The 72,089-nt window shown below is 38.7% G+C and overlaps 3 protein-coding genes across 3 annotated transcripts in view; 2 read left to right on the plus strand and 1 right to left on the minus strand.

The window, feature by feature from the left end:
- Positions 1-28,810: 28,810 nt before the first annotated feature.
- On the plus strand, positions 28,811-34,816 carry AGR3 (anterior gradient 3, protein disulphide isomerase family member; the record flags this gene model as incomplete). Its single annotated transcript, XM_079538218.1, has 7 exons — positions 28,811-28,916; positions 30,957-31,020; positions 31,381-31,433; positions 32,040-32,116; positions 32,903-32,966; positions 33,993-34,076; positions 34,767-34,816. 7 exons carry the CDS (start codon positions 28,811-28,813, stop codon positions 34,814-34,816), a joined length of 498 nt encoding a protein of 165 aa, XP_079394344.1.
- A 25,096-nt stretch (positions 34,817-59,912) lies between these two features.
- AGR2 (anterior gradient 2, protein disulphide isomerase family member) lies at positions 59,913-62,098 on the plus strand (the record flags this gene model as incomplete). The annotated part of the gene is made up of 7 exons (XM_079538053.1): positions 59,913-60,042; positions 60,119-60,182; positions 60,264-60,316; positions 60,571-60,644; positions 61,034-61,097; positions 61,527-61,610; positions 62,049-62,098. The coding sequence occupies 7 exons, from the start codon at positions 59,913-59,915 to the stop codon at positions 62,096-62,098; spliced, it is 519 nt and encodes a 172-aa protein (XP_079394179.1).
- A 3,282-nt stretch (positions 62,099-65,380) lies between these two features.
- TSPAN13 (tetraspanin 13) overlaps positions 65,381-72,089 on the minus strand; it is a gene marked incomplete at its 5' end in the record, with an annotated part of 13,882 nt that continues 7,173 nt past the window's right edge. Inside the window, 5 exons of the mRNA XM_079538049.1 lie at positions 65,381-65,563; positions 66,520-66,630; positions 66,948-67,061; positions 68,143-68,223; positions 68,936-69,103. Of these exons, the coding sequence (XP_079394175.1) occupies positions 65,489-65,563; positions 66,520-66,630; positions 66,948-67,061; positions 68,143-68,223; positions 68,936-69,103 (549 nt within the window). The 3' untranslated portion in view covers positions 65,381-65,488. The remainder of the gene's footprint in view (positions 65,564-66,519; positions 66,631-66,947; positions 67,062-68,142; positions 68,224-68,935; positions 69,104-72,089) is intronic.

Below are 72,089 nucleotides of genomic sequence, written 5' to 3' on the forward strand. Positions count from 1 at the left end.
AGTTAGAAACACTTTCTGCCTCATACAGAACTTTAGCAATGCTCATAGATATGCGTGCACCAAGCTTTCCTCTTACATTTGAGGTCTAACTGTTGGCTGATCAACACCTCTTCTCAGGACCAAACTGGCTATGAAAATACTGGAAAGCCATATTAAACACTGAAATGATGTGGACATTGAGTATTAATATAAGATTTTGCTGTGAGCAGTGGATGACTATAAAACAGGGAGGAGTCACAAGGAGAAATAAGCTTTTTGTTTACAATGCTGTCTGTCAAAGCACATTTTTATAAGATTGTGGTTAACAAGCGAAGATTAGTTATAAAATTACAGTACAGAAAATTCACACACAATTTTCATTTGACCCCAGGCACATGGTGATTCCAGCAGTTGCCCTGGGCCTCATGATCTCTGTGGTAGCCAAGATCTGACAAATGGAGACACAATTATATGCCAGCTGCTTTGAAATTTGGATCCTAAGACAATTACCCTACTTGCTGGCTAGTCCAGCTCAGTATTTGCTAGACATCACACACCAGTACATGTATTCTTACTCGCTGTGATTGTTGGCACACAGGCACACGGGCCACAATGGTTTGAGGCCAGACTCTAGTTGTTGTCTGTTGTGTACACAGAGGACTAGTATGCACATCTCCACACACAAGAGTAGACCTCCATATACAAATCTACACACAGAAGGTGACTGAAGTCTCCTCAGCCAGAAAAACAATTAGAAATGGAGATGAATACATCAATTCCTCCTTTTTCCTACCTTTGCTTCCTTCTGCACACATCCCATACTAATTCTCATGCTTAATTTGTCCCATACCCCAGGCAGTAACTCTCTCAGACCAAAGGGGAGCAGCAAGCACCAGTACTGGATATCACCCTCCACATGTAGGGTGAATGGCACAGCTGGGACAGCTCTGACAGATGTCACATCCTTTCTTCTGACTGGGACATGAGGCTCTCCCTGACCTGCCATCATACTCTTTCATATTTGTGGAGATGAGCTTTTTGCCACAAAACCTAGAAAAACTTCAGTGTCAGACTTCAATATGAACAATCAGTTTTGCGGCTGAGACAAGGGGGACTATGTTAATTATACTGAGGAACTGCAGACACACAGAAGAAAGCGAGATCATGTCAGGTCCCTGAAGTCAGCCTTCACACAGCAGTTGCAATACTGCAAGCAAAAGGAGCCACCAGTTCAGACTGAGTCTTGAAAGGGGCTCTGTCATTGTGAACATAATAACAATAAAAACACAAGAGACTTGAGGCAAATATCTGCAAAGTCAGATTCATAGGCCTTAGTGGGACAAGGAGTCCCACAAATTAGAGCAAAAATCAGACACCCAAGATGACATGATGTTTATAATACAGGAGGCTCAGTGGTTTATATCTCTTTGCTTGAGTTTGCATTATCATTCAAGTGTGCAAAACCTGAGCAAACACAAAGGCATCAGAATTGCTAGGTCAGGGCAATTACTCCTGTAATAAAGAGCAACACTGTGGCAGGAGGTTATGGAGTTACCTTTTGCACTGAGAGCTGAAGGGACTTACGTTAGTTGTGATAGAGATCTGTAGGTCAGCATAGGAAAGACCTACAGATCCAGATTAAAACACTGCGCACCACAGGAACATTCTTGCCATATCTAAATCTGAATAGCTTGACCACAGCAGACACTGCAGCCAGTTCCCAGAAGATCCCTCTGCTGCCCTAGGCCATGAGGATGGTAATAACTCCTGGCTCCTCTGCATTGAGCACCACATGAATCAGATATTACATGCCTCCAGCCTCCCACTCCATTCCCTTAATATGGAGGCAAAAGCAGCAAAGGCTTTTGTTGCTTTCTCCCAGGCTATTTGTAAATACAGAAGAAGGTCATAAGTGTTGGGGCCCTACAGCTGTGCAATACCTCCTTCCTGTGGTGCCCCCCAGAGGTATCCCACACAGCTGTATTGGGCCACACCATTCTGGTTAACAGAAGTCTTGTAGGTATTTGAAACTCCCCTACCTGGCAACGTTATGTTACCTGGAAATAACTTCATATTTTCTGAGGGAAGGTGAAGAAAATAACACTGTTTGGAGGCTCTAACCCCACTTGCTGGGAACCACTTGTATGTCTCAGCCTTTTCTGTACAGTGATGCTTAGTTAGTTTGGCTGCAATAACAAAAACAAACATGAGGCTGCATCTAACTCGCGCTCTGTGTGCACATCTCCCCCCATACCTACTGTCTGTTCCTGCTTCCAGCTGCTCAGGCAGCACACAACAGCTATGGCGCCCTGCCAGCCTCGGTTTCCTACAGCAAGCAGGCACAGCCTGTGGGGCTGGTGCATGCCCTGGTCCTGCTGCAAAGCTGGAAGCTGGCCAAGGCACATGCCCAGGACTAGCTGAGTCAGTGTGAGAGACTCCTAGGCTTCAAAGTGTAGCTGAGCAACACATTACATGTTGTGACCTTCACAACGGTCCTTGGCCCTTCTAGAATACGAAGGAAGCATACTGCAGAATTTGCCTTTCACTCAGCTGTCAGAGAAAGCAAGAGGGAAAAGCTTACTGTCACTTTGGACTGTGAGATGTACTGCAAGGAAAATCAATAGGTTTTCCATATCCTCTATTTCTGAATCAGAATTTGCTTTGCTTTAGGGAGAAGCTAATGACGGCTGAAGAAAAAAAAAAAAAGTAAAGAAAAGACAAAGAACTTACAAAACCAGATATATTTTTTCATCCCCAAACACAACTCCAAACAATTTCTTAGAGAACATTCCACTATCATTAGCACTAGAAAAAAAAGAATGCTTTCATCTGTTTTCTCTGTAGCCTCATGTTTTGTCATTCTGTTACTTCTCACGTAAATTATTGTAAAATACTGCTGCCATTGTGCATTCACCTCTCTGTCTGCTCTAGGAGACATCACCTTGGGGCCATCAGAGCATCTCTTCGATTCTGAGTGTTTTACTCTCCAGCCTGCAAAAGGATTTCCCATTATCACAAGGTAAGCTTGTGTTATCCTTAGAGCATTTCTGCAAGGTATAATCTGCAAGGTAGTGTCAGACTGGCAGCACCCAGAACTGCAGCCACGGTCCTGTTAAATGCTGAATAAAAGATGCTCTGTGCTACAGAGTTTTGCCCAGTGAAGGACAAAGAACTGCACCACCCTGTAGCCACTGCACAACTCTACTCAGCAAAATCTCTCCTCCTCCTCACTCCTCAGCTCTGCCCTTACTTGTGTCTTTGAGATCCCCTTTTCAACTACAAGGTGTAAAAAAGTTGTACTTGGGCTCAGTAGGACATTTTTTTTTCCCCCCCCAATAGTCAAATGCTCCAGGAGCATTTCCTTAGAGCATCTGATGGTATTTTTAAAAGGTGACTCACAGTACACCTTGCTGGGTTTTCCTTTACTTTAAAATTTCACTGCATTGCATGGATTGTCTGACAAAGATTCCCACTGCTATTTTTTATATTCTTGCTAAATATTCACAGCTAGCTGCTCTAGATGATAAAATACTGAGCTCAAGGGAGCAGAGACTTGACTCACTATGGCTGCTCCTACTCTGCCTCCTCACCCATCTCATATCACTTCCTCAAAGAAAAGTCACCTCCTCCTGGCACTCACACTTGGCACATTGTTTGCACCTAGGTAAGTGGGTATTAACCTGACCTGTCAGCACAGCAGAACTTTGCACTCACATTTCGCGGAGCAGAACACTAAAGTTAGAGCAAAGCCCTGTGAAATTGAGCTGACAGTTCCTGTAAAATCTTGTATAAAATCCTATATGCCATTCAGAAAGCATAGTAGTATTTCCTGACCTTTGGAATTCCATTCGAATCATATTTAAAATAACAGAAGTAATACTAAAATATTTTCTTTTTCACAGTTTTTCTGTTCCTGTACCCATTCTGAAAAGGCTATTTCTAAATGCAGAGGGTGGCACTGAACTCCAGTTGGTAAGGAATTTCCAGTACAGTCTTGGCAATTGTTTCCTGTAGCTGACAAAACACAAGACCAAGCATACCTTATGGGGAGACTTCCTCACCAAAAAAATGCAAAGACTGGTTTGTTTGTACCCAGTCACGCAGAATGCTGTCTCTGCAGAACATTGCACTAACTGCAATTAGACTTCACCTGCAGCCTTGGGGAAAACATGCAGAAATCATCCCTCCAGATGGTGCAGGGAGAGGCTGGAGGGAAGAGACGCTCCAAAGTTCCCTGACTGTACAGAAGCAGCCAGTGCCACTCTCCAAGAGCTGCACAAAGAGGCTTTGTCTCAGCTGATGAGAGATCCCTTTGAAGCTCGGGAATCCTGACTGGCAGCATTTCATATCTGGCCATCTTTATGGTTGGAGCAATGAAGATTGGGAAAGAAGGAAAAGACAGGAAAGGAGAGAGCAGCTTGTCACAGATGGGAAAGGGGAGGAAAGAGAAGAAAGAGGATCAGTGCAGAGCAGAACTGGTGAGAGGGTATGACTTCAATGTACATTTTTCAGTACCACATCCCTCCAATTTTTGGTTTAAGGCTCTCATAAAAATTGAGATGTCCAGTCTTTTAGTAAGAAATGTCCAGAATTTTAGTAAGAAGAGGGGAAATAAAATATGTCCTTGCAGCCAGGAGCTAATTCACTGTAAAAAACATGAAAATCTTCAGTGTAAAAAATGCATCATAAGACAAAATAAGCCTAACACTATTAAGAGCACACAAATTAAGTGCATGCGTTGTTGGTTTCTCTATCAGATCACAGGGAATTTCATAAACAAATTCCTAATACTTGCAAACAAATTGGCATTTTTTGCATCTAAGTATTTCTAGGTTTAAAAAAACTCAAATTCATTTCCTACTTCTGTACTGTGCTATGGTTACAAAATATTTTTACCCCTCCAAGTCTTGCTTTCTCCAGCCACAAACTGCACAACTTCCTTGTTGAAAGCTGCAACAATGCTGTAGCTGATTCTCCTACAGCAGCAAGCATTTTAAGAGTGCAAAACATATTCAAAGTTCCAAAAATCTGCTCCCTCAAGACAGCTTTCTTCACCACTGTTGACATCCTATTTCTTTACTGTATAAAACACAAAAATGTCATTCACCTCTACAACCAACTCTTTTTTTTCCCCCCCATAGTTCTACTTTATTCAATTAAAGGTCATTTACTGGAGTTGCAGCAGCAAAAAACAGCTCACAAAACAATCTTTCACTTTCAGATCCTTGAATAAATAAAAAAAAAACCAGCAACACTTCACTTGTGATATTCTATTACTGATTCTGTTACTTTCTGCTCCACCATTTAAAACACAATTTTGATCTTACGAGCCAAGAATCCCAGAATCAGATATTTCAGAGAGAATAAGAGTACTAAGAGTATGAGTTTTCTCACTGGGTATAAAAGGGCACTAGAAATTACTCCCCACATGTAAAAATAAAAGTGGCAAGCATTCAGTGAGGCCAAAGCAAAAACAGTAGAGAAAGGCATAAACCTCAAGCATTTATGATTCTGTCACAAGTTTTGAAACTTCGAATCTTACTTTTCTTGAAAATATCAAACTTTCACTTTCTTCTGAAATGCTTCCCAATGTTTTCAACACTTTTCTCATAAATTCACAGGATTTCAAGCTTTTGTTCATCACTTAACTGCAACAGAATTATGAAACATGCACTGGAGAGACCCTCCAGCCCTGATTTCTAAGTATACTCAGCTGCAGATGACAGCCACCATGAAAGAAACAGGTCTGAGGGAGGTACACTAAGGACAGTTGGCCCTTCCTTGAGGAATGCTTTCATCTTTGCTATAATATACAAACAGCTAAGGGAAAAAGAAAAGAAAAGAAAAGAAAAAAAAGAGCATTTTCTTCTTCCTCGTACAGTTCAAGACAGGAAAGTGAAAGAAAATCCCCTGATGATTAATTTAAAGGGCAAGGAGTGAGGGATTTTTATTTTGAACAACTGAGTGAATAGCAGTGAATATCAAGGATTTTCTTGAAGGTCTACAACTGGTCCTCAAAAGGGTAGGAGTAGCCAGGTAAGTCTCTGCTGTGACTGGGACATAGGAGACTGAATCACCAAACTTCTTTAGCCTCTAAATGAAATATTTAAAGCCTCTGAATATAATTTATTTGCAGTTTGCCTGCAACTCTTGTGCTCACTGATTTCAATTAATCTGCACTGGCGGAGTACATCAGCCAGGCAGAGTGCTGCTGCATTACAGTGCCCTGACTCCATTAAAACACTGAGCTGCAGCTAACTGGGGCAACCTTATGTTTATCAAATCCTCAGCTGGCCCAGATGATTCAGGAGAAAACCAGCTCTGGAAGAAGGAAGTAGAAGCAAGCTGCCCTGCACTGCACACCTGAGGGCCTGTATTTGGGAAAAAAAGATAGTGAGCCCCCATGCCAGGGAAAACACTGTCACCTTCCTGTGGTTCCCTCCTGGGACACCATCCCTGCAGGCACAGCTTCTCTTTGCTCTCAAGGAAGCAGTCACAGTGCTCACAGCAGAGCCACTCTGTGATTGCACTTCAGCTGTGCTCTCACAAATGCTTTATAATGGTTGTTGAAACAAAGGCAAATATTGACATGCCTTCAGTTGTTTTTTCTATCTTCATTTCTGTTCCCTTTGTCACACAGGTGGAACACAAGATGGAAGTATTGACTGGACTCCCTTGGCCTAGAAGAAATAATACAGTATTTAAAGTCTATGCATATGATTTATTTGGCACTTGCCTACAGCTCCTGTGCTCACTGATTGCACTTCCTCCACCCATCATGGCACAGAATTCCAAGTGATGGTCACCCAATTGCGTTCACACCCACCATTAGGGCCTGGGACCCGGTCAGACAAAGTGATGAAAGTCAAAAGTCAGCTACTGTTAAACAGGGATCACCAGGGTTCAAGCACTCCTGCTGCCTCCACCATGATTCACTTGGTAGGGACCAGAGTGCCATGGCTGAAATCTCACCCATCAGCACCAAGTCAAATATTTGCCATTGCTGCAGGCAGGTCCCACCTCACGTCCCAGTGGCGCCAGCTGGGCTCCTCACTGTTAGCTGACAAGACATCATAAAAGCTCAGCAGCAGCAGTTGCCTCATATGCAAACAGGTACTTATTAACATTTCCTTACTGGGTCTGACGCTGTGTAACATGTCCTGAGTTCTTTCTGAATTAAGCACATAGAGGTACTGAGAACTTCAGCCATAATGATTGTACTAATGGCCAGGTACACTCAGCACTTACCACCAGCTGTCTATCCCCTTCCAGGAAGCTTCTCTAGGCACACAGGTGGGTCCCTCACCCCTTCACTTCCTCTGGGACTGTGCTACTCTTTCTCCTGAGCACTCCAAGCCTGTGCCATCATTAGTTTTGCTTTTCATTTTTAACTCTTTGAAAGGAGCATTTTCTTTCTTATATGGGGTTTCATAGCTTCCATACCAGGTTCAGTCTCTCAGTGGTCAGGCAGGAACTGCACTAAGAAACAGCTGCCAGCCTTCTGCTGAAATTCTGGAAGCTAGTCAAGTAACCCAGGAATTTTCAGAGAAATACTCCAACATTTTTCTTTAGAACTTAAGAAGTTCATAAAATAGATATGTTTTTTTTCCTCTCCTATACTACATCAAAATAACCTAGCTTTTATACAGTAAATTATAGCTATGGAAGAGCAGAATTACTAATGCAGTTCTGAAATAGGAAGCTCAGCAAAAAAAAAAAAAAAGTCAGTTGACATACCCTAGATCATTGAGTGGGGGTGACATACGTAGCAGTAAAATCCAGATCTACTGTGCACAGGAGCCTTCCTGTGCGGTACAACAGAGCTGCAACAGTGCTGAAGGGCTCCTTCAGGCTCTTCCACAGAATAAATAAATACAATTTCCCACTAAAACTCCAGGCATTTCCTGCTATTAAGCTGTTCATTGGTTAACACAGCAATGCCAACAGATCAGTTTTAAAATATTTGCCACACAGAGCAACAATTAGGCTTAAAAAGAGGTCATCCATATTGTTAGAGGTGAATAACGCGTGCATCTTGCTCTTTCTTGGCACCAACTGCTTGCCTGAGTGCATAGATATGAGTTATGTCCCCTAGCAGATGTCACCCAAGTTAAAAAATTTTGTTCTGTACTGTAAGCTCATATTACTTCCAGCACGTTGGATAGAATCTGTGTTAAAAAAGATTTGCATCTGACTGAAAAAAAGCAGCTTTTCTTCTGTGAACTAAGCACGAGCTGACTTCTCCAGTTCTCTCTCTCTTTCTTTCAGGCACCTAATTATCTTGGGAAAAAATGACCTGTTTATCAAGTTAAACAAAACAACTACTCTCCAGAACAGACCAATAAAACAGGATTTATAGGAAGAGTTACAGTTTTATTGGCCATCGGCTTAAGCTTTTTGTCCTATTTTAGGAGAGCATCATTTTAATTAGGGTTTATCCCCCTGCTGAAAAGGTTATTTAACTATATTGTCATAAATAAGGAATTACATTGTTTAATACAGCTGTTAAAAAGGAGGTTTATAGATCTCATGACCACAAGGGTTCATTCAGGTCTCAAATAATTAATAGAAGTGGATCTATAGCAACAGTTCACAACATGCTTTTGTTTGACCTTTTTGCTCTACATTTTCTACCACTCTGGGACAGTGTAATCGCACCAAAATCCGACCTCCGTTGCCCTCTGCTGGCTACATCTTTTACTAAGCGTAACTCACAGTGCACAATCTCAGATGTTTACTGGGAAAGTTACAGAGCACCCTGGCCAGGCTGCTGGAGATAGGAGCTCTTGGGAACTACCAGCAGCAAAGTTAGAGTTCAGCTCTGCTAATCACCACTTCCGTGTTAATGAGTTTAATGCACAGTCACAGTATTACTTAAGCCAGACAAATTATCTTGTGAACAAAGTATATTTCTGTTGTTTTAGGAATGTTTAAAAAAATATTCAAACAAAAAAGTGGATGGAGTGCTTTACCAGTCTTGAACATGTTTTTTAATGTCTAATGCTATGATATCCAACTCTAGGTTACTGATATGTATTTGCCACATGCCAGAAATGAATTGCATTTGTTAGGAATACAGTACTTCATGAGAAATGCAGTTGTGGGTAGAGTCCAACCCCTTGCAGCTCAATTTCCTTAAAGCCAGGGAATGTGGCAGTTACCTGGTTGGCACAGACAGGTGAAGAAAGATGCATCTCTCTGCCACAGCAGCGAAGAGCATTCTCTATGGGTTAAGTGCACTGGAGGAATAGGGACGTTTGCCATGTCATTGCCTTCGCAGCATCTCTTTCTTGACTAAGTACACTGTCTGTTGTGTCTCCTTTCACAAGTGGCTCATTCACTAAATACTAAAAAATGCTCTCCCTTCATGCATGCTCCATGTGCTTGGCAGGTGCTGATCACACATGCTGTAGGAAGCTGGCTTTGGACGTGATGAAAATCCTCTTTTTCCACAGAGATAACGTAGCTCATGATTCCTTAATTTCTCAGCTATACCCTCTTCCTTAAAAACTGTTGTGATCTGCTTTCACCAAATACAAATGGCAGAGCACCATTTAGCACAACACCATGTATGCTTTTTGTCACCAAGGAATATACTTCACAAATTGAAGCCTACAGATTCTTTATGTAGCAAAAGAATATTTTAAATGAGGAGAACAGAACATTTTAGACATCTTGAGCTCAGCAATTAGACCAAAATAAATTCAGTTTAGTGGACACAGCAAATTGTTGAGTGGAACTGTGTTTAAGGAAGAAACAATTTCCTTAAGTAAGACATTGGGATAATATAAGGACGAGGCAGAAAAGAAATGTTAAATGAATCACAGTCTCTAAATGGAGAAGTGGCCATTTCTCTTTTGTTCTGCCTGAGTTCCCCTTCAAAATTAGCAGCAATGATGTCTCTGTGGTTTTCTTTCAAAGTGTTTTAGATACACAGAACTGTATCCATTTTCCCAACGGTTCTTCAGTAGACTTTACCACTACTGCCTATAATTTTCAACCTACTTGCTGGAAACTCTCAAGACTCTGCTGGGTCTGCTAAGTAAGCAAGGTTTTTCACATGACTTCCTGGGTTCCTCGAACAAAAGAAAGTAAGAAAATTCCCCTTTGTGTAGCTGTCATTGAGTCATTTAATTTTGAAGACTGCATTTCCTTTAAAGGAAGGAGAAAAGGGGGAGTCACTTACTCATCATCCAGTGTTAGAACATCCTCAATCCATTTGTGTATAGTATGCTGAAAGAAGAAAGCTAGGATTTTCAATGAGGCAAGAGGAAGCCCATTCTCACTGACAGAGAAGATGCTCTGACTGCAAGGATCCCCCTGGCTGCTCCAATTACAGCTCCTTTGTAGTCAATGCAATATACAATGCAAAAGCCCAAAAGCTACAGCCTTACTTAATTGATCCACTTCCTGCTGCTCTAGCTCTAATTTGGCTGCATACCTCTTGAAGTAGAAAAGAGAGCCACTATTCCCTGGCAGCTGCACACCCCTAGAAATGTAAAGTGTTCTTTCCTTTAGATCAACAGCCTCCTTGGGTCTGGGCTGGGTTGAGTCAGATATGAACAGTACAGCATGGGTAGAAGAAGTCTCCTGAAACAGAGGTAACACTCACAATGGTTATAGTCAAATTCCTCAATACCACAACAATTTCTCACCTGTGACTCATGCTGGCCATTTTGCCAGGACTGTGTGTCTACTCCATTCAGCCCCAAATGGGAACATTTCCTCCCACACACCTCCTGGCTTGAAAATAAACATACAGTGTGACCTAATGCTTCACACCTAACACAGATTAACCTAAAGAAACGATATCACTAAAACAATGTGCTTCTGCAGGTTATTGTGAAAGGTTTATGAGACAGCTAAGTGCAAGTGTTTTCATGTAACCAGATTCTGGATACTGATTGGAGCTAAATACCAAAACAAAGTAAAATGCATTTTGGATTTAAAAAAAAAAATTTAAAATTACTTGAAGAGTTGAAAGTAAAGTGGGAGTGTTGGAGTGTATGTACTCCCAGGAGATAAGACACAGATACAAAAAGAGCCTTTCCTCTCATTAGAACCAAATGCTAAAGTGTCTCCTCTGTTCAAGAAAATCCACAGAAACTAGAACTGTCATTCATGAATCTCTCTTTCTGGGTTCCTACTCATTTTTACCAAACCATCTGTAAAACAGGCTCCATCTTCATCGAAGCAAAGGCAAAAGAAAATTTACTTTTGACAAGCTGACAAACTGTCAGGAGGGGTCCACAGCAGGATCCCTAGAAAACTGATTAAAAAGAAGACAGCCTTCTTTTCAAGATGTTATGAAATCAGGTTTTCTAATGGTATCCTATGGCTTTTTTTTGTATTTTCCATTAGCCTGCAAAGGAAAATGTTCAAAGGACCCTGCCGTGAAAACACTTTCTATAGAATAAAGAAAATTTCCACTTCCATCTTGAAAGCAACGTGGATGCTGGCCTGCTACACATTAAAACAACAGACAACAAATGAAGTTACCATGCAAGTTCTGGGAAAAGGAAATGTAAACTCATACTTGTTTCTCCCTTGTCCCTTTTGATGTCATACATACATTCATCTAAGAAATGCAGATAAAATTTAGCAGAGGATAATGAGTCTGAGGAAAAGTTTCAGAACATCCTGGCTTCCCTTACAAACACCAAATCAATGCCACATTGTTAGTTCATGACAGATCCCATCAAAAAAAAAAAAAAAAAAAAAAAAAAAAAAAAAAAAAGTGAAATCAGTGGAAAAACTCCCAGTTGGCTAAAGAAGATTCTTTAAAAATCAACTAAACCACAATTAAACATAATTCTTTTTTTCTTTTTTTTTAATGAAAAATAGCTTTTTAACAACGGTGAAATTCTCATGAGGCCATTTGTTTTCATTTACCAACTTTTCTCTCCTTGGTGAAGCAAACCGAACATAAATAACACATTTTTCATCTCACTAATTCCCAAAACTTTTAAACTTCCTTTCTGTCTTTTCCAATGGAAACAAACAAACAAACAAAAAAAGAAATGAGAGGTAGCATAAGAGGGCAAAAGGCTCAAGAAGGTATCGCAATGGTCACACAAGGGAACAGGCCCATCTGGAACACTATAGGGATGAATTAACACAGAGGCCAGCAGCTTGGACGGTTCTTTGGTTCTTTCACTTTCTTGGTTGTCCCAGCAAATAACTTTTTTTCCTTTGTTTTTTTTTTGTTTTTTTTTGTTTTTTTTTGTTTTTTTTTTTTTTTTTTTGATGTTGCACACACTGATTAAAGAAACACAAAAATGGTACAGTGTGGAATCTGAGAAAAAATTTCAGAGAGTCTTAAAATATGCTGGCAGAACTGATAAATTTCAAATAAACGCTGAACAGAAACAGAAAACAATCTGTTTCTTGGACAGCTCAGGGTATATTGGGACCACATATGGTCTGCATGATTCTTCCCTCATCTGTCCATTCAGTTTTCTGAAGAACATTAAAATACAGCAAATCTCCATGTTCAACCATAATAGCTGGAAGATCACCTTGATAAGCTTCCACACAAAAATAAGGAAGGAACCAACAAAAGGTATTTTAGTTTTTCTTTTTCACTAAATCTATTTTAACTGAAGTAAATTCATTTTCCCCATTTCAAGTCTGTATTGTCCATGACATTTTGAAGCCATCTCCTTGTAATTAACTCACTGCTCCCCATGAGCATCTGGGTAAGCACTGGACTGCTGGTCAGAATCAAACCACCACAATTCTGTCCTGCTGCTACTATCATTTAGGTTTTACTCATGTCTCAAATCTTCAGCTCAACTATGAATACATACACAAAAGATATTCCAATCATATAGCCCTCTTCTCAGTCTCTGCCAGATGTTAGAAAGTAATTAACAGTAAGACTACATGTCTTACTGTTGACTACTAAATGCATTAGTAACATTTTTTCCTTTCTTCTTTTGATTCTTACGGAGTTGCACATATTTCCCATTATTCTGCTATTCCGTCAATAACAGCCTTCAGCCTTATGTTTAGCATTACTGAAGTCTGGAGTAACCGTCTGTCTGCCTTTTTTTTTTTTTTTTCCTTCAAATGTATTTTAATTAGCAAAATATTTGAGCCTTGAGAAGAGATTTACTGCACGTCAGCACACAAGTTGATGTTACTTAGGTCCATAACACTTTCTCTTTTTTTTCATAGCCATAATTTTCTGTATTCAAGTATCTTTTTTGTTTTTCTAAGTACTGCTGCACACATTTTCTTGGCTCTCTGCTGTCAGGCCTCCATAACAGAGCTCCTGAGCAGAGATGAGTGTTGGGAAACTGTCGGTCTGCAGTGTTATAACAAAGGCAAACAGGTTAAGCAGAACAGGCAGATTCTACACTACTTTACCGCATTCAAGATGTTACTCTTTCAATCTGCAGTGTTTTTAAGTTCACTTAGCAGAGTAAGTCTCATTGTAAGAACTGAGAACTTGAGTCAGAGCCTCACACTTTGAGGTTAGTAAGCCAAATAAGAAATATCTACCTGGTTATTCATGTTGGAAGGTCAAAAGTTACTGTACTTAATGTCAGGCATATCACCCACTACTATGGCCTGAATAAATTAGTCTATTTCAACTACACTAGCTTCTAGCAATACATAAACACAAAACGTACACAGAGGTTCAAATAACAATCAGACACAGAACAAATCTTTGATTTGTCTTTTTATCCAGTACTGTCATACACCAAACACAAGTTACATATCTACACTAGTCTTTTCTTTTGCTAACAAATCATCAGGACAGTTACCCATCTAACTGCTATCTATTACATCCTTCATCTCTTATATCTGTCATTCTTTCAATTCTTCCCCTCCTTAGCACTCTCTCTAACAATCCTTTGATTAATTTGGGCGAAATAATACTCTACCCAAACTAACGCAGAGCTACTGGCTAACACAAGGTTTCTGTCATCTTTTAAAGTACTGGAAAGTAAATACTGGTGTTAACTACGATTCTCTGCAGTTATTCAACATTGTAGCATTATGTTTCCTGAATAATACCATTTGAAAAAAGACATAAAATCCATTATACTTTCCATTTATACAGAAATATGTGGAAAAATATGCTTGCTTTCAATATGAAGAAACTCTGTGAACTCTGTTTTTCCTCTAAATACCTTCAGAGATCCATAACCACAACTGAAAATATTTTCTGCTATCCCCTCATATTTCCTATTGTACAATTAACGAATGTAGAGTTCAAAGAGCGATGGGTTAGGAGGGTACTTCACAGGTTTATAGCTAGAAAGATTATTGTGGTGGAAGAAGAAAAAAAAAAAAAAAAAAAAAAAAATGCTCATCCACATCCTAGGCTCATAGTAGAAAACTCCAAAAGGAGTGATCTCCAGAAAGAGATCCTCTCCCGTTGCAGTCAGCTCTTAAACAGTCAGCTAGGAGAAGTGCAGCCAGGCTCCACTCCTTCTAGTCACAATACTGAATTGCCTTCACCTGTGCTCCCACGGCTGACTCAGTCCTTGCCTCAGGTGATCAATCAGTGGTTCAGGCTGTGACCAAACAGTCTCATACACCTAAAAAAATCCCATATGCTAGCATAACTTTCTAGTATGAGGTCAGGTAGTTTCAATTACTGGCTTTAAGAAGATGCCTTTTCAATCATAACCTCTTACTTAAAGGGCAGCTGCTTGAGTCACATTAATCAAGAGCCAGGCTTCACAATTATTGAAACTTCCTATATGTATAAGTCTCAAAAGGAAAAGAAGAACAGACTGCATATACAAAAGAGCATTTCATAGAAAGAATTACTTCAGACACACAGGCTATCACTGAAAGGATGGAAGTCTTGTGAGGAATATGTTTGTACTGGATTGTTTTATTAGGTTGTTTCATTGACCGTTGTGGCCAAAGCTGCACAAGATCTACTGTTATGTATTGCCAACATTCCCAGCAAAGGTAAGTAATAATATATGTTGTTTCACCATGGCTAAAGGCAACACCTAAAGCCTGTAGAAAGGCTCTCAAGGACAAGAATTTGGATGAGGTTATTGTTTTCTGTTGTTCAGCCAAGAATTTAAGGAAAATGTAAGCAGGAAGCCTTGCAGATGGCTGTGTACAAAACAAGATTTTTGTGGTAGTTTTTTGCTTGTTTTTTGCTTTTTTGTGTTAAGTAAGCTATCATTTTCATCTCTTGTATCTGTCACAGTTATTTGGAGCTTGGAATAGTGCTGTGGCACATGATATAAACCAAATCTGTGAGGCAGGCATGGGTTTATATTATTTAACCCATGTCAAATCATGAATATAAATACCTTCTATAAAACTGAGCTGAGTTCCTCTTCAAAGCTTGCTGGTGAGGCGGTAATAAAGGAAATAAAACTCTCTTCCCTACCTATAGCATAACCAAGAGAGTCCATGAACAAAGGTGGTCTTGTTCACTCAAATGTATAATCTCCATAGACCCACCATAGACTTCACATTACTTGAAGAACCTGAAAAGCAGACTTCCTCATGGCCTATTTCCAAAATTCTTTTTCCCATCCTGCCATAATTCAAGGTGTATTCAATTACACTGAAATGTGTCCCACAGGAGCAGGCCTCTTCCTAGGCAGGTACCTTAAGGCAGCTCTCCCTTAAGAACAGGGACATTAAGCATCTACAAGACAAGGGGGCCAAGTGTGGAAACAATATTGGAGAACTGCCAATAATTGACTGCTTTTAACACAGCAACTCAAACTTTAAACACCTTAATTAAAAAATTTAAATTTTCCTTCCTTTTCCAAAATATGAAATTTTTTAAAAGTATATCAGAGTTTTACTTTGTATCACAATACTGCAAAAGTTCTGAAAAGGAAGTCATGTCTAGACTTTTTTAGACATATCTACGCTTCATTAATCTGCGAAAAAAGATTTAGGTCTCGTTGTGGTAAAAGTAGTTTAGTTGATACAGGTAGTGGTCTGTCCTGCTTCTCTTGCACATCCTGTTCTATGAACTGAAGACGAATGAAGCAAAAACTGTTATAAAAATTTTCAAGCTATTTATTTTTTTGTGGTAGGAAGTATACTTCCTACTGGCTGGCTGAGGAGAGGCACAACAAGCTGCATATCAAAATTACAGATTAAGGTAACAATTTTTTCAGAGATTTCCTGCTTTTTTTTTTTTTTTTTTTTGCTAATTAATCTCCACCTCATCAATGCAAGAGATTGCACTTTTCTCGTCTTATATTGTTCATCACCTCCACTGTTTCCTAGAAGCTCATCTCTTCATACCGTTCATATTTAAAGAAGTGTTTCTAGCACAACCTACAACAGTTCAGAATGAAGCTTTCACATGATGAGAAACAAAGCAATTAAAAACTTTACATGAAAAACTTCTATTTCTTCTATTACTATTTTGTTTATGTTAACTGCAGTAAGAGCAGGAATAATGAAAAGACTGATGATGATTTTTTTCATGTTTCCAGTAGTCACCTCTTTGCCCATCCTGCAACTGGACTACGTTAAAATGTTCTATGAAAGCTGAAGTGGACTTTACATCTCTGTGTTAGAGAAAGCTCTGATGTGAAGAAACGTAAGCAAAATTGTTGTTTGAATTCTACATTATATATCATGAATTTATTTTCTGTGCTATTTAGGAGTGTCTGGCACTCTGGCAGTGAAGCACTATGTAATGTCATACTTGGCTTGAGGTACCAGACACTTTTGCTCTCCTTTTCTTCTTTCACCTCTTATTTCTCGTGCTGTATTAATCATACTATAACTGTTCAAATGCTCCCTTGTTGATTTTTCATTAATAAAATTCCTCAGTGATTTGGAAAATACTGCTTGTTGGGTGTAATGATTAAGAAATTAGAGATCAAGTTACATCATTGTTGCTACTGCACAAATTAATACACGCCAGGCACACCACTCATCAAAGACATCATGTACAGTATCTTGATAAAAAGCAGAAGTCAGAATCTAAAAGCAGTGGAACAGAAGCAAAGATGCTTAGAAAGATAACTACAGTTACACAAATACGTATACTGAGTGCTTAGAAAAGACTGCTGGGACAATTTTTCCCAAGTTTTCCTGTACTTTGGCAGGTTAAAAATGCTTTGGAGATTCAGATCTGGAATAAATTTTGGTAAACATATTTCCAAATCCTATTTTTCCTGATGGTTCTATGAGTATCAAAGATACACAAGTATATCAAAGGTATTTTTAAGAGTTATTTACAGATTGTGTCAAAAGAGAAAAACAGTTTGGTTCTTCTCATGCCCAAGAACTTTTTCTTCCTTTAGGACTTGGTTGTGAAAATATTATTTTTGTGGATATAAACTTATAGGCTTTAGCTTTAAATATTTAATTGTGAGCTGCTGAATTAAACCAAGAGATAGCTTTTAGGTTCCTTTCTACTTTTGATTCTTCTTATGAATCTCACCACTGAAATCTTACAAGCATTGATGCAAACTGTGTAATTATCCCTATCCTCATTGCTCAAGGAACGTGAGAGAGCACTACACCTCTCAAACGCGAACTCTGAACAGTTTTCTCAGTTCATAAGTAAAAAACTCTTCTCACATTGCTCTAACTGCCAGCCCTGTAAATCCAACTTCTTATGAAAATTATTCTCTGTCATTTATGGTCTTCTCCAGAAGTGGGAAAAAAAAAAAAACCAAACATTCAAAATCAAACCAAAGCAAAAACCTTCAGCCAATTCTGCTGTTTTTTTGTCAGCATAAGAATGGTTTTTATATAATATTTTGAATTATTACAGTTAAAATAAGAATTTGTCATCCTTTAGGAAAAACTTGACAGAAAGCAAATTTTAAAAACAATTATATGCTTTTATTGTTATCAAAACAATTAGGAAATTTCCTGGGTGAGATGGTCAAAAAATTGGCTTATGTTTCAGACATACCATCTCATCTACAAAGAAAAAGAGAGTTGCAGGTGACATCACAGCTCCATCAACGAAAAAAGGAAAGTTCTTTATGAGAACAACGGGATACAGATTTTGCTCTTTTTTGTTGTTGTTGCTGCTGTTGTTGAAAAAAAGAAAGGTATGGAAAACAGTCCCAAAATATTGGGTAACATTGGCATAAAAGGTAACTACCAGACTACATGCTTTCCAATGATCTATGTTTCTCCATATATTTTGGGATCATGTGTTTTCCCAAAACACGCTTGTTTCTGATTAGCAACATATTTACAGTCCTTGCAAAATAAGGTGTTTACAGTGAGTCTAAGGAATCTCCCCTAGAAGTGCTTTAGAGGTGCAGAACCTGAGCAGAGCCCCAAGATTGCTGCAAGCTGCAACTCACCACCTGACACACATCTTTAAACTCTATACCATAATTCTTCAGCCAAATCCCAGTTGCAGCAGTATGTGTGTATGTGCAAGAATAACAAATTTCTTATTAAAGAAAGGGGAAAAGATAGTCACTGCAATATCTTATACCATCTTTTGTGCAACACCACCAACACTGATAATGCAGAACTGCCAAGTTATACTGGCTTTCCAAAACACTTCACAACGTCAATCTAAGGATCATCCTTTATTTTCAAAATGTATATATATTAATGGGAGTGTGCACATCTGGAAGCTGTTATAAAAACCTTGTGAACTACTGTCATCAGAATATCAGTTACACAGGTGTGTGCTGATAACTGTGGATCATAATAGACTCATTAAATTTAATAAGTATCAGCAGCACAGACTTTAGTGTTTAACATATCCCATTCTTGGATCTTGAGGTCTGTTAAGATTAGAGATCTAACATCATTTATTTTGTTGTACATCCTAAAGAAGAATGCAGATATAAAGAGATCTTCCAAAGAAGGGACTGTATGGGTAACTAATGGGATCAGTTGGTGGGAGCCTAACTGTTACAGTCTCCTCATTTGACACCTCTCATCCAGGTCCCATCTGGCTCCTCCAGTTGGCAATAGACTTAACCTATATGTTTGAATTCATCTATTTTTATCCCCATTGCATAAAGGATCATCTTTGAGTAGACTGACATCTTCAGCCTAGGCATATACTGAATGAATACTCCTACAGGGAGAAACACAAGTAGTTAGTTTACCTTACAGTATGGCTAGCCCATTGGTCTTAAGAAGATTTTTGAAGATGGAAAAAGCATTCTGATAAAAAAAATTATTTCTACTAGCAGTGGCTGGCAGATATTTTGTCTCAGTTTGACAACTATCAATAGGAAAATATCCTGGAAGACAAAGATGCAGGTGTATACACTTGATCAGCGACAGGAGTGATCATACTATGACTGACCATTAGTAACACATACAGAAGAACCCTCAAAGAGGCATATGTGACACTTAGAGGTATATGACAACATATTTCAAATCATAGTCACTAGTAGGATCATAACAGTAATACTGATGTGCACTGTTCAAGAAAGCTGAAGTCCTGCTAGAACAGATGTAGAAAAGGACAACAGGTTTGATGGATACAGAAGTTTTCTTACAATGAGAAACTAAAAAACTCTTCTTTGTTCAGTCCAGAAGAAAGAAGGCTAAACTGAGACATTATATCACTGCAGAAGTGTTAAGGAGAAGAGCACTTGATAAGAATTTCTCAAAGGTAAATCTAGGCTAGCTAAACAAGGGTTTCTGTCAAAGGAGAGAGTTTAAAAAGCAGTTTTTAAAAGAATGGGACAAAATTCTTTGTGATAGTTTAATACACCTGTAAGCAGAATATCACACTGTGGCTGTCTACAGGGATGGTGGTTAGCAATTGATGACTCACTCCTATGTTTCTGTTTGTCTCCTATTAATCCTGGACCTTAAAAATCCTCAGGAACAAAATACTACAACGAGAAGCTAATCTGAAGGTAAAAATGTTCCTGTATCTTCTATGTGTGCTATAAATATAACAACAAAATAGTAAAGAATTACATTGAGGCAGGTCAAAAATACTGGAAGTGAACTGATACTTTGTGGTCGTGGAGAAAAAGAAAAGGAATACCTGGAGTATCTATCAACATTTTAAGTTACTCCCATCTTGCATATGTCCCTCCTTCTATTTCTGTCACTTTAAATGAAATTGCTTTTAATTAGATAATACTGTCTTTGTCCTGCATCTTTGGTGTGAAATGAAATAAAAGGAGGCTACAGTATTCCATAAAAGTTTCGTTTTTTTCAAGTTTCCAGTTCAAGTTTTCTGAATATTCTGCATATTGACACATATTATGAAGGATAATAGATGTGAAAGACACTTTGTATTTTACAAATATGGAATGTCACTTGGATTTTTTAGACTGAATGAAAAATGTTCCATGTTGCTCATCATCAACAATAGATTGATGATGATGGAATGACAGCTCCATGGATCAACTGCAGTGAATGAGCTCCCACTTGGCATAATGGATGAGCACCACCAAAGAGGGTATTGCAGGGGCCTCAGACTGCAGATCCACAAATCACTCAGCAAACATGAAAACTTTCTATTGGTCTTCGCAGTCCATAAAGAATGATAAGCAAGAGCTCTTTCTTAGTAACTGGATGTTAGGGATAAACACCACTGCACATAGACAGGTCCACAACAGAAGAGAAACTTGTCTGGCTTCTTCAGGAGAAGCCTTCCTGGAGACATGCCAGCAAACTCCATCCCATATTCTCTGATCCAGTATAAACACTTGAGAACATGCTTAACTTTAAGCATATGAGTTGTCCTATAGACATCAATAGTGTTGCTAATGTGCCTGAAGTTAAATATGCATCAAGTGCTGTGCTGGAATAGGGCCAAGGGCTCAGAAACTTGCAGGATCAAGGTTTGGCTGAAGAACAGAGAGTAAGAAGGGAGACAAAAGATGAGAGATACTGAGTTACTTTCATGCCCTCTTGCGTCAGTCCACAGTGGAAGCAAGCACTGGGATAAACCTCCTATTACAATAAAAGTTAAAGGAACACCTGTACAGAAAACTGAAACACTAGAAGATACTGTAAACACTCTTTTTTACAGCATACAGTGTCTTTAGATTGTTATATGGTATTACATTTTAAAGCAGATACAGTGATGTCACTGCAGGAAAACATCACAAAAACATTGCAGCAAACAAGCTTCTCTTTCAACAGATGCCTGGTTGACTCACTCTCACAGCTGCACCAAAGTAGTGCAATGTGTTTCTGGAGAGCATTCTTGTTTGTGAAGTCTTTATTGGGATACTCTGACTGGAGGGGAGTGCAGCCGCTTTTCATTTCTTGTGGCAGTCAGAAAGTTTCATTGAATATTTCTGAGCTCTCAATATCTTCCAAAACACATGCTGAATTTCCTGGCTCTCTTCCTTAAAATCTGGTCTGGGTTTTTACCCCGTCCCTTCTCAAATTATTTTATACGCACATAAATTACAAAATTAAAGTTATTAAAAAAAAAAAAATCTGATTTTTCAAAATTGATTTTAACTGTTTTTCTGAGCTTCTTGAAATTTATATGTAATTAATTGTATATCTAAATGATTCGTATTCTGAACTTACCACTGAATAAAACAAAAAGTTGTCCTTTAGCTATTAGTAATGCAACACTGCCAACTAGAGGCATTGGGAATGATCAAATTCTTGTCTTCTGGACTACATCAATACACTTAAACTACATCAATACATTGTATAACTATAAATACAGAAAGATCATGTTTGCTCTGCAGAAATCCCACCCACGCTCTCCAAATGCAGCAGGGTTTGCATTTAATTTTCTTTAAATTTTGTTGCTTCAGGAAATCGTTTGTTGAATACAAATGCCACAAATACTATTAATCTATTAAAAATTACATAGTCCAGAAACAGAAATAGAATCAAGTCCGATCTCAAATTTCTTCAAAGAAATTCTAATAGAATACTAAGCCATTCAGCAACCTATGGAAAGACACCTCCAGGTCCTGGTGGTGGCCTCACAGAGCAGATGCCTGCTTGGTGGCCCCTTCAGTGCCTATCAAAGAATCTTAGAATCATTAACACTGGAAAAGACCACCAAGATCGTCTTGTCCAACCATCCACCCATCCCCACTGTGCCCACTAACAGTCTCCATCAGTGCCACACCTCCACAGTTCTTGAACGACTCCAGTGATGACGACTCCACCCCTCCCCTTGGCAGACTATTCCAATACTGCCCCACTCTTTCTGAGAAAAGGGTTCTTTTCTAATATCCAACCTGAACCTCCTCTGGTACAATTTAAAGCCATTTTTTCCCATTCTATTGCTAGCTTCCTGTGCCCATGGTGTCAGGGCACAGCAGTGTGCAGCTGCCAGACATGTGGCAAGAGGGATTGGAGCAGAGTGGTACAGAGACCTTCTGTAGACCTTTGTGCCTCCTCCTGTCACTTCAACAAAGCCCTAGGGATACCTACCTCAGCTGCACCCTTCCTCATGTTTCCTCCACTACCACGTCACCAAACCAAACATAACCAGTGCATGAGGAAGCTACTGGTCAAGAGAAAACCAAGGTGCCTGCAGATGCACCATGCTTGAATGGTGTGGTGCATGCACCACACATGCACACACTGTGCTCTTCCCGAGGCAGACAGTTGACAGTGTGCACCTCACACATTCCAGGAGTTTGCACAACCAAAGTGCCTTCCAGAAGTTCCCCACATCTCTGCCCTGATCTTCAGACAGAGAGTCACCTGAACTTCTTCTGATAGCAGTCTAGAGAACTGTCCACACAGTCAGAAATGCAGTTCCACTGAAAGGTCTATTGGTGGAAGAGCAAGCTCTGCCTGTTGGAGCTTACAAAGCACTAAATAAACACACAGTACAGAACATTTTGTGCTTCGGGGTTGGAGGGAGGAGCCCTCCAATACAGCCACGGTTTCCTTCTATTTACCCAAACACATTCATTCTCTAAATCTCAGCAAAAATAATGAAAAATAATAGATCAGATTGTTCCCTGACACTTATCCAACTTTGCCTGGGGCTGTACCACTGGACAGTTGAAGGCTGGAGGACTCAGAGCATCCTGAAAGAGAGGAAACACAGAAGCAGTCTGGAGGTGACAGCACTGGAATGAGATGAAGGCTTAGAAGTGAAAGCATAAGCACTGGCGTGGGAAGCAGAGAATACAGCTTGCAGCCAGTATAAACCACTGTAAAAACTAATTTAATAAATGTTTTTCCAGTTATGTTATTATGGTTATGTTCCATAACAACATCTTTACAGGAATACAAAGATGAAAAGCACAGTGGTTCATTGAAGTGAAACACTGGGGCTCAGGGAAAACGGAGTTGATCATTCATCTATTACATAGAGCTCTGCTTTTAACTGGGAATAGAAAAAAAAAAGCATCTGTTGTGAATCATCCTGTAATACCAGAAGTGGCATTTCTACAACTTTGAAAGACCCACAAAGAAACAAAGCAGCACATCATATCTAGATTTCTTCTAATGGCTTTGTTGAAATGAATCAGAAATTTCTCTAAGAACAATTTTTAGCTGTCAGTTAAAACCTAAGCCTAGCAGACACTTGCAAGGTTTTTCCATTTATTCTTGTTTCGGCAGTGAAAATTAATGCTCAGCACTCTGAGCCTGAAGCACAGTTGTCATCTCTATCCCTAGTTGCTCTTTGATTGCACCCTGAGATCCAGACCTGTGTTAGTGGGATCCAGACGTACTTCTCAGCCACAAGAATATGTGCTCTGTGAAGCTTTCTCCTGCAGTTTACTGTAAAATTTGCTTGGGAATTGCATTATTATAATGTGCTAATTAATTTTACATTGATCTATGAAGACACCTTAGGCATGTGTAAGCCTTTCATGGAGATATAGATGGAAGTTGCAGAAACAATGCTGAACTACAGATGTCACAGAAGCTGTGCTCTCATCCCTTACACGTGTAAGAGCTATGCTAAAATTGGACAGTGTAAGACCTTCATCTTTCCTTTCTGCAGCTTTCCTTTCTGCAGAAGCAGATCAACTGCTCATGTTTAATATTCCATATCAGCCCACAGTGCTCAGCCTCACTGCCAGCCAGCACTGGCTGGAGGTACCATCTTTAGGTAAGACATACTCAAGGACTTGCACTTATTAATCCTACTTTTTTCAATGACTATTATTTTAGGCTGCCTTTTCAATGATTATTATTTTAGGCTGCCTATTCACGCTCTTCTGAATGGGTATTATATTTAAAAACTACATTTATATTTACAGGCATGCTATTCCAAATTGCAGAAGTATTGGACAGCTTTCCAATTATGATTTGGTCCCTGGCCCTGCAGATTTAGCTGTGTTTCACTGCCAAGCTTGGCAACATCATTTGCTCAGGTCTGTACTTCGTTTGAAGGGGTCAAGTGGGTTGAAAGGGAATATGTGGACAAATATAATAATCACATCCTAAAAAAGCACTATAATAACTAAATGTTCCAGGATTCATGCAATCAGGGCTGGGCACTTCACTCCAAACTTTCAGGATGGTTTGTTTCAACAAAAAAAAAAGCAACAGCACTATCAAAACTGATATTCGGACCTTAAAGAATCAACTCAATGGGAGAACAGGGAAGGGAATCTTTGAGCAATTTGTCACAGCCTTTTTCCTTCGTTCCCTTTTCTTTCTTCCAATAATGACGTTTCAGCACTTTTGCTTCTCTTTTTAGCCCTGGAGCCTTTTGTCTTTCTGTCATAATGGAGAAAGCTGACACTGACTGGTTTACAAAACAAAGGGTCAAATCATTTGTTTTCATATGCTCAAGAAAGGCAGTCAGAGCTTAATGTGATCAAACTGCATTTTCTTTTTAAGCTATGTTTTCAAATTTAGGGTTTCTTAACTGGTAGATCCATTAAAGTGTCCAAATCATAGAAGCCAAAGGAGAAAACAGATTTTTAAAGAGTCTGAATACTCCCTTTCATTACTGCAGCAGTGGTGTGCACCACCTCATCATCTTTTCATACCTGCCCTGGAACCCAGGAAGAAATCCATCTCCATGGAACCCAAAGATACAGGAGTACCAGACAGGAGGTTTCAATTCTGCAGGCACTCAGAGAGGACATTTTAAACCATCAAAACAGAAAATGTTATTTCTCATATGGATTGAATATACTTTCTTTTACTTATGAACCAAGTTATTTCTTCTGAATCTGCTGTAATTCCCAAGATTCCACACCTACTCTTGTGAGTACCAATGACAAAACGAACAGTGAAGATTGCCACTGGGGCATCTCTTTTTCATAGAAATTCCCTTGAGTGCTTAATTGCCTCTTTTATCTTTTATTCTCATAGTGTGAATTCTCATACAAAGCACTAAACAAATTCAGATTTCTATTCAGCTAAAGGATTGGACAAATTTCCCCCAGTTAACAGATCTGACATGATTATCACATTGAGTGCTGCAGTGTCTGAATTTGTGCCCATAAAGCAGAGTTCTTGCATTTTGCCTATCTTCCAGTTAACAGGAAGCATTAGTTTGAATTTTCTATCAAAAAATTGAATTATAATTGAGCACCAAAAACAAAAGGTCACAAAAGCCTGTTTGGAAACAAAAAGCTGATCTTTAGTAGCAGCAAATCTTTATGAGGAAGAAAGGAGAGAATCATAGGTAGCATCTGAAAAGGTAAACTTTTGTGCTCAAATTTCAGAGGCCTTGCTGAAAAGGTTTCTTGAATAGAAAAATATAACACAAGAAGTACACATAAATAATCACACATGTAAGTGACAACAAACATCAATAGATTAAAGCTTCCAAGTTAAAAAAGAAGGCTGGCTTTACATGAAAAGGAGGAAAAACTTCAAGCATACAGTCCCCATAAACTGTGCAAAGGTTATCCAATGAAGAGGGAAAAAGTGATCCAGATAATTCCTTCTCTGTGCAAAGAGAATGAATTAAAAGTTTTTTCCCATATTTATCAAGATAAGTCAAAATTATATCAAGCATCACATCCAAAGAATGAGACCACTTTTAAAGCACGACTTGCAAAAACAACTAAACCATACCCTTTAGATAAAGTATTTTATTTCTCCCTCAAAAATAAGTTACTTTTATTTGTTAATTACATTCTTCTACACAAAGTAACCCTTGTGTCTTCCTATTAGCTTCATACCTATCTTCAGGCACCAGTAACCCAGCCATTCACTGGAAACAAAAGCCCCTACAGTTCCAGCTTTCATTGGTGGTTTCTTTTTTCATTGGGCATAAGCCAGACATAAACTGTCTAAGGGGGGAAGCAACAGACACACATAAGCTACTATTTCTTTTCAATCCTCACACAAGACACCTGATACAAGCCAAGATGAAGAGAAATCCAAGGATTCAGTGTACAAGTATGGGAACCACAAGAGTGAAAGTTGGAGGGATGGCAGAAAAGGAAGGGGGAGGGTGGAAGTGCATTAACTTAGTCTCCAGCTAAAAGATCTCTCTCATTTTTCCCAGGTTGCTGTTGTTACAGAGAGAGCTGGATAGTTCAGGTCTTCTGTGTGTAAAGCACGCTGACTTTTATCTAATTTCAGGAAAAAGACTTTCCATCAAGAGAACTAACCACTGCTGGTGAGAAAACATTTCTTATTATCAACTTTAATACAGAAATGAGTTTTGTTTGATAAACATGTAGCAAGTAATATAAAACAGACAAATGATAACTGCTAAGAGATTAGTTAGCAAAATGTTTGTTCTGATGGACAGATAAAGGCAACATTTATGGTGCTGGCTGTCTTTTTTTTCTTTACTCAACCAACTATCATTGGAGAACATAACATCAAAAATTTAGAATACTGAATTCTGTTCAGTTGCATCTTTGTAAATTATCCCTCCAAAACCCTGTGGATTTTCATTATGATGATAATCAATTGTTTACGCTTCAGTTAAATAACTGTGTGATTTGAAGAGATTTGCACTTTGATTTTTTGTTAATATACCACGGAAGACAGAACTGATTCACTCATTCCATACTGATTTAGTGACATATTTGGTATGATTTCAAAGCCATAACTATTAATGCTTAAATGGAGTTTTGATATGATAGAAATGCTGTATTTTATTATTAACATTGGACAGGTAAACTAAAGCTAAGGATAGTCACTAAGCTTCACAGAGAGCTGCTATAAAAATTGATTTATCAGAAGTAAAGTAGTGGGGTATCATGATCTGATTTTGCTGACTGAAGTTAGTGGTTTGTACCAATGTGGGGGAAATTTGAATGGAATTCCTATTCTCACAAATTTCTGTTTCCAAGCTTACCTAAAAGTAGGAGTCTCTCCTTATGAAACACTGGGAACTGACATCTCTTTATTAGAATTCCATAATCTCCAAACATCATATGAATGTGCAGATTTACAAAGCCCCAAGGAGATACTTTCTAAACTCAGTTAACAACAGATAAGATGATCAAGCCTAAGGAGAAAATTATGTGAAACAAAGAATAGCTCTAGAGCTGTGATATAACATGGGGGAGAAAGAGAATGATGATGATCCAGATTGAGGAGGAAAAGTATTATAATTAATGAATTTATTATAGCCCAATGACAATTCTTCAGAAATACAGAATTGCAGCAATATGGCGTACTTCATTTTTTCTGCTTTTGAAAGTGCATTTTTTTCTTCAGTTATTTGAACAGAATACTTTTTTGTGCTGAGTTATTGAAAGTAGCCTTTGAATTTGTTCATCAGAAATTAAACAGCTAACAGTGATGTTTGTAGTGTTGAGAATTTCACTAAAGCAAAGACAAAACCTACTGCACTTTCTATGCCTCTGCCGCAGGAAGCATGAATTCACTTTCACCAGCACTCAAGGCTGTAACTGCACACTGGATGTCACTTCTAAATTCAGTGTGAAAAATTTGTCATAAATACAGGCTAATGTGCTTTAGAGGAAGATTTGAATTTTTGTGTGTTAAAGTCAAAGGACTTTCTTGACAGGTCATCCTGGTAACTCCTATAGCTCAGTCTCTCATCCGGAGAGCATTTTAATCCGGTCAGTGATTCTCTGAAAAATGAATCTCCAGAGAATCAGCAAACTGGCTCAGTGATATCCTGGGCTGTGTGCATTGCATTTTCTAATTCAGTGCAATCTGAAAGCTGGAGTTTTAATTACCTGAATATTATTGCACTGGGCAAAAATTAGATGTATTTGGCTTTGTGTTATCTTTCCTCAATTGTTAACTTTTGTTCTCTGACTTTCATCAAGAACAGAAGTTACTGAACTTCTTAGAGTGATTTTTATCAGGAAGAAAAGTAAACACCTTTAGAATACAAAAGCAGACTGGGACATGGGTGGGTTGGTTTTTTTAAGCAGGATTTGAGCTAGAAATCAATTTTTAAACGCCATAAAGAAGAGAAAAACTGTTTGAGTTTTACTGTAAGAAACATCTGGAAATCAGAACATTTGTTTGAAATTTATCTCACTATTTTAACATTCTAGTTCACAAAATTAAGCTATCAATTTTTGTTAGCAATTTAAAATAATAATTTTCTTAAGGGTTTTATTACAGCACATTTTTAGACCAAAAAACCTACTATATGTAAAATGCTGTTATGGTTTACAGTAATTAAAAATAAAAGGGCAAAAAAAAAATAGTAGCACTGTCCTGAAATTTTCATGATCCTGTATTAAAATATTGTACTGCTTCATGAGGATGAAATGGTGGATGACCAAAAGTAGAAACTTTGTTCCCCTGATCACAGAGTAGAGAAAACTGTCTCTTGCCTCTGAAGTTTGATTGCTCTAAGCAGCGCTGCATAATAAGATTATCTATTTTTACTGCTCTAAAAAAAAAACCAATAAAATGTTTGTAGCAATTACCCAAACTGTCCATAGCATAGACCATTAGAATGACAAGTTGATTTACACTGCACTAGGTAATGAATCCATACAACTAAAGATGCTGCTTTGTTTTCCAGTTTCCTTGTTGCACTGAAAAGGAACTTTTTAGAGAAATAATGCTCCATTCAACATTGGCTTTGTCTCTCCTGCTAATTGCAGTCTCATCCAACCTTGCTATGGCAATCAAAAAGGAAAGAAGAGCACCTCAGACATTATCAAGAGGTATTTTACGTAGTTACCTGCTGATCTTACCATGTATGTTATTTAAAGCATGTATGTGCTTACTGAGGCATGATTCTTCAGCATTTAGTCACACACTAAGTAGTGCATCTTTTTCCTCCCTCTCATTTCACTCCATCAGTTTGTTCTTAAGAATATGGCTGGAGGCTTCAGATAATCTTTCTAATTTATGTCAGTCACAGTGACCTGTTAGAATCAAATAACTCAAATTGAGTCTCTGGAACCTGGCTGCTCTTGAAGAACTCTCAGTGAAAAATATTTTTTCACACACCTGCTAGTAGACAGCTTGAGATGGTAACTTATAGCTATTGAAACACAATTTCGTAACTTCAGTCTCAAATGAAATTTTTTTCTACAGATCCATTTTTGTCCACAGAGTAACAGTCTCAACCATTAGGGATATTTATTTATTTACTGACTGGTCCTTAATTTCCTTTTGTTTTCCCTCTTATCAGATAGTCACACTCACACTTCCTTAGTGGTGCATAATTTTCCACCTGGATGTTAAAGGAAGACTGTATTTTAACATTTTTATGTCTGAACAAGGAAATTGTATAGAAAAATAGCTCCTTCCATCTTCTCAGCCTTCCTTCTCTTTTCACACCTAGTCACCTCAGAATGTCTCCAGCAGTTTCCCTGAGCTCCCCTGCAACTTGTGCAAAGCCTACAAAGCATCCATGGCTCACCTCTGAGTTCCTCCCACATGAAACCTTGACAAAGCCCTGCATTCACAAAAGCCCCATCTGAGGCCAGGTACTTGAGGGGTGTTTAGGCAGCATTGAAACAGATCAGTTGTAGGAAGTATAGTTTTAGTGAAGTTTGAAATTATTCCATATTCCATATATATATATATATATATATATATGTATATATATATATAAAATAACAGGGAAATCAAAAGGCTTCATAAAATAGCAAAAACAAGAATAAGTGCTTTTCCATATGAAACCCATTGTATATACAATATAAAATTGTCTCATCCCTAGACAAAACAAAGAGAAGTGTCAAATCACTTTCCACAAGCGGTACCCGTGGAGAAAGTTTATATCCAGTCTGGCATCTATTGCCTGTCTTGACTAGATCAGAATTAATTTTTCCCACTCAGAACATTACCTCCAATTATAACAGATTGAGAGGGAATACTTAATCCTGCTGTAAAATGAACCCAACTGACTCCTCTCTGCCACTGTCTATGTCAACAGTTGATTTCAGCCTGGGAACCCACTGGTCAAACAAGCTAGAACCCCATCAAAAATCAGACAGATGTGAAAATGAAATAAGTCTTCTGAAAGAAGGGATGGTCTATAGCATCCCAGTCAAATGCCCCACTGACAAGAAGATGGGGAGCTACTTCACAGGGGCTGGCATCTTTGGGATTTGAAGGCACGAAACCAACAAGACGATCTGCTTTTTGAGTTCAATGGATGAGCAGTGAAGACTCATTAGGATTTTATTTTGATGGAGATTTTTATCTAACAGCCTTTCTTTAACTAAATTATTTAATTAACTGAAGTACTTGCAACTCCAGAGACTGAAATTCTTAACTCAGGAGTCAGGCTTAAAACTCTTTTAAGAACAGTCACATTAAAATTGATTTTATTTCATTTGTTGTATTAAATTTTCTCTCTCACTTTTTTGAGCCAGCTTTCTCTTTAAGCCCCCAGCATCGAAATAAAATACAGAGCAGACAACATGAAGAGAAAATATGAAGGTATAAAGAATTTTGTCACCAATTTAGGGAGCACTAAGTATTCAGAAAGAGTTCTATTGAGTGTATCAAAGGACTTGCACTGGGTAGTCAGTCAGCTGAGGTATTTTGATTGTTTTTGCTTGTTTGTTTTGTTGGTTTATTTTTTAATATTCTGATACATTTATTAGCAGATGTAGGATTAATATATCTACAATGCTTGGTAAGCTTTGAACAAAAATCTATTTGTGTACAGCTATTGACCAAGGTAAGAAATGTAGTTCCTTATGAATTACTTACCTAGCCAAGTATTAACCATTTTATTATATTTGTAGGTTGGGGAGATGAAATAACATGGGTACAAACTTATGAAGAAGGGCTTTATCAAGCAAAAAAAAGGTAAGAAATTAAAAAATAGTATTGAAAGACACCTTTATTAATTATATTGTCACCCCTCAATATACTGTAATGAAATAAAAAAAACAAAACACCATCACAGAAGACCACTCTACCATTCTTGTAGACTTTTACTTTAGAAAAGCTATCTAGACACAGGAACTCCACTTCTCTATTTCTTTCTCTAGCATCCCTTTTTTCTTGCACAGAAATGTCTATCATCCCTCACAGAATGCCTGTTAGGTTTCAATGAGATTTAACAGGAAATGAAATGCAATTTGTCTTTTCCAACCTACTAGCAAAATCACTTATTTTCATTCTTTTCAAATAAACTAACTACATGTTTTATTATTATTAATAAAGTAACAAGCCACTGATGGTCATTCATCATTTGGAAGACTGTCAATACTGCCAAGGTAATTTTGATTTTTTCAGTGTTAAATTTTTGTAAACATCTTTTTAAGAAAACACAACTATTTATATATTTGTTGAATTTACTCAAAATTCCTTAAGTGCATGAAACTGTAGTTGAAAAGCTAAGAATTCGTTATTTACAAAAAAGTCATTGTGAATCTACTCAAAAAATGAACACGAAAAACGTTTAGTGCTACTGTCCTGCTATCTCTGATTAAACACCTGTCAATTTAAAGACACATATTTGCTACTGACTCATCGAACACATTTAACAATGCTTGGCTTTCCTAAAATGGTAACTTGAGAAGGAGATAAGGACAAGATAACTGAAACTGAATTTTCTGAGAATAATGCACTTTTGTCAAACTGAGACATTATCTGCTGAAACTACAGGCTTCGTAAATGACAGAAAAGAGCTTCCATTTTCATAGCTAGAAGGTTGCACTGACACACAGATCAAAAACCATAAAGCCAGGATAGATCCCAAAAGTGTCTCCTAGGAATGTAAATGAGCAGAGGCAGGAATGATGGGACCAGTCTTCGGTGCCTAAACACTGAAGGAAAGGCAACATCTACAATGGACTTAAAAATATTCCTGTCTTTTCTAGCACTGAAGAAAGCTTTTGCTGAAAATGAAGAGATACAAGAAATGGCCCAAGATAGTTTCATTATGCTGAATCTCATGGTAAGAAAGGTTTGGGGAGGTTTGTCTGGTAGCTCTTTTTGGTCTGTGTTTTCTTGTCTTACTTTTTCATATTTTAGCTAAGTATATCTGGCATTTCAGTTAAACATATTTACGTAGATGGCTCTTAAAGTAATGCCTCCCATTTTTTTCCATGGAAATTACAACAATACAAAAGGTACATTTACACTGTTTGATAAAGCAAATTCTCAGCTAAAAACAACTATTTCTCAACGTAGTCACCACCATTAGCTATGCATTTTCACCAGCAATAAACAAGAGCCTGCATGCTACAGCCATAAAAATCTGCATGGCTATCCAGACCATTGCTTGTCTTTCATACTTTTGTTGCCACTGCTGAAACACACCACCTGATGCCTCACTGTGCTCACATCCACTGTTTTTGTCCATAACAGTTCAGCAAGTGTTAATGAATGTCAAGAGGTGTAATTTTTTCTGCATGGAACACACCTTTGCCTCTCATGCACTTCTCAACAGATGCCATTCTGTCAGACTGTCTCTACTGCCATCTGTTGCAACAAAATGTAGTGGAACACTGGTGCGAAGGTTTAGCTTCTACTGCCACATCACCAGCATCCATCTTTGATGTCATGGACCAACACAATAAAATAGGAAGCATTACTTTCAGAGCAGCCCTCATATATGCATTTATGTGTGTATGTACACCGTCTGTATTTTTGTCCTCTGGTATAAGACTGTTCACAAGTGATGCTACTTCAGCTAAATTTATAGGAATATTTTAATAATTAGCTTTAATTTCTCTGCCAGCATGAAACCACAGATAAAAACCTGTCACCTGATGGACAATACGTGCCTCGAATCATGTTCATAGGTATGTACAGTACTTATGAATCTTCTGAAGATGTGATCTCTGAATCTATGCCAGTGTCATTCTCCAGAAACATCAAGACAAATTATTTTGCAAAAAGAAAATAGCTCAGAATTTGTCTTTACCATGGCAATAGTATGGAATTTGGCACACCTGAGTTCAGTTCTCATTCTGTCACAGGCTTCAGCCCCTGTAAACTTCCTCAGGTTATAGGTATGTTCTGAAGGGTACCTCATTTGCATTTGGGAGCAAGGTGCTTAAATATCTGTTAGCATCTGGGCATCTGTCAGCCCCTGTTAGCTCTCTGTGCTTTTGCAAGTGCAGTTAGGAACAAAGCTTAGACAGAGCTGTCAAATATCAGACTGAATGTACACATCTACAGTGCAGACCTTACCACAGAGCAAGTCAACAGTCAACAGAATCTAAGCAATGATCTATTGCATTGTAAAGTTGACTTCTGAAATATATCAAGTAAATCATGCCCCACAGTTCATGTTCCCTTTCACTGACTGTACAGGCATCAAAGGTAGGTGAGATGAAGCCCCTGCTCAGAGCAAGGTAGTAAAAGAAGTCAGGTGATTAGTTAACAGAAAGCCCGGCAGGGGAACTAGTTCAGTATTTACAACCATTTTCTCCTGTAATGGAAACAGTAAGAATCACAAGACCTTAGTCCTGGTCTTTAGGTAACATGATAATGTTACATTAATTATGCATGACCCTCATTATTTGTGCATCCAGTCAGACTGCCTCTCCCAGAGTAACCCCAGAACTTGTAAAACAGGATGGTTTTCTTCAAGTATGGACAAAACATATGTGTAACCAATCTCTTAAAAATAGCCGTGTAATATAAAACTGAGCATTAGCTTTTGTTTAAGATTTCTCCACATAAAAAACAGTTGGTTGGAACAGAGCGTAACAGCCTCGCACTTTGTGGCTGGCAAAATCAGAACTTCTCAAAAACAGGGCTGTGCTATGGGCATCGCCCTCCGCTGTTGTGGAAAGCAGCGATTAACACAGTTTCTTTTTCAGACCCATCTCTCACGGTGAGAGCTGATATCACAGGAAGATACTCTAATCGGCTGTACACTTACGAACCACAAGACATACCGTTCTGTAAGTGCCTATTTTGTTGTGTTACTCTGCATTTCGTACTGTAAGCAGCCAGATGCACACCATGCCAATCGTCTGTGTTTGAGAAGTTAAGATCTCGAAGTAATGAATAAAGAATGTTTGCGAGCACTTAACAGTAATTTACAGCGTCTAACCTGTTCTAGCAAACACTTAAGCACATCTATTGTCCCAATGGATTTATTGGGTCTACTCAGGTGATATGAGTTGAAAGATCACGGATGAGAAATTTCAGGACCAAGACCTGAGCTGTTTGCTGGTGAATGGTGAGAGTCACTGTGCTCAAAGGTATCCAACTACGCAATGTTAATAGGCAGAGGTGGGAGGGGACTGGGAAAAAAAAAAAAAAAAAGCTTGTTACCCATATTTCAAAAAGGAATGTGATTTTTCAGGTTGAACTAGTACTCTGTACCTTTATCTGAAACCCATGCAGTATCTCACATCAAATATGCATGTCACATCTGATTATCACGATTGCTGAAGCAAAAGGGATTCGACAATACTCAACTCCTTACATTTTGATTCACAACACTTTTTGCCTTCAGCTTTAGTATCGATGCCGGAATATTTACATAGGAACCACTAAAATACATAATCCTGCATTAATTTCAATGTGAAGAATGTACTAATCAAAATGCATTGAGTATATTTTACAGTTACTTATTTTTCTTTCAGTAATAGAGAACATGAAGAAAGCACTACGCCTCATTCAGACAGAATTGTAAGCAACAGTGAAATGTTCATAGCCTCTAGAAGGTGAAGCTGCGCCAAGAATTCCAACATTTTAAAGCATTTATTTAGCTTCTTTCTCTGCTATCTCTTTGAACTCTAACCAACCAGGTAAACCAGATTTCATGAGAAAGTATGATTTGAAGAGGAAATAAAGGAGGCTACCATTACAATTTGGGAAACAGAGAAGAAATCTATCAAACACTTTGAAGTGGAGTTAGCTACCTGAATAACTGAAAGTGATGGTTCAAGGAGCAAGCAACTTTGAGCTGTATATTATCAACTGAACAGTAGCTTTATTGTCAGCTACAACTTCCAATCAAGAGCTATAGCCAATACTTGATGTCTATTTACAATACAATGATGTAAGTTATTAGCTACATCTCACCTCCAATTTTTTATTTCATGTAGCTTGTAAATCTTTAGTATGACACAATTTTATGTGCTTATTTCTCATTAAAGGAATATTGCTGGCAAATCAGATGGAAGGCTTTTGCTGTAGATTTTGGAATACCTAATAGAGAAAAAAAAACTCAGATCTAGGATTTGCTTTCTTCTGTATCACTCTTTAGTTATTATCATGATAGCTGAAAACAGAACATATTTCTTGCTGAACATGGGGTTTCTGTGAGGTGATAGTCATCAAATAGCAACTACAGGTTTTGCCATGATAAAAATGCAGTGACGCAAGAGAGATGGAAGGAGATAATTCTGGAACTCCACACCTGAGGCTAGTCATGCTTGTAAAGTCTGGTACGGGAAAAATTAGTAGGCTTTTCCTAGCCCTTTTCTTTTAAATGGCACTTTCAAAAGGTCCTTCCTTCTGTAGCTCCCAATACAAACATCATAGTGGAAGCATGGTGAGGGAATCTGCATATACAAACTCTTTTACACAAAGTCTCCCAAGATCACCATATGGAAGGGTAGACATCTATTTTATGTAACAATATTTTCCTATGCCTATGATATGCTCCTTCACTACAGCAAAGTCGTAAGTCATCCATCTGGAAAAAGTGCAACAATGTGATGTTCTGTGCGAGGCACAAGTGTCACTTATCTCTGTTACCTGCCATTTCCTCTGACGTCACCTAAACGCATGTATGAAGGATAATCCTCTGCAGGACAACTATAGTAACTTACAATACTGAGTATTAATGTGTCATAAAAGAAATATATTGCACCTGTTTTCATAGCTATGTGAAATTTGGATGTATACTCCAACAGAGGGTGATAAATGACCTGTGGAACAAATAATAAAAGAAAAAATATATATATTCATCTTAGCAGTATATTTTCTTGATAATCAAGGGAAAATGCTGGAAACAAAATTAAACTAGTAATTACATCCCCTCTGTGTTTATCTCATTTATGTTCATATCTATTCCAGATTTGACAACACTTCCCAGACTTGTGGGCACTCCCTATCTTAAGCATGTCAGAGATGTTTAGGAGAAAAGGATGGAGCAAGCTGCCAGAGATGACACAGGATAGCTGTGACAGCATTCGCAAAATAGGGTCAAGAGAAGATTTACTTTGGAGAGAAGCACAGGACAGAACAACTTCTGAAACACTGAAGTATGGTAGATTCAGAATATAAACAAAAAGTAGGCAGAAAGTTCTTATTCTTTTGCAGATTTTTCCTCTCTTTGCTTTCAAAATTATTGGATGAGGTCATGAAAAACACTGACTTGAAACAACTCCTGTTCTAACTTGGGTTGGAAATAAAATGTGAGCTATTTATTCTATAAGGCAGTGCCTCCTTCACCTATTTAAGGTCCAGAATATGAAGGTTCCAGGCTCTAGGTGGATATTTAAGGGAAGGCTGCATTTGTGCTCCATTAGCTTTCCAGTGTAGGAAGGGAAGCATCACATACAAAAAAGCAAAAGAATACGAATATGCTGAGGGCTCCTTTGGGATTGTACAGTGGATGAGCATTTTAACTCATTTCCCATTTGAAGAAGAAACAAATGCATATATCTGTGGCCTGAATTTGAGCTGATTGCTGGCCACTGATCGGACCCAAATTACATTACTATACTAAGGAGAGGGAAGACACAGCATACATAGGCACACAACACAGTAACTCAGTCGTCACGATTCAGTGGGACCATTTAGTTGAAATCATAACTGGTCTGCTTTTAGAGAATTCTTTATCATAGGCTTAAATGAAAATGGGATTTCTCTCCTTTCACTTCTCAGATCCTTATAGGTATCAGGCTGAAATCTGTTCTCAGTTGTAGCCTCAAGAAATGGGACTAAATCCTTGTGATATTTAAAGATTCAGATCCAGTCCTTTTGGTGGAGCTAGATATTCAGGTAGAAAACACTGTGGATGTTGTACAATACTTTCTCTGTTCACGGCTTAGCTTAACATTCACCCTCAATTTGACAGTTGCTACTATATTTCTGCCCTCTCATCTTTGCTAGGTAATATTTCTCCTGATGGAACATAAACACAGACCTCAGATTAAATTCTTTCTGGTCAGGAACAAGATAATATATTTGTAGCCTGTGCAACAGCAGACCCAACGTTATTCTTTCCTCCTTTTTTCTTCTCAAGTGAGTGGCATGAGATGCTATTCCCTTCTCTGTTGGCATGCAACAACAGTCACAATAATAGTGGGCAGATCTTTATTCACATGCTTTGCTTACATCTCTTCATATTCATTGGAAAAATGTTCCTTTTGTTTCTTGGTCAACTGGATCTACAACAACCAGCTTTATTTAACTACTGCTGTTCAGCTTAGAGCTAAAGAAGGAGAGGAAAAGACAGGAAACTTCTGTGTAAGAGCAGCAGTTATTTTTACAAAGAATCATTCAGTTATTATATAAGGATCTAATGCTGTGAAAGCCTACCTGTGTAGATTACGTACTCTACAGAATTCAGATCTTGTATTCTACACCTATGGATCCCAGTAGTAACATATATACATTATGGAAGCAAATGTTATGTGTAAAATTCTTCTGGCTTCTCCCTTTACTACGACCACAATACATTCTGGAAAACAAACTCTATTGCCACCTGCTCACATATTCATACCTATTTCACTGTTGGGAGTTATCTGTTGAAATCAGACAAAGCATAGTCAAACAAACGTGGACTTAACGTCAGAGAGGTGAGGCACAAGAATCTGGAAGCCTACAGAACAGGATCCTCCCTCTATGTATCCGTCTCAAAGCAGAAAGGCGTGGGCTTTTCTAGGCAGATGGCTGATGTATTGGTCTGCAGAGCTAAAACATTTCCCAGTGTGCAAATATTTGCAGTGGACCAGAACAAAAGAAAAGCCACCATACCTTTATGTACCATGGAGACGAGAGACTGTAGGACACCTCAGCACTTAAACAGCAAAAGAAATGTGATCTTGCAAAATAAAGCCTATGTACTTTGGACTGTTTCATGTATTATACGTGTTCTTGCCAAAGTCTGACACAGAGAAATTTCCAAATGCTGAGGTGTCTTCCACACATTCAGCCAAGTCATTGCTGTGCTTCCGTTTCTTTTTTCCCTTGCTTTCTATAGTGCCATAGTATGAGTGAAAAGGAGACAAAATCTCCACAGAAATTCCAAAGTCCACTAACACAAATGAGACATGGAGGAATATTTGTTCTTCCACGACTATATCTCAGAATTAACAATTTAAATATTCATACCTTTTCCTTGCTGTTCAGGGTGCTCATGGTACTCATCACCATCTCAGATTCTTCTGTTCAAACATTCATATCAAGAACTGCATTTTCAAATTTCCATGTAATTCCAATTCCAATTATTCTTAAATAGTTGTTCATCAAATCAACTCTTGTCTATAAATGACCAGTAGGAAAGAGAGAAGATGTCATATGTAACAATTTTTTCAGGAATATAATGCTCAAGACAGCTTTCCTCCATATTTGTTTTTCTGTGCTTAGACTTGGTTTTTGCTTCAGGAAAGAGACTAAAAATATTTTTAAAAGATCAATCATATCTTCTGATAATTTTCCATGCATACTGAGGGTCACTCATTACTGCTTTGCATGCCCTGTCTGCCAGAGCTGTGATTTTCACACAGTTCTAAAATATTTCTACAAGCAAATCATGGAACCGGTATCCACCACTTCATTTGTAATACAATTCCACATACAGTATACCTCATCACTATCAAATATTCTCACACATACATGCTCCTGAGGAGTAACTTTAACCAAACTGGAATAACCATTCCATTATGGCCTAAGTGACTTTAGTTCTCATTAATTCATATAGTCTTGTCCTTAATGAGAAATGACAAAAATGCCTACATCACATGAAAAACCTCTTACAGACTTCGATGACTTCACCAATCAGCCCAGACTGATTCAACAAAACTTCAGAATCAGCCCAGCAGTTTCACTAGATCTGGAAACCTGATCTTTACTTCATTGGAAGAATGCCCTTTCTTATTTACTAACTAAACAAATTAATACATAGAAAACCTCATTCCAATGAAAACATATTTCAGGTTGTTTAGCTTTCTTCATCTAAAGATATCGGATATGGAAGAATTCCTCTAAACAGAAGGAAAGCTTTAGAGACTGTTTTGTTGTTTCTTATTTTGAAGAGTCAAGAAACAACATTGTTGATGTCTAGTGAAGATTTTGAATAAGTAGTTTTCATGATATATTTCCAGAATGCTACAGTGCAAATAAGCACCCCAGGTACTTACATGGTACTACATTAACACTAGCATTGCTCTCACGGATTCCTCAAGGCTGCCTTTCCTGACCAAATGTGTTGACTGCATAGGAGGTAAACTGAACTTGTACCACCCCAAGTACAGCTACAGGGCATCCCTGAAGGACAAAGGACTAGACAGCTTAAACATTAGGCGTGGCTGTTATCCACAGTCTGGTATGCCTGAAGGTTCCCAATGGTAAGTGAGTAGCATTCAAGAGACTTACGGAACTTTTAGTCATTTACCCTGAAAAGAGTTCCAAGAGCCAAGGATGTTTAGTTATCCAAGCTTTTGTATACAAGGAACTAAAACATAGGCAGGTTAAGACCACACAAAGGGCATGTAGCAGGGCAAAGAACTGAAGGTGCATTTATCCAGTTGATAAGAATGAAAATAAGCTCAAAGTAATTCACACAGCTTCTTTCTCACCGTGGTCATCTGAACTTTTGTAATTAAGGGGAAAAAGACACTGTGCTAAGGTAAACAAGACAGGAACCTCAATTTTATAACAAATGCCTTAGAGCATAAAGAACTTCCTTCTTACACTGAAGCAAACCAAAGGATACGTGTCCTTCTGTTGGAGAAAGAATGACTCACCAAGAAAGCTAAAGAAAATTCTCCCCATGCTATATAATTTCACGACTTGCTCTGCTGAGCCATAAACAAACCTAGAAGTAACAATGTCCTTGAGAAAGAGTAAATTCCAGAAATATTTGTAGTAAACAGATAATTCGACAGCGCTAGATATCTTAAAGTAGCTGCCATTTCTCCAGGTAAAGCTATAATTAAAGAAGACACTGTGGTTTCAAGGTCGACAATATTAAAACCTGACAGTGCCAGTAAATTTTTTGACACTACAGTAATGTAGATTCAACTTGTCTGTGACTATATGCTGCTAAATCCCAGAAATGTTCAAACTACACTGTAAACATAGAGGCAAATTTCCAAAAAAGACGTCAGGTTGATAACCTTATTTTAAAACAGTGAAGTTGAAAAACAGGTAAAATCTTCCGTAAGAATAATTTAAAACAGAAAAGGAAAAAAAATTAATCTTTGCATATATAAAAATTCTGAATGCATTGGCTAATCACAACAATAAAACATAAAATTAAAAACGTATACTCCAAGGGTATTTCATATGTAGAAGTACTGATTGCTTTTCATGCTGTTACATGGGGGAAAAAAATGATTGCTGCTCTTTAAGACTCCTGTTTAATATTATCAGCAGAAACTATTTGCACATCATGAGCTTCCAAAAATAGCCCTTGTCCTCACCTTAAAGTGTACTCTTATAAAAGTTAGTTTCTTTATAACATATTACACAATAACACTTTAGATTTCTCCTCATACCACAATAAATTTTGAATACTAATACCATTTTCATGGACACGTGTTCTTGTTGGATGAGATGGACAAACAAGGGACTTACAAACCAACAAAACAGTGATGAAGGAGCCCACCCCAAGGGTATGCATGAAGACAATGGCTGCTGATAAGGCACCATTATGAATCTGGTCCTTGTGGTGGAGGACCTGAATCACAAATTCAGTGGTTATCAGGGAAGGTTAACCTAGGTCTCCAGAGGGTCCCTTCCAGCCGCATATACTCTGCAACTTTCAGATGCGACTGTTACCTCCATTGCAGCTGATTATTTTATATATCAAATTCATGGTCTCTGTAATCCTTTCATTCTAAATAAATGACATTTTCCATTAGGAAAGCTTACTAGAAGGGGTAGGTCAAGAAATTCAGTGTTTCGTGATCACTCAAATCACTGTGGGAGTACAGTGAGCAGACAGTCCTATCAGACAAGAGCAAAACTTGGTCTGAAGGATAGGGAACAGGACAGATGCAAACACAGAGAATCCCAGATCCAAGCTTTGGGGCTGCTGCCAAGGGATCAGAAGTGCAGCAACTGATGCAGTTTTGAGATGCTCTTACTTCTCTACTGGAAAGTGGCTCTGACATCAAAATGTTCCCCAAGCATCATTCTGGGAAAAGACAGCCCTGAAAATGGGAAACTGCATGAAATCTTATTCTCTCTGTCTGATGTAGGCAGTCATATTATTTATTAAAAACGCATGCTGGACAATGGCTGCCGTCCATGGGAACTGTGCTTATCTTTTGTCCAGTAGAAAAAATGAATATGCCCACAACAGCAGCACTTAGACTTATATGAACACGTTTCCCCTTTTTTAGAATTATACAGCTCACACTGTATATACCAGTATAAGTAAAATATACCTGCCCTGGTAAATGGTATTGGCTCTGCTTAGATGAAAGGAAAATATGGTAGTTGCTATACAGTATTACTTGGTTTATTTTATACATGATTAAACAATTATCAAAATTCCTTGATTATTACAAACTTATCAGAAATTTACCAAATAGCTGAATGCTAGTTGGCCTCCAAGGAAAGGCTCAAGTTTAAAGCCAGAGTATTCACTACAGCTCACAGCTGGCTACAGGACTAAAGAGACAGCACAATATCATAGAATCATTAAGGTTGTAAAAGACCTCTAAGATTATCTAGTCCAACTGTGAACACATCAACTCCTATCACAGACATTAAGCTAAATTCTGTTTGGAGAACAGTGATTGACTCAGAGGAGAGCTTTGGTCTTGAGCGTGCAGCTAGTTACCATCCAAGTCATGAGGATTGCTTACAAGTTTTCTTCTGCTAGATTAATACTATTACTCTAAAGTCATAACATTATTTGTATATAGTGCCTGAATTAGGACAAATGCACTGAGGTGCACATATTTTTCTGAAGGTGGGTGTACGGGAGCATAGAAGGACCAGGCAAGCAAAGTGCCTCAGGGACTTATACCTGCACATCAAATATTTTTAGGCACTTTTCAATTCAATTTAGGCACATACTTGTAATGTTTTCTCTTCTGCAGTGGATGGTAGTATACTGAATTACTGATCTTACTGCCCATAAAACATAAAGCATAAAACTGTGCTTGCACATTCATTGAGCACATTCTACATATGTTTCTGCAGTTAAATTGTGGGAGTAGTTATAATCTCAACTGATAAAAATCTTGATGTAGAAAGGCCACATCCTCTTGATAAATGTTAGTTTTAATTACCCCTTTATACACCTCTCAGTGGAACAAAATTTATCTACAGTTTTACATGTACTTACCAAGACGATTAAAAAAAAATTCAAACTCATCTCCTGTATAAGTTTGGCTTTATGGAACCAGAATAAAAAAGAAGATAGGAATTAGCTCATTAAATAGAAAATATGACTTCAACTTTGTAAGCTGACAACTAGGTGAGAGTACATTCTGAATTAGAGATTCCTTTTAGATACAAAGTGGTGTAAGATAAGAGGTAATTAAAGAATTTTTGCCATCTATTGAAGGCTTTTACTGGAAAGCACAAGTCATCTCAGTCTTCTGTTCAAAGGGCATGTCACCACCTAAGCTGAATATCCTCACCCTAGTTTTAGTGATTCCACTAGATTTAAAGATTTAAAGAATCTGTTCTGTAAGTCTGAGACATTTGGGATGACACTAAGACAATCTGGACATTGGTCTGGCTACTAAGATCTCTTCACATACATGTTAAAAGAGCTTAAGTGAGCCCAGTATAAAAGCCCACTGTAGATTAAATATATCAAGCAGGCAGGCATATTTTTCAGCCAATGACAAGAAAGCAGACCTAACCAGTAGACAGCAATCAAATGCATCAAATATATCTGCTAATGTTGTATTGCCTCAGCAGAAAAGATGGCAATAATTGCTTCCCTTAATAAGCAACAAGCTGACAGTTACACCATGAGGAGGTTGAGGCAGCCACGTCAACTCCTACAGTATTTCACAGTGCCACATTGCTCTACAACACAAATTACAGTACTACATAAAATCAAAGGGAACAGCCAAGCTACGCATGAGCTAAATTTGAAAAAAAAAAAAAAAAAAAAAAAAGTTTATCTTCCTACAGATGGTTTTTTTTTTCCCCTTTTGTCTTGACAAAACCACATTTATCACACAAATTCAACTTTCCATTTCAGCCCGTTCTTTGGATAAGACAGCAAGAGAGACTAGAGGTGTGCAAGATAAATTATTTCGTAGCCCATATTATTAAGCCATTATTTTAGTTAATTTACTGCAAAGTATTGGATATTAACAAAAATAAGTGATACATTTCTTCTTTCATTTTATAAAGAGCATTCATATCTCAACCCTCTTGGTCACTGTAGCCTTTTCTGACTACTTAAACTTTGCATCCTTTCCTAATTTATGAGGAAAAATAAGAAGGTAGTAATGTCAAAGGTAAGCTTGAATTTGAGAGACTGCATAGGAACAATGAAGAAGCTACAACGCAGATTTGCTAGGGAGGAGCTTGGAAATTTGGCCTCTTCATTAACAGCATTCAGGGTTTGTTCCCTCCCACATCACCAGACCATGCAACTTCCTCACACAGGCTGGGTGTGCCTGACCTTCTCAGGACCAAGACAAAAGAAACTACGGCCACAGCCAAATAAGGCCTCTTGGATTAATTTAACTAGTAAATGAAGCTTAAATGGGCAGTTCATACTGTCCAGGGGTGCAAATTACAAAGTACTTCCCCAGTTGTTCTCTTTTCAATAGTAAGCTTAACATTACTTCATCAACGAGACAAATATTTTTTTATTGATAATGAACCAAAGGAATTTTCACAATCATAAAAAAAAAAAAAAAAAAAAAAAGCCATAGAAAATAATATATTCAATCTTGGGTAAGGTTTTTGGTAAGATTCTGAGCTTTTAGCTCAAAACATTCTTTTTCTCTGTGAAAAGGTGAGCAGCACAAATGGAATAGCAAAGACATGGGCATATATCATTGAGGGTAAACTTCTGATCCTTGTAAAGAGTTTCAATTGTTGCTGAACATTTGTTTGTCACTCTCTGGCTATTATGTTACTAATTCTATTCATCTTTGTTTACCTTCAGAGCCTTCTTTTTGAAGCACCAGTGGGAACACAAGCAAGCCAAACCCCTTCACAATGCAGTTATTCACTGCAGACTGCACTGAGCAATTGCTCAAGGTTACTCATGTCAAATCTGGCTGCAGCTGCTTCTGTGAGGCTTGCAGGAGATAACAGCATCCTTTCCTGCACTGTAGGAAGTTCACACCATGTGTGCGCATGGGTCACCATCCTGACCACATGTTTCTTCCTCCAGCATGCTCCAGTATGGAAGAGACAGAAAGAGCTGTCAGCAATCATCACAACTTCATCAATGATCCTATGCACAGCAGGGTTCTGCTCATCCTCCCTTTGTCTGAGGGAATCCACGCAGATAGGCAAACCCAGCCCCCTCCCTCTGCAGAAGCAGATACACAGGGGATGCACTGACAATTGCTCTCTCCCTCCAGGCCAGCTTACACAAAGTAAATCTGTGCAGGAGGGACTGCCCCTTGATTATTTTCCACACACAATAATTCCACTGAGTGCCCAGCAGGGCCTTACCTTCATCAGTGAACTTGACTTGACCAGATGAGGGACCAAAGCCCTCCTAAATCGTTCCAATGCAAGAGAGCCTGCAAACAATACAGTAAGAGCGACCAAGCATTCAGCAGCATTCCCTGCCATTTTATTTAACAGGATGTGCTGATTCTTGTGTTCCCTTCAAGTCTATAATATTATGGGGTGGAAGAGAAAAGCATCATATTAATATCAAAGAAGCAGAAAAGTGAAAAATAGCTAGGGTCTTACTATTGTAAGACACCCCCCAGCCAGAACAGCAGCCATCTCCTTGCACCACTGGCCATGTCATGAACCTTTCACAATGAATGGCCATAGGAGGCCTCGCCACCTAGTAGCCCACTTCTCCGGCATGGCTTGTTTGTTTGGAGTAGATTTAACCATAGGTGAGCAGGTATTCACTCTGCTTTGTCATTCGTCCTCAAGGTAGCATCACTGATGGCACTGCTTGTTGCTAGCACTGAAGGTTGGCTGTTGATAGCAATGAAAATACTCCCAGTTGAATGACATCACTATGCACAAAGAAATCAGCACAGTTGGCAATGCTTTTCAATTTTGCTACAGCCAGCAGCGAAGTTAACAGATATCAAATGTTTGAAATGGCCATGAAGAAAGTTTGTTTCCCATTCCTGAACATTAACTGAAGGAGGCCTACTGTATCACGCTTCAGCAAGACCCCTTGACCTTTCTGTTCAGTCTTCATATGGATAATTACACTCAGATTGATGTTAAAACAAAAAAAAAATAAAAAGCAGATCCAACAGACAGATGCAGTAATTTGAAACTCTTAGAGTAGGTGTTAATGACACACGTGGATTTGCAGTGGTTAGAAACAGGAAAGGGAAAAGGAAAAGGAGTTAACGAGATTTCGCACAGTGCTGAAATTTAGAGTAAGTTATTTAAATCTAAGCCTATAAATAACTGCTTAAGGCAAAAGGAAGTTCTCTGAAACTTAAATTAGTAGCAGCTTGAGAAACAGAAACCTTCATAGATACATAGAAAGGCTATACATTAGCCCTGAAACTGTATTTGAAAACATTAAGGTGATAAGAAATAGGGAGGCAATCATTCACATTCTAACACAAAATCACTCTTCTGGTAGAAGTGTTTTGAAAGGGGCTTGCACAGCAGGAGTTCTAAACAGATTTGCTATCAATTTAACAAAACACACTGCAAATAGAACAAAATTTGCAGCAGACATATTATTTGACCTAGGTCACCTCCTGATTAGATATATATAGACTGGTCATTAAACCAAGCTGAAACATAAGCCAAGCTACAGCTTAAACTGAGAAACTCTATCCAATTAACTTTTCAAGAGAGCTAAAATGAGGAATTAAGAGGAAGGTGGTTCCAGGACACTTCTGCAGCACATCCTGTATCAGAATGCATAAACACATAGATGCTCCATCACTTGCATAAATTAACATCCACATTCCATGCCACAAGAAGAGCTTTTCAAAGGTTGTTGCTATCTTCACTATCCGGAAAAATTAAAAACAGCAAGGAATTAAAATATGTGAGGTAAGTAATAAGAAGTTTGCCTTGCCACATCATCTTAAAACTAAGACCTGTAATCATACATATATTGTCATACCCTCACGTCATTCAGGGCGTGGGACAAAATCTCACCCTTGGCTGGTGCCTCAGCTCTGTTACAAAAATTGGCCAGGAACCAGGGCAGAACTGAGCATTTACACGTGACCCACAGGCACACCTGCTGGCTTAACCTTAACACCACATCTAGCAGAAGTGAAACTCTTCTTGTAGCCTGAAGGGGTACCCAGAAATATAACAAAGCTCATCCAAGAATAAAGAGTATGTTCTCCAGTGACTCAGCAGAAGTGATGGATGATGCAGATAAGCATGAAAGCACCTGGCTATGAAATTAACAGACCATCTGTAATTAAGAATCTGATGCACTCCACCTGTCAAAAAGACAGTATGAACTCTGCTATCTCCCATCCTACCCTCAATGTTAAACAGGCTGATTTTATCCCTTCAGAGATTAAAATATCTCCTGGTGTCATATTGTGTAAGCTAAGATTTCTAACTCCAAGGGTGAAGCTTTACCAAACATTTACATGCCTGTGTTGTGACCTGCTGATACCTCCAGCATGCACTGCAGTGTGCACATACAACATCACTCTGCTCTGGCAACCCCAGCACAGGTAAAACAATCCTGTGTACACTCACTAGCAGTAAGAACCAGCTGTAGAACTGGTTTGTGGACCCAAGTACCAAGTCCAAAATTTCTCCAGGATCCCTGATGTTTTGTTCTGGAGTTCCAGTTGGAACGAATCAAAGGTTCAAAAAATACAAATCTTTTGCTCTCATATCATCAAAAACCTTGCTGCACTTGGAGGAGCACTAAAATTCAGTTTTACTCTGGGCAAAATTCTGTTGTCCTATTTTCTACCAAGAGCAGAAGGCTCCTATGAAGAAGTACTTCTACCATTTCATCTGTTGTGTCATGTTTTTGCCCACCACCTTCTTATGACTTATTTCATCTAGCTGATCTGCCACCAGACTACCTACCTAGTTACATCCTTTGTAAAGCACTGACTTTGTGAATGATTCATTGCCTTCACTTAAAGCATTCTTCACGCTTCCAGACCTTAACAGATCTCCGGGAGTTAGAGACAGCACAGGCAATGCTCTGCAACACAATTTCATATGGGGAAGGTAAACCCAAATAATTTTCTAGATAATTTTGAGTTCTTTTGTGTGAGAAATTTTGAAAAAACTCCATTCCCAAACAGATTTTTTTTTTTTTCAAAATGACAGCTTGACAAGCAAAAATCCTATCTTTTGATCTGTACCTCAAATATTGGGCACAAATAACATTTTCCAAAACGTTGTGTTTATATTACTGTATTGTTCTTGTGTTTCAGAGTAGCTCTACTGCAAAGTAACCTGTAGGGAAACTTCATTAAGATTTTTTTATACTAGTAGTTGTAAACGCATTTGTTGACAGCAAGCAATTCTCTGGATTGTCAGTTTGTCCATTCCAAAGGGTTGAGTAAGCCACAGCTTTGCAAAAGTTTGAATGAAATGAAAAATGAATGAATGGCAGTGCCCTAAATCTGATTCCACTGTTATTTGGAGATATGCATGGTGCAAAAGCTGTGAACAGGCAGCTGTGTTGGCAGAGAGGGAGCACCTTCACTAACACAAAGAAATAGTGCTATTATTAGAGCCCCCAAATACACACTGAGTTTTCAAAATATCAGCATTGGTGCCTACAGCTAATGAGAAAAGAAGCATTGCTAGGTCTTTCGTAAGAGATTTTGACATTGACTTAGCATGAACTAGAGAATAATGAATTCTTAAAATGCGAAGAAAGATACAGCAAAACTAAAATAGGTGGAGCTTTTATTTGCATTTAGTGTTATACCCAATTCAAATCTTGTTAGTAAAACTCTAGCCACATTCTTTGGATAACTCAGCTGCGAGCTACTGTTTAACTAGCACAATAAACCCAGCATTAACTTGAAGTCATCTAAGATTTGCTACTGAGAACTGCATGAGGATGGTTGGCCAATATGTTCAGAATGCAATACCATCCTTCATAAATACACACAAATAGAAAATAGTATCATCCTTCATGAACAGAAATGGATCTTTCGTTCACCTCTCATAATACTTAAATCTCATTACTACTACCAGCCACAGCTGCTCTCTCTAGCCTTCCCTAATAAAACTCAAAGCAGGAAGTGTATTTTGATTATTAATTAAACAAAGCCACTCCCAAATTGCTATGGTGCTACAGAGCAGAGAGCCAACACCCAGAGCTCTGCTGTGCCAGATTCCTGCTCACAAGCCCTGCAGGTCATTGTAGGCTAGATTCACCAGGTAGAAGTCAGTGAAACAAAGAAAACTGGAGTAGCATTTTCATGTGCTTGACTAGGTGGATTTACAGAATTCAGTTTCTGCCATGATGCATCGTCAAAATGTTCCACCAAGGAAAGTTTCTATATAAAGCAGCTGTAAAGGAAGGTGAATTATTTCATTAGACCTGCGAATGCTCTCAGGAAAAGCAAGAGTTGTTCAGTTTCAGACTGATTAGGCATTGGTTTACCTGTACTTTTTTAGGCTCAGAGATCCCTAACAGACCATCACAGTAGGATTCCTTTATAAAAAGGAATTGATATGTGGTCAATAACAAAGGTTGGTTTTAACATCATAATTTTTAGAGATTACATTAAGATAGATTGAAGAGAGTTGCATAGAGAAGCTGGAATTTAAGTATATTCCAAGGCATGTGCTAGTTATTTGGAAAAGATTTATTAAATTAAATCATTTTTTCTTATTTACCAGAATAAAAGGAACTAAAGAGCCTGTGAGTAGCTAGGCCTTTACTTTGTTAAGTGTATGCACATGTGGGAATTGGTCCTGATGAGTTATCTGAGCACCCCACAGCATATGTAACACAAAACATTTTCACTGCACAGGCACTAGCACACTCTCAGAAATTCTTACAGCCTGCAAGAAAATAGTTAAAAGGTATAGCTGTTTGCATTATGAGATTTATGTTCCTAATGGGCTGGTTTTCTTCCAAAATCAACTGGCTTGCTTCAGAGAAACAGTTGGAAAATTGCTATTGTTACAGAGCATTAGCACCTAAGTTTCATGGGCAGAACAGTGATAATCATCAGGAGGATGGTGTCCTAGTTCAAGATGTTGCTTCCTGCAGCACACTAGGCTCTTAGGCTTTTCAGATGATTCTACTTTAATACTAGTAATAAGAAAGTTATTTACTTCTGGTGCTCGGCCAATAAGAGCAGAAAGTGGGACTGCTCCCTGCACAGATGCTGATACATCGCACACAGCAACCAGGAAGTTCACAGAGAAGTACAGGTGCTACAATCCTATTGGTCGATAGAAAGAAGAAACCTGAGTGGAATGAACTGTTGTTTAACAAAACAACAGTGAAGGCATTAGCTGGACACACAGTCTTAATAGAATGTCATCTTCTATATGAAGAAGAGAAGAGAAAGGTTTTACAGAACACACCAGAGGCTGTGACTCCTAGCCATAGGCACAGCCTCTCACGTACACAGGGATAGCATTTGCAACACCCAAGCATTCACACCAAGCTCATCTAAAGCTGTAAGTTATTTTGGGCTCCTGAGTGACATCTTTGTGTCTATTTTAAAACAGAACATGTAAGGAGCTAGAACAGGTGGTGGAGCCCACCAACTGTATGCAGGTTATTTGATAATCACAGAAGAAAAGTGAAAGCTATATCTGTCCTATAAGCTTCTAATGAAAACAACTAATATTCACCAATTTTGGCTTACAGATGAGAGAACTGACTAACATAGACACACCAGCAGGCTGAGAGCAAACAAGAGTAGCCCATTACAGGCCTCCGTGCCCGTGGTCTGTTGGCAGAAGCACATGGTACTCATGTTGTTGTGCATTATTGAAGAGTGTACCCTCTACTCTCTGCTTCTCTCTGGGACAACTGACATCATGGCCTAGAGTCAGCCATTCAGTGCCTTCAGTTTGTTTGAAGTTTTTGTTTTTAGCAAGATATTTGGCACTCTCATCTCAATCAGTAAAGGGAGCAACAGTCTGCATTAAATGAGTATCTTGTATCCCAGCCCTGCTAGTCAATCCACCAAACCAGCACCACACTAAGCAAAGACCAATCAACCACTGACAGGTACATCCCCCACGCTGCTGATTTCCACACCCCCACCAGGGCAGGAAGCAGGCCACAGGTAATTTCCACTGGTGCCACCTGTGGAGCGCAGCAGGAAGCCGGTACCAGCCAGCCCCTGCTTGTTTGCTCTGAAGCTCCAGCAGCTGCACAGCGTGCAGCAGGAGAGCAGGAACTGAAGTCCCAGCCTGCCGCTGTTCAGAAAGGGTTCTTGCATTCAACTCTAATTCAAGTAGGATAGCTACATGCTTTTCACCAGAAAACGACAACGGCACCATATTTCATCTTTTCTATTCAGACAGGTTAAAAGCACAAGTGGACCAAATCAGGCCATCTACAGTACGCACAGTTTTACATACACATAGCTCCTTGTGAGTCTTTAAATGCTCTGCTTTCAGATCATTCTCCCTTTTCTATCTTTTCCACTCAATTTCATTTGTGGTGTGACCACCTGTGACTTGATTCTGTCTCTTATGGAATCTCTCAACGGTGCAGCTGGATACAGGAAAGAGGTGGATGGAGAAGACCACATTGCTTAAGCTCACTTCTATTTTAGCCACTCTCAGTTGAAGGTATGAAAGCATTTGAACATGAAGATAGAGCCTCATGAGACCAGCTGGAATGGGGCCAGCAGGAGTGTGGTAACACCCATTCTCCTATCAGTTCCCTGTGACTGATACTGCTTGTTTAGTGTCACCACCTGAAGGAGTGTGCTTGCCATTTCCAGGCAAAAACGTTTAAACAAGACTTTAAGTACACGTATCCTTAAGTCATTCTAATTGGCTTAATTAGCCAGCTAAATATTCTGATAGGGATCATATAGCAGCATTTCTTTAATATATGACCCACACAGTAGTGAAACACGAGGATTCCAGCAATAGCATCCTAATCTGTGACTGCACTATGGCATTCTTCTATTAATTTAGCTTTTATGTGGCAATAGGTTAGCAGTAGCTGAAAGTAGAATATGTCCAGGTTCAATTAGAAGTTCTATTCAATTAGAAGTACTATTTAACCTTTCTCTCATACATGTTACATACAATTATAAAAATCACATAATTTTTTTATTTGAAAGGCATCTCTAGGAATCCTGTACCCCAATTCCACCTGATCAAAGCCAGATCAGGTGGAGCAGCTCAGGCCATATCTGGTTGAGTTTTAGACTGATCCTCCAGCCCAAGGTTGGAGACTCCACAACCTCTGTGGTTATCTGTTCTATTGTCTAATCATCTTAATAGTAAAATTAACAAACAAACAGATTTCTCTTACATTTGTATTGAAGTTCCTAAATTTCAATTGGGCCCATTTCCTCTTAATCTGTCATTTGAAAGAGCCAGATTCTTCTCAATCATCTTTACTTCTACCCATCAACATTGATTAATAAGAGACCTCTGAGCCTCCTCTTCTATAGGTTGAAAAGTTCCAGCTTATTCACCACATTTAAGGCCATTTTCTAGATTTCCTGCAGTATGTCCATATCTCTGCTGCAGCATGGAGCATGACAGAGCTCCAGATGTGGCCTCATCTTCCTCAACATGCTGGCAATGCTCTGCCTAACACAGCTGTTAGCAGCCCTTGCTGCAAGGGCCTGATGCTGTCTAACTTTTGCCCACCAAGACCTCAAAGTCATTTTTGGCAAAGCTGCTCTCCAGCTGGTTAAAATCCCCAGGTGCAGGACATTGCAGTGCTCCATGGTGAACTTAATGAAGCTCCCATCAGCCCATTTCTCCAACTTGCAAATGTTCCTCTGCAGGGTAGCACAAGCATCTGGTCTATCAATCACTCCCAGCTTTATATCACCTGCAGACTTGTTAAGGGTTCATTTTTTCCATCCATTAATGAAGATGTTAAATTACATTGGGTATTGACCTCTCAGGTACACCATCAGCAACAGGCCTAAAGGTGGACTTTGTGATGATCACAGACCTTTAAGACAGCCAGTTCAGCCAGGTTCCGGTTCACATCGCTCTCTTGCCAGTCCTTATTTTATCACTTTTACTGTGGGGATGTTTGCAGACATATCCTACATCTCTCACCCAAGTTAACCACATTTTGATGTTTCTGACTGAGGGAATGGCTCAAACTTCCCTCATGATGGATGATCTTTGAGAAACCACCATCACTGATCCTGCTTTTGTGCCAGCATACTGCACGAATTCTCCTTCCTTAGCAAAAACACGTGGTAATAATACTGGTAAAGTGTGCTAGCAGATTACTGGCAATAAAAAGCTACTCTGCAAAGGAACAGAGAAGACGACTCTTTTCCCTGTGACCCACTTAATGGCAGTTAGGCAGGAAGAGTAGTGAAAATCCGGGGGGGGGGGGGGAGATATTCATACAATCAGAGAATGCAAAAAAGGAGAAGAATTCTGTCTTTGATGTTGTTGGGATTTGTAGCTCTACAAGGATTTCTAAGGATTTTTTTAAGACCTTTTTAAAATGTAAGAAGTGTATGTCCTTAATGTTCCTGCTGTATTGGCAAATGTGAGCGTTTAGAAAACAGCATAGATATATACGTAATTTTTAGTACATATTTAGGTGAGAGAAAAAAAAAAAAAAGTTTGAAGCATTGTGCAACTTTTCTCAATGAGAAGCCAAACCAGTGGTCTATGACATGTCATTAAGATACTGTATAAATAAAGTATATTATGTCAATATTTGATACTGTAGCAAGAAGCCTTCAGAAGCAATAGGAACTGCCTAGTAGCATGAGCCAGATGGAACTGACTGCTGTGTAATTGCAAGGTTCACGTTATAAACTGTTAAACTGTTTAAAGTCAGACACAAGTTGAAGATACTCTTTCCAACCCCCTCCCTCTGTACGATCACTGAATAATGATAAGATCCAAATTCATTGAGCCAGCTCTTGGAAATCTGACAGCAAAGCTGTCCTCCCACCTCTCTGGATAACCTGTGCCACTGCTACACAGTCCTTCTCATGAAGATGATCTTTCTGATGTCCACTATGAATCTCCCAAGCCACAGTTCATACACTGCTTTATCATCCACTGCTACCTGCTGAACCTCTAAGGAGTCCCTTAAAACAAAGCAATCCAAGTCATTCATTGCAACTTCACATTCTGTGTTAGATGCACAAGCCAAGGCAATGTCAAAAGTTTGGCAGAATACAGAGGCTGCTGTGGACCACGTCATGCCAGCCACCATTGCCAACACCAATACAGCCTGCAGAGCTTGGAGAAAACAACCAGCAGCACCAACAACAGAGAGGAACTGTGCTCCATTACAGAGAGGATGCTGATTAGGATATTAGCTTGATCACAAAAGTAATATTTAATCATGTGAGATTAGCATGTAAGTAGTAGTGAGGCTGAAAATTGTGTCCTTACGTCAGCAGGATCAGCTGAAGTTTCACTACTGGCACACAGCACTCTGCAGCAGACAAATTTATGAATCAGTGCGGACATACATTTAAAAAAAAAAAAAAAAAAAAAAAAAAAAAAGTGAATGAGGAGGGAAAGCTTCATTTAAGAATAGAGCAATTCCTCTCCCTTACTACTTGGGGACCAATTCTGGGAGTCAAGAGCCAGCACCCTGTGTTTCTTATTGCACCTGGCCACCTGTCAGGCACTGATAGAAACGCAGAGCACATACTGGTACAGGGTTGCATCCGTTGCAAGAAACACTTTTTTTTTTTTCAGTTAATTTATAGATGGGTTTGGCACCTGAAGTGTTCCAGAGAAAAAAAATACAGAAATTGTTATCAGTGCACAGAGCACTGGTACTTACTAGAAGTCAAAAGATCTCCTGATCTTTGAAGTAAACCTCTAGGAAAAGTGAATGCTCTATGTCTGGTTTACAAATAACCAAACAAATTCAAAATAAGGACATTGAATACAAGGCAGCAAACAGCAATCACAGTAAGGGGGCAGCTCCAGCTACTTTCCTTGTAACAGAGCTTATCAGTGAATGAGCAGGGAAGGCAGGTTTTAAAAACAATTTCAACTACCAGAAAAACGTTAATTAAAAACCCTCCATGTGATATCAGGTGCAAAATTAAGCTGTTCAATATCCCAAAGTCCCCCCTCCATCCACATGCATTACAGTATAGTAAAAGTAGAAAACTGTTGGCTTACAGATTCAAGCAATTCTGGAAAACCAAACATTAGTTACTCAGACTGAAATCATTGGCTTTAAACTCCAAGTACAGAATTTATTTTTTGTTTTAAACAAAGCTAATTATTTAAACTACCTAAAATGCATTTACTTAAAACCAAGTATGGGAATTCAGGCATGAAGCCTTCTCAGTTATAATTAACTAGCCCAGCTAAGAAGACTAGATAAATAGTCTTCTCCATAGGCTGAGGTACCTCCTCATCACAATCCCTTCTGGCAAAGAACCTTTCCTCATCCTTCACTGAATATCTCATTTCAGAGTCAAATCTAAGAGTTTCTCTTACTAAATACAAGGTGAACAATTAAGTTCCATGGATGCTGAAAATCTTGAGCCTCTCTGGTCACAGACCTTGATAGCTTCCTTACTGTTGTGAGAAAGGGCACTGAACAATATCAGAGCAGGTGTATTTGCTATCGCTGTTCAAACCACATATGGATTTTAACACATCATTCAGCAATGCCTTCCAGATATTCCAGCATTTCACAGCTCAAAACAGAGTAAAAATGTAAGAATTGGTTACATGATAAGTCCTCATCTTCATCCAAGGTTATGTTGAAGATGGCTTATTCCAGACTACTGATTTATACCAAGTGAGGCTGACTTGTATTATAAACTTGCACATGCAAATGAGCAAAAATGTCATCAGAATTCTTGCAGAATGATATTTGGTTTTGAAAGCAGTGATCAAAAGACCAGGCACTTACAAGAACGCAATATTTTAAATTCTAATCATTTCTTCTGCTATCCAATTTTATAAGTACTACTAATAAACAATAAGCACTCCAAGATAATAGAGTAATTCATTCAGAGGTGTTAGAGCTTTTAAAACATAGGGTTAAAGGTTTTCCAGAAAAACTGTAAGGCAAATTTCATTCAAGTAGTTTTCAAGTGAAATATGTATATACATATATGCTATTCAGTTAATGTGGTGAAATATATATACATATACATACACACTATTCAATTAATTTGGTTGAAGCACTGGCAAAAGAAGTTTGACCAGTTCTCAAATCAATGTATTCTACTTTCAGTCACTATGTCTAACAACGTGCCACTGCTCTGGCAGCAAAGGAAGCTCACTGATTCCTGGATACACCATTCTCTGGCTTCAACTCGGAGCATTTCTAGTTTGTTACTGTCATTTCATTCTCTGCTTACATTCCTCCTGTGTAAAGCATCTGCTTTTATTCTGAGCGATAGATCATGACTTGAAAGCGTGTATTTTTCATGAAATTAGGAAAAACAGCTGAACCAAATTCCCTGTGCTTCTGTGTGAGGTCTAAAGCTTATTGCAGAACATAAGAAAAAGAAAATCAGCTATATAAAATGACATTAAAAGGACTATAATATCAGTGCTGAGTGTGATGATTTCTATGTAACATGATGAGCAAGGTAACCTACAGACCAGAGGAATGAAAACCAAAGGAAAAATCCATTTAGTAGCTTTGTAAAGCTGCTAAACATCAGCAGTATTGGGGTCTTCATAGCGAAAGAGGAAAACCTTCGGGGCCTTCTAGGCCTGCTTTGTTTCAAGTTCTGCTGGAATATTTAGGGTAGGACTTGGTTACCAACACACATTAAGCAGCCTGGTGTACCTCAGTCCCAGGCAGAGAGCTGTGGAGAAGGCTGAGGACCCCTCTCTCTTCATTAACTCAGCACGAGGCTGGTTTAGAGATATGTTTAACCAACTCCTTTGAGACCACAATGCTTGAGATGACAGTACAAGCCTTGTGATAACCGTGTTTGAAGGACTGAACTTCCAGTAGGCAGCTCCTCTTAAAAATCAGCATAAAGCTATGTAAAAGCGGGCAAAAGTGCATCTTCTGAAAACAGAAGAAAGCAAAGTAGAAAAAGTAGAAATGCACCTAAGGCTGGAGCCAAGGTGTGCATATGCATTCAGTTTTGAGAATGCAGTTTTAGGCAGCATTCATTTTTACTCCAAGTGCATGAGTAGAAGCCTACCTGCTCATTAGCTTACTTAACCAGGGAATAACAAGAACTTCTGTTACAAGCTTAAGACTGCCAGATGGTACCAGGTGCAGCCTGAGACAGCAGTCAGTAACAGTGCACTAGGTTCTGATTGTCTAAGACCAAGATTTCTGACACGAGTATCCAATCTTTGACTCTTATATGTGCACTGAGATTAAGGATGTAACCTGACTGTCCAAAGCGAGTACTCACACATCCACAAGTGGACCCCATAAAATTATTTTAATGAGTGTTTTAGAAGAAACTGCATTGATGTGCTTTGGATACATGACATTGAAGATAACAGAATACATCTCCAGTTCTTCAGACAGAAGGACCAGAGCAGAAACATGAATTCATATGCTCTCTTTCTCATTTTATTCCTTGACAGACTATAGATGACATAAACCATAGAAAAACAGACATGGCAGTGACTGACCTCCCTGAGAGTTGGATTTTACCCTTTTCATATGTCAAGCACCTAAGCAAAGCATGGTGCTGCTGTACATGTGAAAGCAAAAGCAGCTGTTTCCTTGCTTGAGTTCAACATCTCACTTCTTACCCCATTTTCCCAATCACTCTTTACAAAAGATTTTTTTTTAAGTGATCCAAAGCACTATTTTCTCTTAAGTATATCTGAAAAACATGCATGTTCTGAACAGCCATCAGAGGAACACTGTAGGTCTCAGAGAGTAAACCCACGTATCGGATGGATTTTGCTCATCCAGCTAAGTAACACTCAGCCCTCTCTGTAAACCTGCAGATTCAATCACACTAGAACACATTTTTGTTTCAGCCAGTTGTGCCAAAGACCCTCTTGCTGTGCTGAGGAAGGATTATGGTAGGCCCTGTAGCACCAAGATGGACATATAGGAGAGAACTGCCTTGTTGTATGAGAGCCTGAAATCTAAAAGGGCTGGTTTTCATGGTGTATAAGTGTCCACACAACTGATTAAACTTGGAATTTGAGTTAAACTCTTATTTAAGCCTCAGCTTATAAGCACAGTTCCTATAGCTACAAAATACCTCCCTGCCAAGAGCTTTATAACCATTCTCTTACATTTCATTAAACTTTTATTGTGTGGTGTTATTTGTACATGTATACATACACGTATAATGCGCACAGTTAATTACCTAATTAACTTCTGGAGCTCTGAGTCACCAATTTAACTTTTTCAGAGGAATAAAGGAACGGTGACCCATGTGCGTTTTCCAGCCAATCAAAAAAAGACAAATCATTCCTCAGGCAAATCAGGAGTCTCAACTTAAGCTTACCTGGACTTGGATCTTTGCCAGCATTTTTAAATCACTTTCTTAAATGTTCTAAAAAGCCCCCAGAAACATCTTTGAGCTTTACAGTCGGTGCACAGCAGGAAACTGTGGTATTAATTCATAACGAAATTAACCCTGAATGCTTTGGTATGGGAAAGATTGGCAAGTGTAGCTCTTTGGAAATAGTATTCAAATTCAAAGCTCATGGGTGGAGACAGGGAGTGCAAAGGTGCATAAATAGCCAGGAGGGAGTGTGGTGCTCTCACTGTGACCAGGAACACCTTCACACCCCGACAGGCACCTGGCTGAGCACACGGTAAGTCAGCGCTCACTCTTCCGAACTGCCTGTGTAACAATGGGCTAACTGGGGCTGCAGCAATGGGAGGGTGAGGCAGCAGAGTGGGCACAGCACAGCTACTAGCCATAAGGACACACAGATATGTTGTCTTCGCAAGTTACAAGACACAGGATAGAAGGGGTTTTACAGGGCAAAAAGCTAAGCAGAATTGCACACAGCCTTCCAAAGGGAAGTTTTCAAAGGGGAAGTTTAATGTTTCTGCCTTGGCTTTCTGCACCAGTAACAGCGTAAACTTTGCCTGGTCTTTGACTTCCTTGTCATACAATACTTTTTTTTTTTTTTTTTTTTTTTTTCTCCTTTCAGTAAGCATTACTTCCTCTACAGAGCTACAGCTAAAACAACTCAAGGCAGCCTTGAAAATCCATTATATTTAAATGTACATTTACTTAATTTTCTTCCTTGTCAAGGAGACTTTCCTTGGGACAGGTACTCTCCTGCAAAATCCTATTTCTTGCTCTTGAAATCCACTATGTGGAGACTTAGAGGTCTATTGGACACCCAGCAGTTAAGGACATTGTATCACTGATGTGGATTCAGCTAATGCCTCCTTCTGCAGTTCTTACCCAGAGAAAAGACTCTATTTTCCCAGACTTCCCATTTATATTGTCTGAATTTTAAAAGATGCTTGTTTAAATTTTTGCATGAATGTTTTGAATTTTCTGTATCGGTTTTGGAATTCCTTATGTCTTTCTACAGTACCCAATATACTGGTATTTCAGTTTTAGGAATAAGTTTAATGAGAAAACATAAGGTCATGCTAAAGCATTTTCCCTCTTCAAAGCATCCCAGCTGAAATGCTGAGGAGCTTCCATCAGTCATGCCTTGTCTCCACCCCCATGTCTCAGACAGGTGCAGGGCAAGCAATCTGCTTTGTGCTGCTTATAATGGCAAAATGCACTTTAGTTCTCACTGTTCCCCACTCATTCTATTATAGACTCTACTGCTTTTCAGGATTAGGTGATGCTAATTAGAAGAGACAGGACAGTCTACAGTTTCAACAGCAGCATTAGGCTGTGTCTATGCTAATGGATCACTATTAAACTCAGCTTAAACTTCTACATCTCATCTGAGTTGCTCTTGCTGCAAAAAGAATGAAGAGCCAACATGAGTTAATTTGTCAACACCCATGCTGTTAAACTGCCCAGTTACTTTATCAGTTGGAGATCCAGAGTGAAATAGGAGTTCATTAGGACTTGAAAGCACTTTTGAAATTGACAAAACTGTTGTTTCACTGAGCAAACTCAATATATGAAAAAGGAACAGAGAGAAACTTAACACAGGTGCACTTTAAGAGGACCACAGGTCAATGGCACAAACACAGCAGAAATCAGCCAAATCCTTCATGACTCTTTGCAGAGCAAACCTCTCCCTTCCCTTACACTCCCTGGAGCCCCCACCTGGAGCAGTTAGCTGACTCACCCAGCTGCATACCTGACCACGGCAGTGCCTCCGGCTGCACCTCAGAACCAGCAGCAGGGAGGCAAGGAAAAATGAAGGCTCTCTTCTTCATCCCAGGAGCAGCCATGGAGAAGAGCTATGCATCCGTGTTCCTGCTGCTCATGGCCATCTCCTGTGTTCTGGCGAAAGATATAGGCAAGAAGGAGACGAAGGAGACCAGCACTAAACCAAAACTGCCTCAAACACTCTCCAGAGGTAAAAACACATAGATACTACAGACTGTACTTGTGTGTATGTGAGTTTTTCCTACTCTCTCTTTTCCCCTGGGCAGGCTGGGGGGACCAGCTCATCTGGACGCAGACGTATGAGGAAGCCCTCTTCCGCTCCAAGAACAGGTAGGGCGCCCCCGCGCTACGGCGCCCCCTACCGGCTGCCCCGCGACCGCCCCGCTAACCGGGCTCTTTCCTCTCCCCCAGCAATAAGCCCCTGATGATTATCCACCACCTGGATGACTGCCCACACAGCCAAGGTAAGATTTCGGCACGGAAAGGGGAAAAAAAAAAAAAAAAGGAGGCTTTGTACCACCATGCTCACTCTTTACCACAGAACAAAACAGAGTTAATTGTCTGTCAGTGCAATGGACGTAAAAATGTTATTTGCTCTAACTGTAAACCGCATGTTCTCACATTCATTCTATCAGTTTGTTTGAATTTTCTTCTCTAGGGCAATATTACTGGTCTTAATAAATAAATAAATAATAATTCCTCATTGCTTTCACTCTAGCACTCAAGAAGGTCTTTGCTGAACATAAGGAAATACAGAAATTGGCTGAAAAATTCATTCTCCTGAACCTTGTGGTAAGTGTCCCTTTCACACTTCAGGTGAAAGCAATAAAGTTTTATTTTTGATTATGGCTCTTCTAGCTCTAAGTAGGCTCTTTTACAGCTGGGATTGGCTAGAAAAAATGCTCAGTGCTGGGGCATAATAGATTTCGTAACAAAGCTCTTTCAACTCCAGCTTCCATAACCACTAAATAGGAAGGAATTTAAATTTTAATGTAATACTGTCATTAACTGTTATCATCAATTCTCAGCTCTAGCAGTTTAAAGACTGTATCCCAGGCAGCAGATTTCTGAAATTGTTAATGTACTGCTTAGCCTGCATTATGCTGAGCATAAAGAAGAAAACGTCCATGTTACATGCTGTCTTGCAATCTTGACCTGGAACCTCATTTGCTTTCTTCCAGTATGAAACCACAGACAAGAACCTTGCCCCTGATGGCCAGTACGTCCCTCGGATTTTGTTCATTGGTGAGTACCTCTCATAATGACAGCCCCCCTGTATTCAGGTACACATATCACCAACACATCCTTATAAGCCTAGGTCACAAGGATCATTTTCAGTAGACCACAGCAACTGCCATCTTATTCCTTCCTTGATTCCTTCTTAAGATCTGTAGGCTGAAAACAGTCTCAGCTTATGGAGTTAACTCATACACTATGCAGTGACATGGGTCTAAGGCTGATAAACACAGATCAGAACCAAACTTCCTAACAAAACTGCAAACAAAATGTTCAACACAGAAGTTCAGTTACATCATAGAATGAAGGTGAGTTGGTTGTTAGTGGAAGCAGACTTGCCTTGCAGGAAAACTTAGGAAGCAAGCAGAAGTGCAGGAAGATTTCTTCTGCTTCAAGGTTACTCTTGTGCTCTGCAACTTTTCTCCTCCTCTTTTCCAGATCCTTCCCTGACTGTGAGAGCTGATATTACTGGAAGATACTCAAACCGTCTCTATGCGTATGAGCCCTCTGACATTTCCCTGTGTAAGTTACATGTTCCCAAAGCAGTCACATCTTTTCCTGGATAGCACCAGGCATTACTACCCATGTGCACCTAGTGCTTGCTGAAGGACCATTATCTGCCAGTAGGGGTAGGTTTGGGAAGGGTGTAACTGCATAACTTACTGCGTCAGTTTGTGCTCTTATATGCTTGGCTTTACAAGTACTTTGAGGACAAGTGCAGGTGGCTCAAGTTCAGGAAAATATAGATCTGTTTTTATACTCACTTTATGAGGTGTTAAACCATTATAAAGCCCTACATCTCCAGGTTACCGGAGTTCATAAGATGCATAGTGCATCAGATTCATTATAGCTGTTGGCTTTTGAACACAGCTTTAATAATAATGACATTTCTTTACAGTAACTGGTCACTGGCAGATGAAGTTGCAACAAAAATAACATGCATGAATATTTCATTTCTAGTGTATTCAAATATGCAGAAAGCACTGAAGCTGCTGAAGACTGAGCTGTAAAGAGAAGGAGGATGCCCTGAAAGACCACTAAGTCTGGTTTTCACATCTTCTCCACTCATTCACATTGCTGAAGAGACTACTTAGTGATATTTAGTAATGTATAGTGCTGGTTTATGAACATAAACACTAGTTTTATGTTAGCACTTCTGTACAGGGCAGCATTTTTAAAAGCTGGAGGCTTTTAATTTAAGACATACAGGGGAACACTGTATGACCCAATTGTACAAATGATTTTTTTTTTTTTTTTAATAAATCCATATCAAGTGTTTACATACAAAATGTTGCTGTGTTTTTTATGCCTCCCTATTATCTATCACTAGTGGAGTAAAATCAGCTGTACTTACTCCCACGGCTTGTTACGTTCTATCCAAGCAGCTTTTGTTTGTAGTTTTAGCAGCTGGTAAAGCTCCATTCCTCAGCATGCTTTCTCTTCATTCATTTTCTTGTAACAGGACCCTATGCCCAGCTCTCATTACCAGTCCTTTCTTTATAGCTAGATAAGAAGTGCAGACCTTTCTATGCTTACAGTTAATTGTGTGGTAACGTGCCTAATGCCTGAGCATTTAAGAAGAGGAACACATCCTCAAAACATTTTCAATCATCTGAGATAAGAGGATGTGATCATTTACGTGTGATATTGTTTTTAAAACTGGCTGCATCTGAAGTGATTGGAGGATCATCATTTCTACATAAAGCTCTTTTTAAAAAGAAGGTTAAAACTGCTTCTCTTAGATCTTGGATCACACTGGAATTCAGTAAAGCCTTGAGACTAATAATGAGAACTTACATCTCATGTGCACAGTTAGCTTTCAGATCACTTGAGTTTGCTTATTTAGAAACCCAAAACGAACAGCAGATCTAAACAAACAAATCCTGCAGTTAACGCCATGCAAGTTGGTACCACCTGAAGGCTCAGGCCTGCACTAAATCCAAATTATTTACACAGGCTCCAATCCAAGTTACTTAAAATAAAACTCAATCTCTTCAGAAAATCTGGGAAATTATTTCTGACGCGTATGTGCTCAATAACTTGAAGCACACAGGATGAAGAGGGTTTCCTGCACGTGGGATTTCTGCAGGTCCTCCAGGCCTTTCCGCTAGGCCTATTTAAAGACTTGTTGAAGTGTCTAAGCGTTATGATGCAGTGTGATGGAAAGTACAGCGACTGTAGCACAACCCCAGGATACAGCAAATGAGAACAAGCTCCAGCGCAGCAGCCACAGAAGCAAAGGGAGAAAAACCACTCACCATTAGCAGGCCTCCAGCAGGCAGGAGTCTCCAGAGCAGGCACCCTCACCTCCTCTGCCAACCCTCACATGAGGTCTGAGAAGGGATGGATCCTGGAGAAGCATTGCATGCACCTGAGTTTTATTGTGTCCCTTCCCCCACCTTAAGTAAGTGAATCCATCTCTGATGTGAATTTCAAGGTTTGCAGTTGTTTGGGTTTGTTTTTGTGTTTTTTTGTTGTTATTGTTGGTTTTTTTTAAATCACAATCTTCAAAAGACAAAGTGTTACATACACAATAGAAAAGCTTTAATCAAACTCTACACTCCACTACCTGTCTTTTGAACACTAAAGCAAGCTCACACTAAATGTTCTGAGACGTGACAGCTCTAACATCGTCACATTTTCACTATTTTCTCAGAAATGCAAAATTACATTCCAGTATCACCTACTATATTAATGAAACAAGAGCCACCCCAAACCAAGCAGTAAATAAATCAATAAAAAGAAGGAAGAATCAAAATTGAAGCAGCCACAGAATATTATTTCAACCTTCTTACAACTTCTTAATATTTCTCCTCTAATTTATTACATTAACACACAAAATACAGGGACTAGGAAAATTAACTGCCGCTAAGGACAGCTTTGGGACGATCTGTTCAGGTTCAACACTTCCCTTTGAAACCTCAAGACAATTCCTTCTTGAGCAGCCCTAGGCACACAGCAGTCTCAAAGTGTTCTGATGAGCATATATTTCATCTTCTTTCGGACTCCTTTCCCAAATCAAGAAGGCAGCTTCCCAGCAAAGGCAGAGCCCTTTGAGAGCTACCACTATTAACATTCACTGCCTCCCTCTTTCCTCCACACTCAGATGCTGTATTATTTGGCAGTTTAATTTAATAAGCCTCACTTTCTCCTCCTGCAGAGCTGTCTTTTTCAGGCTACAGCAGCTACGTACCATGCCAGAGGCAGCAACTTAATGAAGAAAAGGTACTGTGCAGGCCTGTGATTCATTGTGATTAGAAATAACTGGAACATTGTGCACCTCTGGTGTTGACACCTCTGTTGACATCTTCCAGCTCATCTATCGCTTCTGTTAGAGACTGGACCAAGGACTACACTTTCTTTCTGCTCAGACAGCACTCAGCACGTGAATTATGCACATTTTAACTTTAATTCTTTTCTCTTTTTAAAACAAATTAGTGGAAAACACAATTGGTTCCCCCCCACCTCTGGTTTTCAATCTCTCATCAAATCAAGACTTTTAGGTGGACAACAGAGGAATAACTACTGCTAAATTATTGCAAGAATAATTTTACACCATCTGTGAAAATGTTTGTACAACTTTCCAAACACCAAGTCAAGTTTCCTACATGAACAAGATGACAGACCACTACCGACTCCGATGTCGTGCAAATACCAAACTTCATTTTGATGTCAAAGAAAAAAACAGGTTCAAGTTGATTAGCTGCAGATTACATTCATTACTGTTCTCAAAGTGAAAATATCCAGTAAAAAATAAAGTACTTTTATTTTCAAAAAGAAATCTAAATCTACCAAATAGCCACAACAAACAGGGAAGGGAAAGGGTGAAGATTACAGTAGTCACTTATGTGCAGTACAGAAAATAACAAAACAACTTCAACTTTTTTATAACCTTAACAAGAGAGTGAGACCATTATTTAGACACAGAATGCAACTAGAATTCATCCTAAATCCTAATCAAATCATACAATCAAACAAGCACTAAACACCCACCATTTATTTTTGTAATTTTAATGAGAAATTAGGTGAATTTTTGTAATTAATGAACACAGCAGAAAACACTTTTTATTTTTTTTTTTGGACACCAGAGAAGCTAGTAGTGCTTCAAAACTCACTGAATAGAGTTCACCACACCAACTACCAAAGTCTTTAACAAAAAATTATCAGCTCAGAACAGCATTCTGATTCTGCCCAACTACTGGATATGCCAATCTACTTCAAGATAGTGATTCTTATAAGAAAAACAGTGAATATTTAAAGATGAAAACTGCAAACTTATAGAAGGTAAATTTTCCTTCTGGTACACAGAGTATTCCTACTACAGAGAAACACTAAACTATGGAGATCTAGTATTCTGAAGTAGAGGATGCAGAATGAAGATTCAGTCCTTTATAAACTTATCAAAGAAAAGCACTAGGGTTTGCACGGGGATCCTTTTGGTTCCTGTATCTATAGGTCAGCCAGACTCCCAGAATCTGAAAGGAAAACACAAAGATATTATTAAGCAGACAGTCTCCCCCTTATCTTTCAACAGTTTTACAAAACTTGTTTTAAATGTAAAATTCGGATAATGAATTTACAGCACGAGTGTAGGGTATTTTGCTATTGCTAAAATTGCACAATCCCACACAACTTTCTTAATTAGAAAAAGAATGCACCTTTCTCAGAAAGATCTATCTAACAACACAAAAAGAAAGAACAAATCTGTATCCTAAATGCTAGAAGAGTATTCATAATAGGAGCATCTATTACTATTCTTTCCCCTCTTTAAATGATAAATATTTGTAAACCTTTTTTTAGGATAATGATAAAGTAATATCCTTCAAACTTCTTTCATTTTAAAGCTACAGCTTAAGAATAAGGCTATTTTTCCAGTACATTTGCAAATTCTGTCCTTTTCCCTCTTCAGCTCCACACCTCAGATAGAGAGGCCACAATTTTTTAGTAAATAAATGTGGGCAGAGGTAAGAGATGGGTTCTGCTTTAGGTGCTATATCTCTTGCTGATGTAATAAATGTGGTCTGAAACTGCACTACAGGAGCAGGAGCAGAATTCTAACATGTTGACAGGATGTGGAGCTTAAAGACCAAGCAAATAAACCAAAAGCAACAGCATGTCCATTACTTTTGGATAACAGTAAACCTAATGAGTTAGCTTTCTGCAAAATCTACAGCATCACATTTTAATGAGGTATCTAGTCAATGGTTTGTAGTGTAAATAACGGAAAGCTGTAAATACCCCCAGCCCTGTTTTTGTCAGACTTCAACAAGCTGACAGCCTGAAAAATTTTGACCTTATTAGATTTGACTCCTGAGACATGAGACAATACTGGGAGTTCCTGTAATGAAACCCCTAAACTTTAAGGCTTTTTTTTTATTAAAAAAAAAAATGGTGAGATGAGAGCACACTGTTTTCTAATCTATTCATTTACCTCTGTGAAACTGAAGAAAAGTCCTATGCCTCCAACAAATCTGAGCACCATTCCCGAATATTCTTCTATTATTGGCGCACATGGTTGACACTGGTGACTTCTAAAACAATCCTGTAACAGACATAAACGGAAAATTGCACCCTGTTTTCTGATGATGCTTCACCGATTGGCACTATTTTGTTGGCTCTGTAGCAGACTGCAAACCATGGGCAAAACTTTGGGAATTTTAAGACTCCAGAAAAGCAAACACAGAAATGACAACAGAATACAACCTTTAAAGAGCGCTCTGCAGTAAGATTTCCAGTAAGTTAAGGAAAGACCTCAGGATCATTGTGACAACTAATTTACAGATTTGTTAAAAACCTCTGCCTTCAACCAGGAAAGAAACTATAAATTTTGGAACAAACAGGATGAGAGAAAGAACTTACAGAGGAGCAGGTTTCATTTGGATCAAAAAATCTGAATCCACAACAATTCAGATTTCTCTCAAGGTCTGTTCTTGCACTTTTAGTGTTATTCCATCCCACCTCTAGAAGTTGACTCTGGAAGGTATAAACAAAAACACATATTAATTGAACTGCTTTCTATCTCAGTGGAATAAATATTCTAGGCAAAGTAGATGATCCCTTTTTGCTGTCCTCACAAGAGTCAAAACAGGAGTTTTCCAAATATATCTCAAACACAAACCTTATTTGTGTGTACCTATTCAATGGAAAGAAGTCACAAAACAGAAACTGTTGTGCTCACCCAGTTTTGCTCCACCAATTACATAACATTTTACAGTTAAAACCTTCAGATACCCATGTCTAACAGGATAATATATTAAAAAATGACCTTAACTTTCAAACAGTCTGGATAGCTAATGAGATTGCAACACCTAACAGCAGCAAGTTTGGTCATAAATGGTCATAACTCATTTTCTTCCAGTCTTCTTCCTAAACCTGACAAGAGCACTAGTAATGGGACATGTAACTAATCTAACTGGGACTGCTCAGACTTTAAACAAATCACTCTGTTACGTGTAGAGGAAGTAGCTCATTTTGTCTTGCCCTTTCTTTATGGATTAAGGATTGTTCTCCATACCCCACAGAAGTTGTCTTTCTTTCCCACAGATCTGCTCTGTACCTAATACAGTTGTCACCTTTTCAATTACATGAGAACAATTCAGTGGTTTTTATAAACTTTACATTATGATTACTGTAGATTTCATCAGCTTATTTGGAACCCATGAAGACATGATATAATCAAGATACTATGCTGCTACACTTGTGACCAAAAACCTAGACAGAAACTTTAAAACTAAAACAATTTTTAAAGGACAGATGAAAGGGAGGGATTTAAGAGACGTGTGAACAAGCCACTATGCGATGTGGATTAGTAATGGGACTCAGTGGGTCAGGCTGATGGCTAAACTTGATGATCCTGAATATCTTTTCCAAACTAGATGACTATATTTTTTGAATTTTCTTTAGATTTTCTTAAAATATACTCTTCATTTAGAGGAAAGCTACATATACATATATGCATGCATGCTCATGCACATGTGTGTGTGTGTGTGTGTGTGTGTAATAAGAAATAATGTTATGCTATAGGTTAACTGAGAAATCAGGAAGTATTTCTTACCTGCTGTTCCTTGTTCAGTGCCAAACAGGCACAGGAGACAGAAAACTGGACAATGAAGACTAGCAAGAGAATAATCATGTACTGTAAGCAGTAGTTAAAGATGCATTCTCAAAAAATTTGCTTATAGAATACATAATCATTGGATTACATCAGGTCATCTGAAACAAAAATCTACAGATAAATTCTGACTAGATGTGGAAAAGATTAAACTGTATCAAAGCAGAGGATGTTATTTATTTGGAGTCCACAACCAGAAAAATAAGAATATTATCTGATTTAATCTTTTCTCTCTTCTGCATAGAACAAGTTTGTTATGCAAGGCAGACTGCTTATGCAGTGTTGGTAACACAAAAAGGGACAGCAAAGCACCATGCTGAGAAGGCCTGTGCTCATTTCTAATCTGAGTTCACAATTAAAAAGTAGGTATGAAAAGAAAGTGCTTATTGGCAGCATATGACTGTGCATTCCTCTGCCAGCTCCAATCATTTCACCGTCTATATCATTGTCCTCCATGTTAAATCACATTAGTAGTCCACATACTCTAGGTTGCTTTAGGGTTAAACACACAGTGAGAAGGATTTATGATACAGTGCCTCACCTTAAAAGCTCTGAAAAAATTAAAGTATTTCAAAATTTTTATAAAGGAAAGTGAATATTTCTGTCCTCAGAGTGAAAAAGAAGGGTAAAGCTGGGAATTTCTGCCTTCCACAAGTGGCTTTACCTACCAGAGCAGATTGGTCACGTAACTTGAACCAAGCTGTAAACCATGTAAACCAAATACACTGAAGGATACAAAGAACAGCAGCACTTGGTGATGTTTCACTGCACCAATCAATCCAACTAAGGCAATGAAGAAGAGGAAGATGCCTACAGCAATTGCCACTCCAACAACTCTGAAACTAGAGATGAGGCCGAAGCCAATTCCCCATGCTGCAATTCCAATCAGCAGCAGACTCACCAGCTGGAGGGAAGAGAAAACAAAGAGTTAGTCTACATGTAGAAGAGGCTCAACCTACACACAACTACATTCTTTATGTTAAAGCTGTTATCAGAAAGGTATGTTTCTTTCCAGCACAAAGAGAAGCAACACAATTCTCAACAAACCAATTCTCCACTTCATCCTAAAGGTGACTTAAGTACCAGATGTTTTAAAGCACACATATTCTTCAGCACTGTCAATGTGGAGTTGTTCTAACTTAGCCTACCTACAAGACAAGCTGTGCTGTGTGCCCGTGATTATCTAGAAACACTGAATTTGTGTGGATTATAACAGGATTGACAAATAAGATAAAAAACATCAGCTTTACTTCATAGAACAGAAGAATGAAAATCCCAGATGTTTTTTGATATATACTGTAGTTAAAGAAAGTATGGCTGCACAGCTCTGGACATGGAAGAGAGCACACTGCCATGATTTACTGTAATCAGAAATATGGTTGCATTAGTTTATTACTGAAGAGTATGTATAGTTCATATATATATATATATGATATAACACAATAGTTAACAAGGTCACACAAATATATTTTTTTCAGATCTGTATCTCAAGGACTGCATGTCATGAAACAATAAAGGTGTCCTGTCTTTGCTACATAATTAGTCAGGAAAACAGCTCTACTATGAAGAAAATCCTATTTCAAAGCCCAAAGCACTCTTATGCTATTTCCTTCCTTTAAAAGATGGTATTCAGGGAAGGTAAGTGGAATCTGTCTCCGTTACTTTACTGGAATTTATTGTTTATGCAAGCAGGAAGCTCCAGCCTTTCCTGTTTCCACGCCAAAAACACAGAACATTAAAAAAAAAAAAAAAAAAAAAAAAAAAAAAAAAAAGAAAAAGAAAAAAAAAAACCAACATAAAAAGCTACAGAGAAACTTGCAGTGATTTACAGCAGGAGGTAAGCAGCAGACAAAGCCAACCCAGATGACCAGTACACAAGATGCCTAATGCTCTCATCCAAACCTGTCAGACTCGCGCATAACATGATTACATTCTGTTATATAGCATCAACTCAACTTGGGAGGTTAAAATTTACATAAGCTTGCCCTCACCAGAAAATACCCAGAAGATGTATCATTATCAAAACCAGTATGTGCTCAGTTTAGTCCAACTCCATGATTTTACACCACAACAGATACAGAGCAACCATTTACGCTTGCTGGCTGGTTTCTGTCCAAACAAGATATATTATGACATTTTACTGCTTATCCAGAGGGATTTTTTTTTTTAAATTGTAAATTTCCAGCTTAGCCATCATTTCAGTGTGTTTGCCCTAAAGCAGGGCACTTTTCTTGGTTTCAACACAAAACAGGTGAAGATGTATTTTTCAGCTACAGTACCTTTCAGAAGTCTGGTCTGTGTAATGCTGCTTTTGAAACAGAAATCTTAGAGAACATCAAGGAAGTTGTAAAACGAGTTGTGATGCTCATCAAGACCAAAACATGGTGTGTGTTTTCTTCCACTTGTGTTCAAAGAGGACAATGCCTCAGAAAAGTTTTTACAAATAGCCAGTAACCCTCAGGAGAAATTTAAGACAGGCCAAAAGAATACAAGGATTTGCCATACCGACATCTTTCTTTCACCACATGAAGAGACAAAAGAATGGTATCAAAGTCAAGGAAATTTTTCAATAATAAGTATAGTTTTAGGATTAATTCACAGTAGTTTTGTTTCTCTCAAACAAAAAGCCTTAATCATCATATTAAGTTAAAAACAAAACACTGTGCCAAGTTGTTATGAATCTAAACTACAAGGAAGAGGAAAGAAAACAACATAAAAGCCTTGGCTCCGACACAGACAGATTTTCTGATCGCATGCAGCACAGGGCTATGAACTACATAATGTTACTGCTAAAAATTAGCTTTGCTAATCAGTTAAGATCTATCCATCCTGATCTATGCCCATTCACTTTATTGCATTGTCTGATACCACTGGGAAGAGTTATCTTACTATATAAGCGTCAGAAGTGAACAACAAAAGAAATCACATAACTCAATTTCCAATCAGAAATGGCTGAGTCAGGCTGGTTGGGGCCCTGAGCAACCACATCTAGCTGCAGATATCCCCATTCATTGCAGGAGGGTTGGACCAGATGACCTCTATGTGTCCTTCCATCCCAAATGTTGCTATAATTCTACTTCCTGTACTTCACATCAACTTCAAAGCACTCAACTCACACCACCACCACACAGCTCTTGAAGGTGCTGTCTCAAGAAGAATCTCAAAATGTGTCCATTTTCAATTTATTTCACAAAGAAAAGCAGAAAAAGTAGGAAAAGCATCTCCTAATCACTTTCATCAGGGCTTCTTTCTGCTGCCTCAGCTATGCTTCAAAATATTTATCTATTCAGATCTTTGTTCAATTATTTGTCAAGTCTAAAATGATTAAATCATTTTTATTCCTACAAGCATCAAAATCAAAACCAAAATCTGTGCCTAAAACATCTGTTAGATACATGGAATGTTGGAGCAGCACTGTACCAGTTCTTGCTGCTGTTAATTCTCACTTTCCATTATTCAAAAGATGTGTACATGAAATTAAGCTGTATGACACTAGAAGTTATTACTGTGACTATCTTGCCCAAAAAACTTTTCTGGTATTAAGAGTTATATACTAAATCTAAATCTGCCACAGTTTTCAAAAGAGAAAATATTCCAGGCTTAAAATCTGTTGCCAAATCTCAAATGTTCAAGAATTAGGCAGAAAAAAAAAAAACGTTCTACCTTCTCTTCGAGAACAGTAATTTTCTATTCCTATAGGAAGCTAATTGTTCCTTAAAACATCTGGAAATTCATTATGATCACAGGTCCATGTCACTGGGCTCTGGCTGGCAAGCAATGTAAAAGTACTTCATCCCATCAGCCACACATCATGTGGATGAAAGCCACTATCAACTACTCTACTTCTGGTCACTTGAAAAGTGCAAAATTGACCTCGCATTTTAAAACTG

The sequence above is a fragment of the Tetrao urogallus genome (assembly GCF_951394365.1).
Source record: "Tetrao urogallus genome assembly, chromosome: 7".
NCBI classification, from domain to species: Eukaryota; Metazoa; Chordata; class Aves; order Galliformes; family Phasianidae; genus Tetrao; species Tetrao urogallus.